This window comes from Aegilops tauschii, chromosome 3 (assembly GCF_002575655.3).
Source record: "Aegilops tauschii subsp. strangulata cultivar AL8/78 chromosome 3, Aet v6.0, whole genome shotgun sequence".
In the NCBI taxonomy this organism is placed as follows: domain Eukaryota; kingdom Viridiplantae; phylum Streptophyta; class Magnoliopsida; order Poales; family Poaceae; genus Aegilops; species Aegilops tauschii.
This window is the reverse complement of record NC_053037.3, coordinates 183,829,276-183,901,364: the sequence shown is the minus strand read 5'-3', so window position 1 is coordinate 183,901,364 and position 72,089 is coordinate 183,829,276. Positions and strand designations below refer to the sequence as shown.

At 46.9% G+C, this 72,089-nt stretch overlaps 1 protein-coding gene and 2 long non-coding RNA genes across 13 annotated transcripts; 2 read left to right on the top strand and 1 right to left on the bottom strand.

Moving 5' to 3' along the window:
* The first annotated feature begins 36,779 nt into the window (after window positions 1-36,779).
* LOC109756944 (uncharacterized) lies at window positions 36,780-41,856 on the top strand. 7 transcript variants are annotated; one of them, XR_012204698.1, is made up of 8 exons: window positions 36,780-37,940; window positions 38,023-38,158; window positions 39,071-39,144; window positions 39,569-39,674; window positions 40,450-40,499; window positions 40,819-40,928; window positions 41,006-41,182; window positions 41,362-41,856. It is a non-coding gene; the product is annotated as an uncharacterized lncRNA (long non-coding RNA). The 7 variants fall into 7 exon arrangements; XR_012204694.1 differs by having other exon boundaries at window positions 41,272-41,856; XR_012204697.1 differs by having other exon boundaries at window positions 39,569-39,688.
* An 833-nt stretch (window positions 41,857-42,689) lies between these two features.
* LOC141042334 (uncharacterized) lies at window positions 42,690-49,260 on the top strand. 5 transcript variants are annotated; one of them, XR_012204701.1, is made up of 7 exons: window positions 42,690-43,268; window positions 43,947-44,014; window positions 44,545-44,708; window positions 44,828-44,913; window positions 47,772-47,977; window positions 48,099-48,186; window positions 48,886-49,260. It is a non-coding gene; the product is annotated as an uncharacterized lncRNA (long non-coding RNA). The 5 variants fall into 5 exon arrangements; XR_012204702.1 differs by lacking the exon at window positions 42,690-43,268 and adding an exon at window positions 43,284-43,566; XR_012204704.1 differs by lacking the exon at window positions 42,690-43,268 and having other exon boundaries at window positions 43,782-44,014; window positions 47,775-47,977.
* Window positions 49,261-49,649: 389 nt separating this feature from the next.
* Window positions 49,650-52,478, bottom strand: LOC109756946 (protein DELETION OF SUV3 SUPPRESSOR 1(I)). Its single transcript, XM_020315779.4, has 3 exons — window positions 52,302-52,478; window positions 52,070-52,188; window positions 49,650-49,910 (listed from the first exon to the last, which is right to left on the bottom strand). The coding sequence occupies exons 2-3, from the start codon at window positions 52,164-52,166 to the stop codon at window positions 49,777-49,779; spliced, it is 231 nt and encodes a 76-aa protein (XP_020171368.1). The 5' UTR covers window positions 52,167-52,188; window positions 52,302-52,478; the 3' UTR covers window positions 49,650-49,776.
* Window positions 52,479-72,089: the final 19,611 nt, after the last annotated feature.

The window sequence follows — 72,089 nt, the reverse complement described above, 5'->3', positions numbered from 1 at the left end:
AAAAAAAACGAGCCTGCGCCGACTGGGCCAAAGGCCCAGCCGACGGCCCAAGCCCCGTCGCCCCTCTCCTCTCTCCCCACGACGCCGCCGCCGGAGTCCGCCGGGAGCACGGGAGCCGCCGCTGCCTCGGGTGCCCCCTTCCCCAAGCACCTCGGACCCCCCCTTCCATAAATAGGCCCCCCCTCTCTTTCCTCACCACCGCCGCCGGAGGACCGCCCGCATCACGCCCGCCGCCGCCGCCGTTTGCCTTGCCCGCCGCCGCCGCCGGGAGCGCCGGAGCCGCCGCCCCTTGCCGCCGGAGCCCCCCCCCCCAGCCGCCGCCCCTCGCGCCCGAGCCCCGCCACGGAGCCCTCGCCGGAGCCCGCCCGTCGAGGTACTGCCGCCGGCCGTCTTCGTTGTTGACCGGTTTTCTGTAAAAAAAAACCTTTTGTTTTAAAAAAAAAACCCTAGATCGGTTTTTTTTCGGTTTTCTTATTTCGCGAGCGTTCACCGAACCGTTCGTTTTAACGAACGCGTTCGTCGGTTTTTCTCTGATTAACGAACGTCCGTTATTTAACCATTCGTCCGTTTTTCTTTTTCGTCGGATTTTCTCGTTATTTTCTCAGATCCGATTTCTGATCGAATCATCGAATCTGTTTAACTTCTCGCTCGTTTATCGGAACCAGGTGATTCAAGCGCCTAGAGTTTCGTCTCGAAATTCTCTTTCTGTTTAACCTACTCAAACAAGTTTTTGCTACAGTAAAATTTGACCTAGATCCAGATTAGCAAACGAAGTTTCTTTCTTTCGCCGTTTGACTTTCGTTGCTTCTTTTGAGTTGATTCTTTTTGCAAACCGGAGTTCTTAAGTTGAACTTTCTGGTTGGATCTTTCATTCGAGTTTTACCTGTGCATTAGCTGAGTACTGATTGTATGCTTGTTTGTTTGCGATAGAGTACCCGGAGTGTGCCGCTTGTTACTTCGACTCGCTAGGTTTTGCGGATCATCAGCAAGGCAAGTAACACTTTGATCATATCCCGTTCATACCCAGTTTTATTGCATTAGATCTTTTTCCCCAAACACATTGCATGATTAGGATCTAAATAAACTGTGGGTATTGGGAAGTAGTTGAGGTAGTACCTATTACCTGTTTTATTTATCAAACCCTTGGGAGTTACTTCTACATTGCTTTTATCAATGCCATGCTATGCGTAGACGTGGATTGGGTTTGAGAGATATTCATGACAGATGTGAGATTGTTTAATAATGGTTCAACTTAAGGTGGCAACTAAAACTCACATCTGGGTGGATTGAGGCACCTGGAGAACCCAGTGTTGTCTGTATGTATAAGGTCCGCCACCCAGGCTCAAAGGGATCATAAGATTATTCATGCTAGAAACTTCCGTGTGCAGCCGCAAGCTATTATGGGCTCTAGCATAGCTGAGTAGGTTACAGGATCTCTTGAAGAGGTGGACTAGCAGATGTAGGGGAAAGTAGGTGTACCGGTCCATCCAGAGTAGAGAGTGATTGTTTCTGAAAGACTATGTCTCGGTCATCCGTTTCTCAAACTCCTGCAGTGCGAGAATCAAGCGGAGGCGATCGAGTCTTGTGGGGAAAAGTGCACAAACCTCTGCAGAGTGTACAAACTGATCATGATTAGCCGTGTCCCCGGTTATGGACAACTTGAGTATCTAGTATCTGGATTATCATTTGAATCTCATCACCGTGATACTTATAATTAATTTTGTTGGGTTAATGATGATACTTAATTGGGATTGAGTTGGAAGTACCTTCTCAATGTTTCAACCACCATGATAGTTAAATAAAATTTATTCCTTTGAAGTAGGATAAAATTGGCTTTTCGCAAAACTGTAACCGTAGAGCCTTTCCACCAGCCATATATGCATATAGTATAGCATTATTATTGTTCATTGCTCTCTATGTGTTACTTTGCCAGCATATTCTATGTGCTGACCCGTTTTCGGGCTGCAATGTTTCATGTTGCAGACTTTTCAGACGACGAGTAAGGTGCCTTAGGTCGTGGTCTTATACTCAGTGATGCCGCTGGAGTTGATGGACTCACTTATCTTCCAAGTCTTCCGCTGTTATCGTTATTAGATGGCCTTAAGCCATGTTATTCATACTTATCTCTTTGGAGATATTCGATGTAATAAGTGTGTGATTGCTACTCTGTTATAAATCCTCCATTTGTACTGTGCGTGTCAGCATTACTGATCCAGGGATGACACTGGTGCACAGCAGCACAGACCATTTGAGGTCTGGTCGCTACAAAGTTGGTATCAGAGCACACGCTGACTATAGGACACGACCACTAAGCTTAAGCCCTAGAAAACTTCTCTCTTCTCATTTCTGACCCCTCTCCACTTTCTACTCTTTTAGGAATGGCGAATGCAAGGAGCAAGTTCATGCAACCAGATGAAGACACGCCGTTTGGTCGACACTTGAAGGAAGTCACCAAGTACTTGAACATAGGAATACCAAGCATCACCGGAACCTACAACGCCACATTACCTGAAGAAGAGAGCTGGAAGATTCAAGTTATCATTCCAGGAAGAACGTTTGCGCCAATTACGGAACCCATGAGATTGGTTTTCGAAGCACCAACCTGGAGTTTAGGGAAGAGCATGGCCGCACACATCGCCATGGGACGCATTGGAGAAGTCTATCACCAGGAGCTTAAGGATACAATTTACCAAATTTGTGGACGTCGAGACGCACAATGGGAGATGATCAAGACCAAGAAGGATGGATCAATTGCAGCTTTCATCCAGGAGCAGAACCAACATATTCGACGCAAGGAGAACCAGATGTGCACGGACAAGGAAGAACTGAAGAAGGCATTCACGAAGATCAAGGAACTCCAAGAAGAACACAAGGCTACCCGCGAAGATTACTTGGAGGAAATCAACGCACTAGTCGGGAAGATTGACGACCTGGAGAATAAGATTGGAGCATTCGTGGGAAATCCAGTGCCAAAAGCAGAAGTCGACGAATGCACTTGTCCGGATAACTACATCATCATCGACGACACCGACTCGGAACCAAGTAAAGACGAATGGATTGATGAAGCTGGAGCAGACATCATGGAGTCTTCAACGGATCAGAATTTTTAGTAGACCACCATATCAGTAGTAGTTTTCCCCCATTTAGCAGTATAGCTCAAGCACTTTGTAACGCTAGTTAGATCGATTGTTTTGCCTTGATTGGATTGATTGAGTGATATTGATTGAATTTGTCTCATGAGCATATGGGTAGTGTTTTCCCTCTAGACCTCCTTCGATTCTTAATTCTCATCTTTTCTAAACCTATCAGATGCCTCCGAGACGCTTGATTCGAGCTTTACCTGTGCATTAGCTGAGTACTGATTGTATGCTTGTTTGTTTGCGATAGAGTACCCGGAGTGTGCCGCTTGTTACTTTGACTCGCTAGGTTTTGCGGATCATCAGCAAGGCAAGTAACACTTTGATCATATCCCGTTCATACCCAGTTTTATTGCATTAGATCTTTTTCCCCAAACACATTGCATGATTCGGATCTAAATAAACTGTGGGTATTGGGAAGTAGTTGAGGTAGTACCTATTACCTGTTTTATTTATCAAACCCTTGGGAGTTACTTCTACATTGCTTTTATCAATGCCATGCTATGCGTAGACGTGGATTGGGTTTGAGAGATATTCATGACAGATGTGAGATTGTTTAATAATGGTTCAACTTAAGGTGGCAACTAAAACTCACATCTGGGTGGATTGAGGCACCTGGAGAACCCAGTGTTGTCTCTATGTATAAGGTCCGCCACCCAGGCTCAAAGGGATCATAAGATTATTCATGCTAGAAACTTCCGTGTGCAGCCGCAAGCTATTATGGGCTCTAGCATAGCTGAGTAGGTTACAGGATCTCTTGAAGAGGTGGACTAGCAGATGTAGGGGAAAGTAGGTGTACCGGTCCATCCAGAGTAGAGAGTGATTGTTTCTGAAAGACTGTGTCTCGGTCATCCGTTTCTCAAACATCCTGCAGTGCGAGAATCAAGCGGAGGCGATCGAGTCTTGTGGGGAAAAGTGCACAAACCTCTGCAGAGTGTACAAACTGATCATGATTAGCCGTGTCCCCGGTGTGACGCCCCCGATTTGACCGTACACTAATCATGCACGCAAATGTGTACGACCAAGATCAGGGACTCACGGGAAGATATCACAACACAACTCTAAAACATAAATAAGTCATACAAGCATCATAATACAAGCCAGGGGCCTCGAGGGCTCGAATACAAGTCTCGATCACAGACGAGTCAGCGAAAGCAACAATATCTGAGTACAGACATAAGTTAAACAAGTTTTGCCTTAAGAAGGCTAGCACAAAAGTAGCAACGATCGAAGAGGCAAGGCCTCCTGCCTGGGACCTCCTAACTACTCCTGGTCGTCGTCAGCGGCCTGCACGTAGTAGTAGGCACCTCCAGTGCCGTGGGAGTCGTCGTCGACGGTGGCGTCTGGCTCCTGGACTCCAACATCTGGTTGCGACAACCAGATAGAAAGGAAAGGGGGAAAAAGAGGGAGAGAAGCAACCGTGAGTACTCATCCAAAGTACTCGCAAGCAAGGAGCTACACTACATATGCATGGGTATATGTGTAAAGGGGCATATCAGTGGACTGAACTGCAGAATGCCAGAATTAAAAGGGGGATAGCTAGTCCTGTCGAAGACTACGCTTCTGGTCATCTCCATCTTGCAGCATATAGAAGAGAATAGAGTGAAGTCCTCCAAGTAGCATCGCATAGCATAATCCTACCCGGCAATCCCCTCCTCGTCTCCCTGTTAGAGAGCGATCACCGGGTTGTATCTGGCACTTGGAAGGGTGTATTTTATTCAGTATCCAGTTCTAGTTGTCATAAGGTCAAGGTACAACTCCGGGTCGTCCTTTTACCGAGGAACACGGCTATTCGAATAGATAAACTTCCCTGCAGGGGTGCACCACATAACCCAACACGCTCGATCCCAATTGGCCGGACACACTTTTCTGGGTCATGCCCGGCCTCGTAAGATCAACGCGTCGCAGCCCCACCTAAGCACAACAGAGCGGTCAGCACGCCGGTCTAATCCTAAGCGCGCAGGGGTCTGGGCCCATCGCCCTATGCACACCTGCACGTTGCGAACGCGGCCGCGAGCAGACCTAGCAACCCACACGATCACGGCGGTTACGTCAAAGCGGTCCAACACAGCGCGCGCCACTCAGTCGCTGACGTCACGAAGGCTTCGGCTGATACCACGACGCCGGGATACCCATAACTACTCCCGCGTAGATGGCTAGTGCGTATAGACCAAATGGCCAGACTCAGATCAAATACCAAGATCTCGTTAAGCGTGTTAAGTATCCGCGAACGCCGACCAGGGCCAGGCCCACCTCTTACCTAGGCGGTCTCAACCTGCCCTGTCGCTCCGCCACAAAGATCCACTTGCGGGTACTCCTACGAGCCGACCCGACTTTAGTCATCACATGTGTCATGTATATAGTATATAAGTATATACCCGTGTCCACCGCCCAGGTGATCACGGCCCGATAGTATAGCACAGCAGACGGACAAGAATGTAGGGCCACTGATGGAAAACTAGCATCCTATACTAAGCAGTAGGGTAGCAGGTAAGGGAAACAACTGTAGCAACAATGACAGGCTATGCAACAGAATAGGATTAACCGAAAGCAGTAACATGCTACACTACTCTAATGCAAGCAGTATAGAGGAGAGTAGGCGATATCTGGTGATCAAGGGGGGGGCTTGCCTGGTTGCTCTGGAAAGTAGGAGGGGTCGTCGACTCCGTAGTCGAACTGGGCAGCAGCAGTGTCGGTCTCGTAGTCTACCGGAGAGAAGAGGGGGAAGAAACAGTAAATACAATGCAAACATAAGCATGACGATGCGTGACATGACAGTGAGCGGTGCTAGGGGTGTCCTAACGCGACAGTAGGTGGTACCGGTGAAGGGGGGGAACATCCGGGAGGTATTCCCGATGTTTCACGTTTTCGGACAGACGGACCGGAGGGGGAAAGTTGCTAGTTCGATAGGTTAGGGAGGTGTGGTGGACGAACGGACTGCGTATTCGGATTCGTCTCGTCGTGCTGAGCAACTTTCATATAGAAAACATTTTCATCCGAGTTACGGTTTAAAAGATATGAATTTTCAAAGTTTATTTGAATTTCTGGAATTATTTAATTAACAGAAAAAAGGGATATGACGTCAGCATGACGTATGAGTGACGTCAGCGGTCAACAGTCCGGGTTGACTGGTCAAACTGACACGGGGGACCCACCTGTCATAGACAGTGGGTTAACAGAGGATTAAACTAATTAGTTTTTAGTTAATTAACTACTGGGCCCACCTGTCAGTGAGAGATTATTTAAACTAATTAATTTTATTTATAAAACATTTTCTTTTTCTTTTTCTTTTTTAATTATTGCGGCGGGGCCCGCATGTCAGTGACTGGGCCTGCCCAGTCAGCAGTTGACTGGGTCAACCCAGTCAACTGGGACCCGTGGGGGCCACTGGCAGTGACCCAGGGGGTGGCCCCAGGTGTGCCACGTCGGCGGCCGGCGCCGGAGCAACGCCGGCGACCAGACGCACGGCGGCGCGGCTCGGGAGGGGTACGGGTTTCACGTACAGGGGGTCTCCGGGGGCGTGGCTGGGCGCGTTCGACGCGGCTCGACGTCGCGCGTCCAACGGCGGTGGTCGGAGGGGCTGGAACGGTCGGAGACGAGCGCTACGAACTCGCCGGCGGCGAGGAGCTACGGGTGCCCGACGGAAACATATCTACGGCGAGCTAACGAGAAAGCGGAGGGGCTGGGGGGCATCTACAAACGGCGGGGAGTGCAACGGGCTTGACCCCGTGACCATTTGGTCACCGGAGACCCGCCGGCGGCGAGCTCCGCGGCGCGGCGTTCGGGCGCGCGTGGGGGGAAAGCTAGGGAGCGTGGGCGAGCTAGCGGAGTGGGGGAGGAGGTAGAGGAGCTCACCGCGTGGCGCAAGAAAGGCCCGTGGGTGCTTAGAAGCAGCAGGTCGGCGCCGGGGAAGAAGGGGGTCGTCGGCGTCCGAAGATGAAGGCGAGCTCGGGGAGGCCGATGCAGTGGCTCCGAGCTTCGGCGGAGAGGCGGAGGGGGTGTAGTCGAGGGCGGCGACGTCGTACGACACGGCGAGGTGGCGAGTGGGGCACGGTGGCCGCGTGAACGAGGGGAACGGCGGCGAGCGCGTCGGGCGTGGGGAAGAGGGGGGGCGGCGCGGATCCGGGGGAGGGAAGGGGGAGGCGCGGGGGCCGAGAGGGAGAGCGGGGGTGAGTGGGAGAGAGGCCCGAGGAGGCGGGGGAGCTGGCGACCTTATCCCCTCCGGCGTTGGTGCCGGCGAGGGGGTCGGGCGGCAGCGCGCCCCTGTTCCGACCCGGTCGGGGGAACAGGGAAGGGGCGAGGGAGGAGGTGGGCTGGGCCGGGGGCGCGGCTGCGGCCCAGTTTGGGCCGGGGGGGCAGTGGGGGGAAAGCGGGCCCTTTTCCCCTTTTTTTTCTTTTTCTCTGCCTGGGTTCTGTTTTCTGTTTTCTCTTTATTTGCTTATTCCCTTTTCTGTTTTATTTCATTTAAAAGTATTTAGACATTTTATAAAAATGTGTTTTCTCCACCATAATTACTAGTGTATTATTTAGCACTCACAGAACATTTTTGTTTGAGTTTTTGAAAACTTTTATTTTTCACTTTAATTATATTTGAAGTTTGAACTAGGAGTTTGACAGGGGTGGGGTTCCAATGTGATCAAGCCCTGTTTAGCAACATGATTAGCTTAATCACAGGGGGTTACTGTAGCATGATTCTCAGGGTGTTACAAATCTCCTCCACTACAAGAAATCTCGTCCCGAGATTTAGGAGGTAGAAGGAAACAGTGCGGGGTATTCTTCGCGCAGACGATCCTCTCGTTCCCAAGTGGCCTCATCTTCAGAATGGTGCGACCACTGGACTTTGAGAAACTTGATCGCCTTCTGACGTGTGCGGCGTTCAGCTTGGTCGAGAATGCGGACCGGATGCTCCTTATAGGAGAGGTCTTGCTGTAATTCGAGCACTTCATGATCCACAGCTCGGATTGGATCCTTGAAGCAACGGCGGAGCTGTGACACATGGAACACATCGTGAACCTGAGAAAGGTTCGGCGGTAGCTCCAGTTGGTATGCCACTTTTCCACGCCTTTCGAGAATAGTGAATGGGCCAATATAGCGAGGAGCTAGTTTGCCCTTGATCCCGAAGCGGTGAGCACCCTTCATAGGTGTGACTCGAAGATAAGCCTTTTCGCCAGGTTGATAGACCATGTCTTTATGATGACGGTCATACTGACTCTTCTGACGTGACTGAGCAGTCTTGAGATTCTCGCGAATAATGCGGACTTGTTCTTCGGCATCTTGGATAATATCCGGACCGAAGAGTGGACGTTCCCCAGTTTCTGACCAGTTCAGGGGGGTTCGGCACTTTCGTCCATATAACACTTCGAAGGGGGCCATCTTCAGACTAGCTTGATAGCTATTATTATAAGAGAACTCGGCATACGGGAGAGATTCCTCCCATTTCTTGCCGAAGGAAATAACGCAAGCTCGAAGCATGTCTTCGAGAACTTGGTTGACGCGTTCAACTTGTCCTTGCGATTGAGGATGAAACGCAGTACTGAATGACAGATGAGTTCCCATTGCTTCTTGGAAACTTGCCCAGAATCTTGAAGTGAATAAGCTACCACGGTCTGAACTGATAACCAATGGAATACCGTGGAGTGAAACAATCCTGGACATATAGAGCGTTGCCAACTGGCTAGCAGTGATCGTTTCTTTGACTGCCAGGAAATGTGCAACTTTGGAAAGCCGGTCAATGACGACAAGAATAGCATCATTACCTTTCTGTGATTTGGGAAATCCAGTGACGAAGTCCATCTCAACATGGTCCCATTTCCATTCAGGAATAGAGATAGGTTGCAGAGTTCCAGCAGGCCTTTGATGTTCTGCTTTGATACGACGGCAAACGTCACACTCAGCAACATAACGAGCAATGTCTTGCTTCATATTAGACCACCAGAATCTCTGTCGGATGTCTTGATACATCTTTATACTACCAGGATGGATACACAGAGGCATATCATGAGCTTCTTTCATAACTTCCTGTGTCATATCCAGGTTTTTCTCTGCACATGGCACCACTAGGCGGCCCTTGAAGTATAGGGTGCCATCTTCAGAAATGGTGAAGAATGAGGGCTTTCCTTCTGCGAGGTAGCGCTTAATCTTGTAGGCTTCAGAGTCATACTTCTGTAGCCTTTTGATGCTGTCCTCGAGATCTGGTTTAGCAACTAGGGTATTGAGGGAACCCTGGGCAACAACGTGGAGGTTCATCTTGCGAAACTCCTTAGGAGGGGGAGCGAGTGCACCCGGAGGAACAATATGGAGGTTCAGCTTCCTAAATTCTTCAACAAGCGAGGGCTGAACTTTGTGAACCTGGAGGTGGTTGCAGTAAGACTTGCGGCTCAAGGCATCAGCCATTACATTAGCCTTGCCTGGCGTATAGGAAATACCCAAGTCAAAGTCTGCAACAAGCTCCATCCATCTCTGCTGGCGGAGGTTCAGATCTGGCTGGGTAAACAGATACTTCAGACTTTGGTGGTCAGTGAAGATCTCGCAACGATTACCGAGAAGGTAATGTCGCCACTGCTTCAGCGCATGAATGACGGCAGCAAGTTCGAGGTCGTGAACTGGGTAGTTCTCTTCGTGAGGGCGCAATTGTCGAGAGGCATAAGCAATCACTCTGCGGTCTTGCATTAGGACACAGCCTAACCCTTGACGGGAAGCGTCGCAGTAAATGACGAAATCCTTCTTAGTATCCGGTGGAGCTAGAACTGGAGCAGAAGTCAACTTGTCTTTGAGTGCCTGGAAACTTTCCTGACATTTGTCTGTCCATTGGAACTTGACGCCCTTATGCAACAGGTTAGTCAGAGGCCTGGCGATCTTAGAGAAGTTCTCGACAAATCGACGGCAATAGCTGGCGAGACCGAGAAAACTTCTGACTTGCTTAACGTTCTTGGGAGGAGTCCAATCAAGAATAGCCTGAACTCGTTCAGGGTTGACGGCAATACCATCCTTAGAGATGACATGCCCAAGATAGGTTACTTCGGGTAGCCAGAATTCACATTTGGAGAACTTGGCATATAGTTGATGTTCTCGTAGCTTTTCCAGCACAAGTCGAAGATGTTCAGCATGTTCTTCTTCGTTCTTGGAGAATATCAGGATATCATCCAGATAAACCACGACGAACTTGTCGAGGTAATCCATGAATATGTAGTTCATCAGACGAGAGAAGGTGGCTGGAGCATTGGTTAAACCGAAAGACATGACGGTGTACTCGTATGAACCATAGCGAGTCACGAAGGCGGTCTTTGGGATATCCTCTTCGCGAACACGGATCTGGTGGTAGCCCAACCTCAAGTCGAGCTTAGAGAACACTGACGAACCCGCCAGTTGATCATACAGATCATTGATCCGAGGAAGAGGGTATTTATTCTGAATGGTAGCTGGGTTTATAGGACGGTAGTCTTGAACTAACCGGTTTGTCCCATCCTTCTTCTTGACAAAGAGAGAAGGTGCTCCCCAAGGAGAGCAACTTGGGCGAATGAATCCTTTGCGAAGAGACTTGTCGATTTCCTCCTTAAGCTCAAGGAGTTCATGCGGCGGCATTTTGTAGGGTCGCTTTGCTATAGGAGTGGTGCCTGGTTTCAAGTCGATGATGAATTCGACAGCTCTAGCAGGGGGAATCCCTGGAAGTTCTTCAGGGAAGACGTCGAGGAATTCACGCACGACGGGAATGTTTTCAATGCCCTCGAGTGGTGCAGCGTTCAATGCATTCAATGCATAGAGCCTTGCCTCGGCATTTTGCACCAGATGGGCTTGGTAAGTAACTATCTCATCTGAAGGGTGTAGCAGATGGACGGTCTTAGTGGTGCAAACGATTGAAGCAGTATGCGCTTTTAACCAATTCATTCCCAGAATGAGATCAATGCTACAGGACTTCAGTACGATGGGAGAGACAAGAAATTCCAGTCCTTCAATTTCAACAGTAACATCGTGACTAACCATAGTGGTTTGACATTGGCCCGCAGGGGTGTGTACCACTAGCGGAGTGTTTATCTCTTCGTAATTAATGCCATGCAGGAATGCAAATTCTGCAGATATGAATGAATGGGATGCTCCTGTATCAAATAAAACGGATGCTGGCACTGAATTTACGAGGAGTGTACCCATCACAGTAGCAGGCTGGTCTTGAGCTTCGCTGAGATCAACGTGGTTGGCATGAGCACGACCATAAGACTTAGCATTGTTGTTGCGGGGCTGGTTGTTACCACGGCCAGCTGCTGGAAGGGCCAGTTGATTCTGGTTCTGATAGCAGTTCCTGGCAAAGTGACCCGGTTGACCACACTTGAAGCACAGACCATTATCGGGAGTGGGAACAGGAGCCCCAGGTGGGGGAGCTGGTAGCTTTGACTGCCTAGATGGTGGAGGAGGCAGACGCGGTGCAGCATAAGATTTCCTGGGAGCAGGTGCATTTGGACGATACATGCTGTTTGGGATCCATATCTTACGCTCTTGTGAGGGCGAGCCCGAAGATGAGCCCGTGACACGGTTGCGCCTCTGAGAGCTCTGGTATTCCTGCAGACCAGTCTCGACATTGATGGCCTTATTCACCAAGGTGGCGAAATCGGCGAAGTCATGCACTAGAAGTGCGAGCTTGATGTCAGCTTGAAGGCCATCACGGAACTTCTCCTGTCTGCGTGCATCAGTTGCAATGTCTTCTTCAGCATAGCGGGACAAGTCCAGAAACTCCCGCTGATAAGCTTCGACAGTTTTGTTGCCTTGGGTGAGGTTGCGGAACTCACGCTTCTTCCGGTCCATGACTCCCTGAGGAATGAAGCGGGCACGGAAAGCTGCTTGGAAGTCTGGCCATGTGATGATTGTTCCAGCTGGCAGAGTACGCCTGTGGCTGTCCCACCATTGAGCTGCGGGTCCCTTCAAGAAGAAGGAAGCAAAATTGACATAGCTGGCAGGGGCTACATCAGCAGACTCCATCTCATAGGTGATGTCACGGAGCCAGTCATCAGCATCCAGAGGCTGAGTTGAGCTGCGGTAGATGGTTGGGTTGAGGCGTATGAAATCTTGAAGAGTCACTTGGGCTGGCTGCTGGTTCATATTGGGGCGAGGAAACTGAGCCATCATATTTTCCATGAATTGGCGGTTCAGTTCAAACTGTTGGATCATACCAGCCATGTACTCAGGTGGTGGTGGGGCATCGCCACCGCGACCACGACCACCTGGTCTAACCATCCTGCTAATATATAACAGGGGTAGTTCAGCATTGAGAAAATTTGCAATGACAAGAATCATTCATGATGAAACATGCATAATTGAAAGGAGCACGATAGCTACTGCATAGTAGTCGGCATAACTTACAAAAGGGGTCATGCATAGAGTTCAGTACATAGAGTTCAGTACATGGACTAAAACATCATAGGCGGCACACAGGCTCGCGACGACTGAAACTAATACTACCATCAAGCCTACATCAGTCCCAAGAGGTACTGTGGAGGTAATCGTAGCCCGACAGCTGGTAGTGAGGCAACGGATAGTCCTCCACGTCAGCAGACTGGGGGCCGCGGATACTCAAGTGTAGAGCCCGGTGCTCAGGTGGCAGAAAAGGTCCAAGTGCGGGAGAGTAGCCTCCCACCTCTGGCCAACCAACACCGTGGGGCATCACGGTCCTGGCTGGGTAGATCACAGAACGCGGTACCTGTCCAGACCGGACAAAGGGGTGCAGCAGCGTCAGAGCACGGTAAAGGTGCTGACGGGTGGTGTACATCTCGTGGCGAAGAGCTCGGTTAGCTCGATCCAGCCCATCAGCATGCAGAACCAGGTGCTGATGGTAGAAGGGCTCCCGGGTGACAGTGGAGTAGGCAGCAGTATAGTATCCCTCCGCACCAACATCAGAGGCGATAGCAATGTGCCTGAAAGGGGAGGTGTCCAACTCCCGATACTCTCCACGAAGACGTGTCAGAGCAGCATAGGCTGCATCGTGGACAGCCATATCGATGGTCACACCAACACCATGTGCGGTGTGCAGCACAGTAGTGGAGTCGTACTCCCGAGAGTAGAGGTGGACGATGGCACGGTACTGCTCCTGGTTAAAGTCCTGGTACTCCTCGTAGACGGTGTACTCAGGGTGCCAGCGATAACCCAGATAGGTCATCATCTCAGCTAGCACCGCAGGTGATCCCGAGGCACCAATGGCCGTCGTGTGGCGCACGACCTGCCTCGAGGGTTCCATCTGAAAGCAAAGACGTTTCAAAGGAGTCAATTGACAGTGTGTGAATTGTTCAAAATACTATTCTAAGAAACAACTATGGCTTATCCATCTTTGGGGTGAACGCGGTCACGGGATCCTAGTGTTAGAGTTAGTAAATTCGTTTAACCCGAGTAGAAGAGAGTTCAGAGTCCCAGAGTAAAGGTCGAGGAGTAAAAGATCCTAGTACCACCCAATGGCGACGTGGGCCCGTAAGACACACAGCCATGTTAGTAAAAGTTTTTGTAATGTCTAGACTCGACTTCGGCCAAGGAGTGCGGAAAGGGGGATTCCTACAGGCAGTCGGCTCTGATACCAACTTGTGACGCCCCCGATTTGACCGTACACTAATCATGCACGCAAATGTGTACGACCAAGATCAGGGACTCACGGGAAGATATCACAACACAACTCTAAAACATAAATAAGTCATACAAGCATCATAATACAAGCCAGGGGCCTCGAGGGCTCGAATACAAGTGCTCGATCACAGACGAGTTAGCGGAAGCAACAATATCTGAGTACAGACATAAGTTAAACAAGTTTTGCCTTAAGAAGGCTAGCACAAAAGTAGCAACGATCGAAGAGGCAAGGCCTCCTGCCTGGGACCTCCTAACTACTCCTGGTCGTCGTCAGCGGCCTGCACGTAGTAGTAGGCACCTCCAGTGCCGTGGGAGTCGTCGTCGACGGTGGCGTCTGGCTCCTGGACTCCAACATCTGGTTGCGACAACCAGATAGAAAGGAAAGGGGGAAAAAGAGGGAGAGAAGCAACCGTGAGTACTCATCCAAAGTACTCGCAAGCAAGGAGCTACACTACATATGCATGGGTATATGTGTAAAGGGGCATATCAGTGGACTGAACTGCAGAATGCCAGAATTAAAAGGGGGATAGCTAGTCCTGTCGAAGACTACGCTTCTGGTCATCTCCATCTTGCAGCATATAGAAGAGAATAGAGTGAAGTCCTCCAAGTAGCATCGCATAGCATAATCCTACCCGGCAATCCCCTCCTCGTCTCCCTGTTAGAGAGCGATCACCGGGTTGTATCTGGCACTTGGAAGGGTGTATTTTATTCAGTATCCAGTTCTAGTTGTCATAAGGTCAAGGTACAACTCCGGGTCGTCCTTTTACCGAGGAACACGGCTATTCGAATAGATAAACTTCCCTGCAGGGGTGCACCACATAACCCAACACGCTCGATCACAATTGGCCGGACACACTTTTCTGGGTCATGCCCGGCCTCGTAAGATCAACGCGTCGCAGCCCCACCTAAGCACAACAGAGCGGTCAGCACGCCGGTCTAATCCTAAGCGCGCAGGGGTCTGGGCCCATCGCCCTATGCACACCTGCACGTTGCGAACGCGGCCGCGAGCAGACCTAGCAACCCACACGATCACGGCGGTTACGTCAAAGCGGTCCAACACGGCGCGCGCCACTCAGTCGCTGACGTCACGAAGGCTTCGGCTGATACCACGACGCCGGGATACCCATAACTACTCCCGCGTAGATGGCTAGTGCGTATAGACCAAATGGCCAGACTCAGATCAAATACCAAGATCTCGTTAAGCGTGTTAAGTATCCGCGAACGCCGACCAGGGCCAGGCCCACCTCTTACCTAGGCGGTCTCAACCTGCCCTGTCGCTCCGCCACAAAGATCCACTTGCGGGTACTCCTACGAGCCGACCCGACTTTAGTCATCACATGTGTCATGTATATGGTATATAAGTATATACCCGTGTCCACCGCCCAGGTGATCACGGCCCGATAGTATAGCACAGCAGACGGACAAGAATGTAGGGCCACTGATGGAAAACTAGCATCCTATACTAAGCAGTAGGGTAGCAGGTAAGGGAAACAACTGTAGCAACAATGACAGGCTATGCAACAGAATAGGATTAACCGAAAGCAGTAACATGCTACACTACTCTAATGCAAGCAGTATAGAGGAGAGTAGGCGATATCTGGTGATCAAGGGGGGGGCTTGCCTGGTTGCTCTGGCAAGTAGGAGGGGTCGTCGACTCCGTAGTCGAACTGGGCAGCAGCAGTGTCGGTCTCGTAGTCTACCGGAGAGAAGAGGGGGAAGAAACAGTAAATACAATGCAAACATAAGCATGACGATGCGTGACATGACAGTGAGCGGTGCTAGGGGTGTCCTAACGCGACAGTAGGTGGTACCGGTGAAGGGGGGGAACATCCGGGAGGTATTCCCGATGTTTCACGTTTTCGGACAGACGGACCGGAGGGGGAAAGTTGCTAGTTCGATAGGTTAGGGAGGTGTGGTGGACGAACGGACTGCGTATTCGGATTCGTCTCGTCGTGCTGAGCAACTTTCATATAGAAAACATTTTCATCCGAGTTACGGTTTAAAAGATATGAATTTTCAAAGTTTATTTGAATTTCTGGAATTATTTAATTAACAGAAAAAGGGATATGACGTCAGCATGACGTATGAGTGACGTCAGCGGTCAACAGTCCGGGTTGACTGGTCAAACTGACACGGGGGACCCACCTGTCATAGACAGTGGGTTAACAGAGGATTAAACTAATTAGTTTTTAGTTAATTAACTACTGGGCCCACCTGTCAGTGAGAGATTATTTAAACTAATTAATTTTATTTATAAAACATTTTCTTTTTCTTTTTCTTTTTTAATTATTGCAGCGGGGCCCGCATGTCAGTGACTGGGCCTGCCCAGTCAGCAGTTGACTGGGTCAACCCAGTCAACTGGGACCCGTGGGGGCCACTGGCAGTGACCCAGGGGGGTGGCCCCAGGTGTGCCACGTCGGCGGCCGGCGCCGGAGCAACGCCGGCGACCAGACGCACGGCGGCGCGGCTCGGGAGGGGTACGGGTTTCACGTACAGGGGGTCTCCGGGGGCGTGGCTGGGCGCGTTCGACGCGGCTCGACGTCGCGCGTCCAACGGCGGTGGTCGGAGGGGCTGGAACGGCCGGAGACGAGCGCTACGAACTCGCCGGCGGCGAGGAGCTACGGGTGCCCGACGGAAACATATCTACGGCGAGCTAACGAGAAAGCGGAGGGGCTGGGGGGCATCTACAAACGGCGGGGAGTGCAACGGGCTTGACCCCGTGACCATTTGGTCACCGGAGACCCGCCGGCGGCGAGCTCCGCGGCGCGGCGTTCGGGCGCGCGTGGGGGAAAGCTAGGGAGCGTGGGCGAGCTAGCGTAGTGGGGGAGGAGGTAGAGGAGCTCACCGCGTGGCGCAAGAAAGGCCCGTGGGTGCTTAGAAGCAGCAGGTCGGCGCCGGGGAAGAAGGGGGTCGTCGGCGTCCGAAGATGAAGGCGAGCTCGGGGAGGCCGATGCAGTGGCTCCGAGCTTCGGCGGAGAGGCGGAGGGGGTGTAGTCGAGGGCGGCGACGTCGTACGACACGGCGAGGTGGCGAGTGGGGCACGGTGGCCGCGTGAACGAGGGGAACGGCGGCGAGCGCGTCGGGCGTGGGGAAGAGGGGGGGCGGCGCGGATCCGGGGGAGGGAAGGGGGAGGCGCGGGGGCCGAGAGGGAGAGCGGGGGTGAGTGGGAGAGAGGCCCGAGGAGGCGGGGGAGCTGGCGACCTTATCCCCTCCGGCGTTGGTGCCGGCGAGGGGGTCGGGCGGCAGCGCGCCCCTGTTCCGACCCGGTCGGGGGAACAGGGAAGGGGCGAGGGAGGAGGTGGGCTGGGCCGGGGGCGCGGCTGCGGCCCAGTTTGGGCCGGGGGGGCAGTGGGGGGAAAGCGGGCCCTTTTCCCCTTTTTTTTCTTTTTCTCTGCCTGGGTTCTGTTTTCTGTTTTCTCTTTATTTGCTTATTCCCTTTTCTGTTTTATTTCATTTAAAAGTATTTAGACATTTTATAAAAATGTGTTTTCTCCACCATAATTACCAGTGTATTATTTAGCACTCACAGAACATTTTTGTTTGAGTTTTTGAAAACTTTTATTTTTCACTTTAATTATATTTGAAGTTTGAACTAGGAGTTTGACAGGGGTGGGGTTCCAATGTGATCAAGCCCTGTTTAGCAACATGATTAGCTTAATCACAGGGGGTTACTGTAGCATGATTCTGAGGGTGTTACACCCGGTTATGGACAACTTGAGTATCTAGTATCTGGATTATCATTTGAATCTCATCACCGTGATACTTATAATTAATTTTGTTGGGTTAATGATGATACTTAATTGGGATTGAGTTGGAAGTACCTTCTCAATGTTTCAACCACCATGATAGTTAAATAAAATTTATTCCTTTGAAGTAGGATAAAATTGGCTTTTCGCAAAACTGTAACCGTAGAGCCTTTCCACCAGCCATATATGCATATAGTATAGCATTATTATTGTTCATTGCTCTCTATGTGTTACTTTGCCAGCATATTCTATGTGCTGACCCGTTTTCGGGCTGCAACGTTTCATGTTGCAGACTTTTCAGACGACGAGTAAGGTGCCTTAGGTCGTGGTCTTATACTCAGTGATGCCGCTGGAGTTGATGGACTCACTTATCTTCCAAGTCTTCCGCTGTTATCGTTATTAGATGGCCTTAAGCCATGTTATTCATACTTATCTCTTTGGAGATATTCGATGTAATAAGTGTGTGATTGCTACTCTGTTATCCTCCATTTTACTGTGCGTGTCAGCATTACTGATCCAGGGATGACACTGGTGCACAGCAGCACAGACCATTTGAGGTCTGGTCGCTACATAAGCGGAAGCGTTGCAAGAACGCGGACGAAGGAGTCGTACTCGTAGCGATTCAGATCGCGGTTGATTCCGATCTAAGCACCGAAGAACGGTGCCTTCGCGTTCAACACACGTGCAGACCGGTGACGTCTCCCACGCCTTGATCCAGCAAGGAGAGAGGGAGAGGTTGGGGAAGACTCCGTCCAGCAGCAGCACGACGGCGTGGTGGTGATGGAGGAGCGTGGCAATCCTGCAGGGCTTCGCCAAGCACCGCGGGAGAGGAGGAGGACATGGAAGAGGGGAAGGGCTGCGCCAGAACTTGGGGTTCGGCTGCCCTCCCACCCCCCCACATATATATAGGGGCAAGGGAGAGGGGGGCCGGCCCCCTCAGATCCAATCTGAGGAGGGGGCGGCGGCCAGGGGGGTTGCCTTGCCCCCCAAGGCAAGGGGGGCGCCTCCCCTTAGGGTTCCCCCAAACCCCCAGGCGCATGGGCCCTGGGAGGGAAGGCGCCCAGCCCACTAAGGGGCTGGTCCCTCTCCACATACAGCCCATAGGGACCTCCGGGGCTGGTGGCCCCTCCCGGTGGACCCCTGGAACCCTCCGGTGGTCCCGGTACATTACCGGTGACGCCCGAAACTCTTCCGATGGCCAAAACGGGACTTCCCATATATAAATCTTTACCTCCGGACCATTCCGGAACTCCTCGTGATGTCCGAGATCTCATCCGGGACTCCGAACAACATTCGGTAACCACATATATCTATTCCCTATAACCCTAGCATCATCGAACCTTAAGTGTGTAGACCCTACGGGTTCGGGAACCATGCAGACATGACCGAGACGTTCTCCGGCCAATAACCAACAGCGGGATCTGGATACCCATGTTGGCTCCCACATGTTCCATGATGATCTCATCGGATGAACCACGATGTCGGGGATTCAATCAATCCCGTATACAATTCCCTTTGTCAATCGGTATGTTACTTGCCCGAGATTCGATCGTCGGTATCCCGATACCTTGTTCAATCTCGTTACCGGCAAGTCTCTTTACTCGTTCCGTAACACATCATCCCGTGATCAACTCCTTGGTCACATTGTGCACATTATGATGATGTCCTACCGAGTGGGCCTAGAGATACCTCTCCGTTTACACGGAGTGACAAATCCTAGTCTCGATTCGTGCCAACCCAACAGACACTTTCGGAGATACCTGTAGTGCACCTTTATAGCCACCCAGTTACGTTGTGACGTTTGGTACACCCAAAGCATTCCTACGGTATCCGGGAGTTGCACAATCTCATGGTCTAAGGAAATGATACTTGACATTAGAAAAGCTCTTAGCAAACGAACTACACGATCTTGTGCTAGGCTTAGGATTGGGTCTTGTCCATCACATCATTCTCCTAATGATGTGATCCCGTTATCAACGACATCCAATGTCCATGGTCAGGAAACCGTAACAATCTATTGATCAACGAGCTAGTCAACTAGAGGCTTACTAGGGACATGGTGTTGCCTATGTATCCACACATGTATCTGAGTTTCCTATCAATACAATTCTAGCATGGATAATAAACGATTATCATGAACAAGGAAATATAATAATAACCAATTTATTATTGCCTCTAGGGCATATTTCCAACAGTCTCCCACTTGCACTAGAGTCAATAATCTAGTTCACATCACCATGTGATTAACACTCACAGGTCACATCACCATGTGACCAACATCCAAAGAGTTTTCTAGAGTCAACAATCTAGTTCACATCACTATGTGATTAATACTCAGTGAGTTCTGGTTTGATCATGTTATGCTTGTGAGAGAGGTTATTAGTCAACGGGTCTGAACCTTTCAGATCCGTGTGTGCTTTACGAATATCTATGTCATCTTGTGGATGCTACCACGCGCTACTTGGAGCCATTTCAAATAACTGCTCTACTATACGAATCTGGTTTACTACTCAGAGTCATCCGGATTAGTGTCAAAGTTTGCATCGACGTAACCCTTTACGATGAACTCCTTTTCACCTCCATAATCGAGAAAATTCCTTAGTCCACTAGATACTAAGGATAAGTTCGACCGCTGTCATGTGATCCATTCCCGGATCACTATTGTACCCCTTGACCAACTCATGGCAAGGCACACTTCATGTGCGGTACACAGCATAGCATACTGTAGAGCCTACGTCTAAAGCATAGGGGACGACCTTCGTCCTTTCTCTCTCTTCTGCTGTGGTCAGGTCTTGAGTCTTACTCAATACTCACACCTTGTAACACAGCCAAGAACTCCTTCTTTGGTGATCTATTTTGAACTCTTTCAAAATCATGTCAAGGTGTGCGTTCTTTGAAAGTATCATCAGGCGTCTTGATCTATCTCTATAGATCTTGATGCCCAATATGTAAGCAGCTTTATCCAGGTCTTCCTTTGAAAAACTCCTTTCAAACAACCCTTTATGCCTTCCAGAAATTTTACATCATCTCTGATCAACAATATGTCAACAACATATACTCATCAGAAATTCTATAGTGCTCCCACTCACTTCTTTGGAAATACAAGTTTCTCATAAACTTTGTATAAACCCAAAATCTTTGATCATCTCATCAAAGCGTACATTCCAACTCCGAGATGCTTACTCCAGTCCTTAGAAGGATTGCTGGAGCTCTGCATACTTGTTAGCATCTTTCAGGATTGACAAAAAATCTTCTGGTTGTATCACATACAACCTTTCCTCAAGAAAATCGTCGAGGAAACAATGTTTTGATATCCTATCTGCAAGATTTCATAAATAATGCAGTAACTGCTAATACAATTCCAACAGACTCTTAGCATCGCTACGAGTGAGAAAGTCTCCTCGTAGTCAACTCCTTGAACTTGTCGGAAAACATCTTAACGACAAGTCGAGCTTTCTTAATGGTGACACTTACCATCATTGTCTGTCTTCCTTTTAAAATCCATCTGCACCCAACAGCCTTACGACCATCAAGTATTTCTTCCAAAGTCTATACTTTGCTTTTACACATGGATCCTCTCTCGGATTTCATGGCCTCGAGCCATTCGTCGGAATCCGGGCCCACCATCGCTTCTCCATAGCTCGTAGGTTCATTGTTGTCTAGCAACATGACTTCCAAGACAGGATTACGCACCACTCTGGAGTAGTTTGCATCCTTGTCCTACGAGGTTTGGTAGTGACTTGATCCGAAGTTTCATGATCACTATCATAAGCTTCCACTTCAATTGGTGTAGGTGCCACAGGAACAACTTCCTGTGCCCTGCTACACACTAGTTGAAGTCATGGTTCAATAACCTCATCAAGTCTCCACCATCCTCCCACTCAATTCTTTCGAGAGAAACTTTTCCTCGAGAAAAGACCCGTTTCTAGAAGCAATTACTTTTGCTTCCAGATCTGAAATAGGAGGTATACCCAACTGTTTTGGGTATTCTATGAAGATGCATTTATCCGCTTTGGGTTCGAGCTTATCAGCCTGAAACTTTTTCACATAAGCATCGCAGCCCCAAACTTTTAAGAAACGACAACTTAGGTGTCGTCTCAACGGAATTGCGTGGTGCCCCTTTTAAAGTGAATGTGGTTGTCTGTAATGCCTAACCCATAAATGATAGTGGTAATTCGATAAGAGACATCATGGTATGCACCATATCCAATAGGGTGCAGTTATGATGTTCGGACACACCATCACACTGTGGTGTTCCAGGCGGTATTAATTGTGAAACACTTTCCACAATGTCTTAATTGTGTGCCAAACTCGTAACTCATATATCTCTATGATCATATCATAGACATTTTATCCTCTTGTCACGACGATCTTCAACTTCACTCTAAAATTACTTGAACCTTTCAATAATTCAGACTTCTGTTTCATCAAGTAAATACACTCAGCATCTACTCAAATCATCTGTGAAGTAAGAACATATCGATATCCACTGCGTGCCTCGGCACTCATTGGACTGCACACATCAAATCTATTACTTCCAACAAGTTGCTCTCTTGTTCCATCTTACTGAAAATGAGGCCTTTCAGTCATCTTGCCCATGTGGTATGATTTACATGTCTCAAGTGATTCAAAATCAAGTGAGTCCAAACGATCCATCTGCATGGAGTTTCTTCATACCAATAGACATGGTTCGCATGTCTCAATCTTTTCAAAAACGAGTGAGTCCAAAGATCCATCTACATGGAGCTTCTTCATGCGTTCTATACCAATATGACTCAAATGGCAGTGCCACAAGTATGTGGTACTATCATTACTATTTTATATCTTTTGGCACGAACATGTGTATCACTGCGATTGAGATTCATTTTAGGTGCAAGACCATTGAAGGTATTATTCAAATAAACAGAGTAACCATTATTCTCCCTAAATGAATAACCGTATTGCGATAAACATAATCCAATCATGTTTATGCTCAACGCAAACACCAAATAACAATTATTTAGGTTTAACACCAATCTCGATGGTAGAGGGAGCATGCGACGCTTGATCACATCAACCTTGGAAACACTTCCAACACATATCGTCACCTCACCTTTAGTTAGTCTCCGTTTATTCCGTAGCTTTTATTTCGAGTTACTAACACTTAGCAACCGAACCGGTATCTAATACCCTGGTGCTGCTAGGAGTAAAGTACACATTCATATAATGTATATCCAATATACTTCTGTCGACCTTGCCTGCCTTCTCATCTACCAAGTATCTAGGGTAGTTCTGCTTCAGTGACCGTTCCCCTCATTACAGGAGCACTTAGTCTCGGGTTTGGGTTTAACCTTGGGATTCTTCACTAGAGCAGCAAATGATTTGTTGTTTCATGAAGTATCCCTTTTGCCCTTGCCCTTCTTGAAACTAGTGGTTTTATTAACCATCAACAATTGATGCTCCTATTTGATTTCTACTTTCGCGGTGTCAAACATCGCGAATAGCTCAAGGATCATCATGTCTATCCCCGACATGTTATAGTTCATCACGAAGCTCTAATAGCTTGGTGGCAGTGACTATGGAGAACCATCACTATCTCATCTGGAAGATTAACTCCCACTCGATTCAAGTGATTGTAGTACTCAGACAATCTGAGCACATGCTCAACGATTGAGCTTTTCTCCCTTAGTTTGCAGGCTTAAGAAACTTGTCAGAGGTCTCATACCTCATGACGTGGGCACTAGTCTGAAATCCCAATTTCAGTCTTCGGAACATCTCATATGTTCTGCGACGTTTCAAAAACGTCTTTGGTGCCACAATTCTAAACTGTTAGCATTACGCACTGAACTATCACGTAGTCATCAAAACGTGTATGTCAGATGTTTCGCAACATCTACAGACGACACTGAGGTTCAGCACACCGAGCGGTGCATTAAGGACATAAGCCTTCTGCAGCAATGAGGACAATCCTCAGTTTACGGACCCAGTCCGCATAATTGCTACTATCAACTTTCAACTAAATTTTCTCTAGGAGCATATCTTAAACAGTAGAACTAAAGCGTAAGCTATGACATAATTTGCAAAGACCTTTGACTATGTTCATGATAATTAAGTTCATCTGTTTATTTAATGAACTCCCACTCAGATAGACATCCCTCTAGTCATCTAAGTGATACATGATCCGAGTCAAACTAGGTCGTGTCCGATCATCACGTGAGACGGACTAGTCATCATCGGTGAACATCTCCATGTTGATCGCATCTACTATACGACTCATGTTCGACCTTTCGATCTCTTGTGTTCCGAGGCCATGTATGTACATGCTAGGCTCGTCAAGTCAACCTAAGTGTTTCGCATGTGTTCCGAGGCCATGTCTGTACATGCTAGGCTCGTCAACACCCGTTGTATGCGAACGTTAGAATCTATCACACCCGATCATCACGTGGTGCTTCGAAACAACGAACCTTCGGAACGGTGCACAGTTAGGGCGAACACGTCTCTTGAAATTTTAGTGAGGGATCATCTTATTTATGCTACCGTCGTTCTAAGCAAATAAGATGTAAACATGACAAACATCACATGCAAATCATAAAGTGACGTGATATGGCCAATATCATCTTGCGCCTTTTGATCTCCATCTTCGAGGCGCGGCATGATCACCTTCGTCACCGGCATGACACCATGATCTCCATCATCAAGATCTCCATCATCGTGTCTTCATGAAGTTGTCTCGCCAACTATTACTTCTACTACTATGGCTAACGGTTAGCAATAAAGTAAAGTAATTACATGGCGTTATTCATTGACACGCAGGTCATACAATAAATTAAGACAACTCCTATGGCTCCTGCCGGTTGTCATACTCATCGACATGCAAGTCGTGATTCCTATTACAAGAACATGATCAATCTCATACATCACATATATCATTCATCACATCCTTTTGGCCATATCACATCACATAGCATACCCTGCAAAAACAAGTTAGACGTCCTCTAATTGTTGTTGCATGTTTTACGTGGCTGCTATGGGATTCTAGCAAGAACGTTTCTTACCTACGCAAAATCCACAACGTGATATGCCAATTTCTATTTACCCTTCATAAGGACCCTTTTCATCGAATCCGATCCAACTAAAGTGGGAGAGACAGACACCCGCTAGCCACCTTATGCAACTAGTGCATGTCAGTCGGTGGAACCTGTCTCATGTAAGTGTACGTGTAAGGTTGGTCCGGGCCGCTTCATCCCACAATGCCGCCGAATCAAGATAAGACTAGTAACGGCAAGTAAATTGACAAAATCGACGCCCACAACTACTTTGTGTTCTACTCGTGCATAGAAACTACGCATAGACCTAGCTCATGATGCCACTGTTGGGGAACGTAGCAGAAATTCAAAACTTTCTACGCATCACCAAGATCAATCTATGGAGTAATCTAGCAATGAGGGGGAGGGGAGTGCATCTACATACCATTGTAGATCGCTAAGCGGAAGCGTTGCAAGAACGCGGACGAAGGAGTCGTAATCGTAGCGATTCAGATCGCGGTTGATTCCGATCTAAGCACCGAAGAACGGTGCCTCCGCGTTCAACACACGTGCAGACCGGTGATGTCTCCCATGCCTTGATCCAGCAAGGAGAGAGGGAGAGGTTGGGGAAGACTCCGTCCAGCAGCAGCACGGCGGCGTGGTGGTGATGGAGGAGCGTGGCAATCCTGCAGGGCTTCGCCAAGCACCGCGGGAGAGGAGGAGGACATGGAAGAGGGGAAGGGCTGCGCCAGAACTTGGGGTTCGGCTGCCCTCCCACCCCCCACATATATATAGGGGCAAGGGAGAGGGGGGACGGCCCCCTCAGATCCAATCTGAGGAGGGGGCGGCGGCCAGGGGGGTTGCCTTGCCCCCCAAGGCAAGGGGGGCGCCTCCCCTTAGGGTTCCCCCAAACCCCCAGGCGCATGGGCCCTGGGAGGGAAGGCGCCCAGCCCACTAAGGGGCTGGTCCCTCTCCACATACAGCCCATAGGGACCTCCGGGGCTGGGGGCCCCTCCCGGTGGACCCCTGGAACCCTCCGATGGTCCCGGTACATTACCGGTGACGCCCGAAACTCTTCCGATGGCCAAAACGGGACTTCCCATATATAAATCTTTACCTCCGGACCATTCCGGAACTCCTCGTGATGTCCGAGATCTCATCCGGGACTCCGAACAACATTCAGTAACCACGTATATCTATTCCCTATAACCCTAGCATCATCGAACCTTAAGTGTGTAGACCCTACGGGTTCGGGAACCATGCAGACATGACCGAGACGTTCTCCGGCCAATAACCAACAACGGGATCTGGATACCCATGTTGGCTCCCACATGTTCCACGATGATCTCATCGGATGAACCACGATGTCGGGGATTCAATCAATCCCGTATACAATTCCCTTTGTCAATCGGTATGTTACTTGCCCGAGATTCGATCGTCGGTATCCCGATACCTTGTTCAATCTCGTTACCGGCATGTCTCTTTACTCGTTCCGTAACACATCATCCCTTGATCAACTCCTTGGTCACATTGTGCACATTATGATGATGTCCTACCGAGTGGGCCCAGAGATACCTCTCCGTTTACACGGAGTGACAAATCCTAGTCTCGATTCGTGCCAACCCAACAGACACTTTCGGAGATACCTGTAGTGCACCTTTATAGCCACCCAGTTACGTTGTGACGTTTGGTACACCCAAAGCATTCCTACGGTATCCGGGAGTTGCACAATCTCATGGTCTAAGGAAATGATACTTGACATTAGAAAAGCTCTTAGCAAACGAACTACACAATCTTGTGCTAGGCTTAGGATTGGGTCTTGTCCATCACATCATTCTCCTAATGATGTGATCCCGTTATCAACGACATCCAATGTCCATGGTCAGGAAACCGTAACCATCTATTGATCAACGAGCTAGTCAACTAGAGGCTTACTAGGGACATGGTGTTGTCTATGTATCCACACATGTATCTGAGTTTCCTATCAATACAATTCTAGCATGGATAATAAACGATTATCATGAACAAGAAAATATAATAATAACCAATTTATTATTGCCTCTAGGGCATATTTCCAACACAAGCATCTCGGAGTTGGAATATACGCTTTGATAAGTTGATCAAAGGATATAGTTTTATATAGACTTGCGGTGAAGCCTGTATTTACAAGAAAGTGAGTGGGAGCACTACAGCATTTCTGATAAGTATATGTGAATGACATATTTTTGATCGGAAATAATGTATAATTATTCTGCAAAGCATACAGGAGTGTTTGAAAGGAGTTTTTCAAAGAAAGACCTCGATGAAGCTGTTCACATATTGAGCATCAAGATCTATAGAGATAGATCAAGACGCTTGATAAGTTTTTTCAATGAGTACATACCTTGACAAGATTTTGAAGTAGTTCAAAATGGAACAGTCAAAGGGAGAGTTCTTGCCTGTGTTACAAGGTGTGGAATTGAGTAAGAGTCAAAGCCCGACCACGACAGAAGATAGAAAGAGAATGAAAGTCATTCCCTATGCCTCAGCCATAGGTTCTATAAAGTATGCCATGCTGTGTACCAGATCTATTGTATACCCTACACTGATTTTGGCAAGGGAGTACAATAGTGACATACAGTTGTTTCTCGATTATGTTTAGTGGAATAAGGATATGTTTCTCGATTATGGAAGTGACAAAAGGTTCGTCGTAAAGGGTTACGTCGATGCAAGTTTTGACACTAATCTAGATGACTCTAAGTCTCGGTCTAGATACATATTGAAAGTGGGAGCAATTAGCTAGAGTAGCTCCGTGCAGAGCATTGTAGACATAGAAATTTGCAAAATACTTACGGATCTGAATGTGACAGACCCGTTGACTAAAATTATCTCACAAGCAAAACATGATCACACCTTAGTACTCTTTGGGTGTTAATCACACAGCGATGTGAACTAGATTATCGACTCTAGTAAACCCTTTGGGTGTTGGTCACATGACGATGTGAACTATGGGTGTTAATCACATGGTGATGTGAACTATTGATGTTAAATCACATGGCGATGTGAACTAGATTATTGACTCTAGTGCAAGTGGGAGATTAAAGGAAATATGCCCTAGAGACAATAATAAAGTTATTATTTATTTCCTTATTTCATGATAAATGTTTATTATTCATGCTAGAATTGTATTAACCGTAAACTTGATACATGTGTGAATACATAGACAAACATAGTGTCACTAGTATGCCTCTACTTGACTAGCTCGTTAATCAAAGATGGTTGAGTTTCCTAGCCATAGACATGAGTTGTCATTTGATTAACGGGATCACATCATTAGGAGAATGATATGATTGACTTGACCCATTCCGTTAGCTTAGCACTTGATCGTTTAGTATGTTGCTATTGCTTTCTTCATGACTTATACATGTTCCTATGACTATGAGATTATGTAACTCCCGTTTATGGGAGGAACACTTTGTGTGCTACCAAACGTCACAACGTAACTGGGTGATTATAAAGGTGTTCTACAGGTGTCTCCGAAGGTACTTGTTGGATTGGCGTATTTCGAGATTAGGATTTGTCACTCCGATTGTCGGAGAGGTATCTCTGGGCCCACTCAGTAATGCACATCACTATAAGCCTTGCAAGCATTGTAACTAATGAGTAGTTGCAGGATGATGTATTACGGAACGAGTAAAGAGACTTGCCGGTAACGAGATTGAACTAGGTATTGAGATACCGACGATCGAATCTCGGGCAAGTAACATACCGATGACAAAGGGAACAACGTATGTTGTTATGCGGTTTGACCGATAAAGATCTTCGTAGAATATGTGGGAACCAATATGAGCATCCAGGTTCCGCTATTGGTTATTGACCGGAGACTTGTCTCGGTCATGTCTACATTGTTCTCGAACCCGTAGGGTGCGCACGCTTAAAGTTCGATGACGGTTATATTATGAGTTTATGTGTTTTGATGTACCGAAGGTAGTTCGGAGTCCCGGATGAGATCGGGGACATGACGAGGAGTCTTGAAATGGTCGAGACGTAAAGATCGATATATTGGACGACTATATTCGGACATCGGAAAGGTTCCGAGTGATTCGGGTATTTTTCGGAGTACCAGAGAGTTACGGGAATTCGCCGGGGAGTATATGGGCCTTATTGGGCTTTAGGGGAAAGAGAGAGGAGAGGCTGCGCGCCCCCCCCAAGGCCTAGTCCGAATTGGACTAGGGGGAGGGGCTGCGCCCCCTCCTTCCTTCTCTTCTCTTTCCCCTTTCCTTGACTCCTACTCCTGCTACTTGGAAGGGGGGAATCCTACTCCCGGTGGGAGTAGGACTCCTCCTAGGGCGCGCCATAGAGAGGGCCCTCCCTCCCCCTCCTCCACTCCTTTATATACGGGGAGGCGACACCCCTTGGAGACACAACAATTGATCCTTTGGATCTCTTAGCCGTGTGCGGTGCCCCCTCCACCATAGTCCACCTCGATAATATCGTAGCGGTGCTTAGGCGAAGCCCTGCGTCGGTAGAACATCATCATTGTCACCACGCTGTCGTGCTGACGAAACTCTCCCTCAACACTCAGCTGGATCGGAGTTCGAGGGACGTCATCGGGCTGAACATGTGCTAAACTCGGAGGTGCCGTGCGTTCGGTACTTGATCGGTCGGATCGTGAAGACGTACGACCACATCAACCGCGTTGTGCTAACGCTTCCGCTTTTGGTCTATGAGGGTACGTGGACAACACTCTCCCCTCTTGTTGCTATGCATCACCATGATCTTGCGTGTGCGTAGGAAAATTTTGAAATTACTACGTTCCCCAACTGTAGTCGATCTCCAGCAGACGGGGGACCGCTCGTCAGGATAGGCAGCACGGACACCCGATCTGGGCTGAGATGCCAGCCGTTGGGGACATGGGCGTCGTGCTACTTGTGAGTTGCGTGGATTTTCCCCGAAGAGGATAGGACATGCAGTACAGTAGAGATATGTATTTTCCTCAATAAGAACCAAGGTTTATCGAACCAATAGGAGAATCACGCAAAGCCTCGTAAACAGCACCTGCACACACAAAAGCAAATAATTGCACCCAACGCGGACAAGAGGGTTGTCAATCCCCTTGGAGTCGTTACTTGCAAAGATCAAATCTTGTATAGGTAAATGGATAAATTGCAAAAGAAAATAAAACAAATGAAATTGCAGCAAAGGAATTTAGGTTTTAGTAATATGATTAAAGTAGACCCGAGGGCCATAGTTTTCACTAGAGGTTTATCTCTCGAACACATATCATACGGTGGGTGAACAAATTACTGTTGGGCAATTGATAGAAAAGCGCATAGTTATGATGATATCGAGGGCAATGATCATGTATATAGGCATCACGTCTGAGACAAATAGACCGACTCCTGCCTGTATCTACTACTATTACTTCATCAATCGACCGCTATCCAGCATGCATCTATGGTATTAAGTTCGTGAAAAATGAAGTAACACCTTAAGCAAGATGACATGATGCAGACAAAGTAAACCCAATCAATATGAATAAACCCCATCATTTTACCTTTAGTGGCAACAATACAAATACATGTCTTGTCCCCTTATACCACTAGGATATAGAGCACATCAAGATTGAACCCATCACAAAGCATATCTCCTGCTGAAGATAAATCAATCTAGTTGGCCAAACCAAACGGATAGATCGAAGAGAAATAAAAAGTTATAACAATCATGCGTAATAAAATTTAGAAAAGACTCAATTACTTCTCATGAATATTCAGATCATAAACCCACGATTCATCGGATCCCAATAAACACTCTGCAAAAAAAGATTACATCAGATAGAACTCCAAGAACATCGAGGAGAACATGGTATTGAAGATCAAAGAGAAAGAAGAACCCATCTAGCTACTAGCTATGGACCCGTAGGTCTGTGGTGAACTACTCACACATCATTGAAATGCAGCAAATGATGTAGAAGCCCTCCATGATCGATTCCCCTTCTGGCAAAGTAACAGAAAAGGCCTCCAGATGGGATCGCGGAAGAACAGAAACTTGCGGTGGCGGAAAAAGGGTTTCAGGTGGCTCTTTGTTGGTTTTCCAATATTAGAAAATTTATAAAGGTGGAATTAGGTCAGACGGAGCCTCGTGGGGCTCACAAGGTAACAGGGCGCCCCCTCTAGGGCGCGCCCAGTTGCCTTGCCGTCTCCTCGATTGCCGTCAGGTCTCCTCCCAAAGCTTCTAGGGTCTCTCTTGTTCAGAAAAAAATCATTAAAAAGTTTCGTAGCATTTGGACTCCGTTTGGTACAATTTTTCTGAAAAACCAAAAACAAGAAGAAAAACAACTGGCACTAGGCACCCGGTTAACAGGTTAGTCCAAAAAAATAGCATAAAAAGTCATATGAAATATCCAAGATTGATAATATAATAGCATGGAACAATAAAAAATTATAGATACGTTGGAGACTGATGACCCAGAAGTATAGGGGATCAATCGTAGTCCTTTCAGTAAGTAAGAGTGTCGAACCCAACGAGGAACAGAAGGAAATGACAAGCGATTTTCAGCAGGCACTGAAATTATCAATAACAGATAGTTTTGTGATAAGATAATTCGTAACGGGTAACAAGTAACAAGTGTAGCAAAAGTGCAGCAAGGTGACCCAATCCTTTTTGTAGCAAAGGATAAGCCTGGACGAACTCTGATATAAAGCAAAGCGCTCCCGAGGACACATGGAAATTATTGTCAAGTTAGTTTTCATCATGCTCATATGATTCGCGTTCGTTAATTTGATAATTTGATATGTGGGTGGACCGGTGCTTGGGTGTTGTCCTTACTTGGACAAGCCTCCCACTTATGATTAACCCCTCTCGCATGTAGTCGACGTTCACACGACACCACTAAAGGAAGAAACAATATACATATCATCAAAATATCGAACGAATACCAAAGTCACATGATTACTTATGAAAAGACTTCTCCCATGTCCTCAAGAACAAAAGTAACTACCCACAGATCATATTTATGCTCAAGATCAGAGGGGTATTGAATAGCATCAAGGATGTGAACTGAAAGTGCAACTATCCCTGGGTGGTTTTGGTAATTCCTAACAACATATAGCTCATTGAGCTAATGCTATTTCAAGATAAATATTTCAGGAAAGCTCAATGATTGGCATGGCATGGATTAGAAAATGGACCCCTCAAAATGCTAAGGACAAAAGATTGGCTCAAGCTCAAAGCACAAGACTCTACATTTTTCATTTTAGTGATCCAAGATCACATTGAGTCCATAGGAAAAGCCAATACTATCAAGAGGGGGTGAGGTGTTGCTCAATGAGTTTGTTGCTCAAAGTGCTTAGTGATATGCTCCAAATCCCTCAACTACTTTCTCACATCCACATATGTCCCAAACCAAAAGTCAAACTCGGCCCCACCGAATCTTTCTATCCGGCGCCACCGAGTTCAGTTGACATAGCCACTGCCAGAAACCCTAGTCTTTTCGGTCTCACCGAGATGGGATTGTAATCACTCTGTTTCCCTTCGTAACGTTTCGGTCAAACCGAGATGAGCGATCGGTCCCATCGAGATTGCAATGCAAACTCTATGTTTCCCTTTCGTAACGTTTCGGTCCAATCGAAATGAGCGAATCGGTCCCACCGAGTTTGCCTGACCAACTCTCTGTTAGTCTATCACCAAAATCGGTCTCACCGAGTTTGTGTGATCGGTCCCACCGAGTTGACATGTCGGTCCCACCGAAATGCCTAACGGTCACATTATGAACTAAACCGGTCTTACCGAGTTCTTTGAATCGGTCCCACCGAGTTTGGTGATTTGTGTGTAACGGTTAGATTTTGTGTGGAGGCTATATATACCTCTCCACCCACTCTTCATTCATGGAGAGAGCCATCAGAACATAACTACACTTCCAACATACATTTTCTGAGAGAGAACCACCTACACTTGTGTTGAGGTCAAGATATTCCATTCCAACCACATAAATCTTGATCTCTAGCCTTCCCCAAGTTGCTTTCCACTCAAATCTTCTTTCCACCAAATCAAAATCCTGTGAGAGAGAGTTGAGTGTTGGGGAGACTATCATTTGAAGCACAAGAGCAAGGAGTTCATCATCAACACACCATTTGTTACCTCTTGGAGAGTGGTGTCTCCTAGATTGGATAGGTGTCACTTGGGAGCCTCCGTCAAGATTGTGGAGTTGAACCAAGGAGTTTGTAAGGGCAAGGAGATCGCCTACTTCGTGAAGATCTACCCTAGTGAGGCAAGTCCTTCGTGGGCGACGGCCATGGTGGGATAGACAAGGTTGCTTCTTCGTGGACCCTTCGTGGGTGGAGCCCTTCGTGGACTCGCGCAACCGTTACCCTTCGTGGGTTGAAGTCTCCATCAACGTGGATGTACGATAGCACCACCTATCGGAACCACGGATAAAAAATCTCCGTGTCATCATTGCGTTTGCTCCCTCAAACTCCTCCCTTTACCTTCATATGCAATTGTTTTACATTCCGCTGCTATACTCTTAGAATTGCATGTGTAGGTTGTTTGCTTGACTTGTGCAAAGTTGCTAAAATCTGCCAAGAACTAAAATTGGGAAAAGGCTAGATTTTTATTTGGTCAAGTAGTCTAATCACCCCCCCTCTAGACATACTTTCGATCCTACATGAACATATAATCTTGCACCAAATAAACCAACTAGCATCAGCTACGAGATGTAATCAACACTATTAGCAACCCACATGTATCAATCTGAGGTTTTGAGACAAAGATTGAATACAAGAGATGAACTAGGGTTTGAGATGAGATGGTGCTAGTGAAGATGTTGATGAAGATTGGTTCTCCCACGATGAGAGGATCGTTGGTGATGACGATGGCTTCGATTTCCCCCTCCCAGAGGGATGTTTCCCCGGCGGAATCTCTTCACCGGAGAGCAAAAGTGTCCTGCTCAGGTTCCGCCTCGAGATGGCGACGTTCGTCCCGAAACCTTTCTTCTGATTTTTTTTCTAGGTCAAATGGCACCATATAGGAGAAGATGGGCCCCGGAGGCCTGCCAGGGGCGCGCCCAGGGGGTAGGGCGCGCCCCCAGGCTTGTGGCTGCCTGGTGGGTCCCCCTCTGGTATTTCTTTCGCCAATAATTTTAATATATTTCAAAATAATTCTCTGTCAATTTTCAGCTCACTTGGAGTTGTTCAGAAAAAGTGCCTCCGATATAGCCATTTCCGGTCTAGAATTCCAGTTGTCGGCAATCTCCTTCTTCATGTGAAACTTGCAAAGTAAGAGAGAAAATGCATAAGAATTGTATTATAAAGTGAAATAACAGTCTGTAATGCAATAAATATCAACATAAACATGATGCAAAATCAACGTATCAAAGGCGTATCACGTCGCTGCGTGGTTGTGGTCCCAGTAGCGCTGGCAAAGTCGACCTTGATGTAGGGCCGCATGCGCAGCAAGGTCGTCCGCGGGGAAATGAAGAAGGAGGGTGGCGAGGTGGAGTAGGCGGGCGACGCTCCTTGAGGACACAAAGGAGGACCTCGCTTTGTGGTCGTGCTTCCCCTTCTTGTCGGGGATCCACTTCCGCATCCCCATGCCGACGGCCTACGGGGAGCGAGGAAGGAGGAGCGAGGGGCGCTAGGTTTGCGATTGTCGGGGTGTGAGGGGGCAGTGGCAGTGTGTGGACGCGGTTGGAAGTGGACTGGCCGGTCCACGATTTCAGCATTAAAAAAGGACGGGTTAGAGGGCGGCTGGGAGGCCGACATGCTGGTCCGACCACCCGTGCGCATTAAATGGGCCGACGCAAGCAGTTGCACGGTTGACATGCGGGTCCGATGGCGAATGACGAGAGGACGTGTGCGCGTCCGTCCAGTGTCAATCTGGATGCAAATCCGTCCCACAATTGCGCCGGATTTGAGTCGAGCCGGACATAATTTGCGGTTGCTCTCGCGTGTTGGACCGTGAACTTTGTCCGTTTCGACTTAAACGGACCGGCAAGTCATCAGCGTCTACGGCACTATGTGCAAGCGCGTTGTCTCAAATCCGCCTCTCCCCTCCCACCTCCTCTTGCCACCACGCCTCTTTGGCCACGTCGAAGTCGGCCCAATGTTCGGCAAGGGGATCTCGCTTCTTCTCCACCTCATCCCCAAATAAAATATGAAGGGGAGCTCATTCGGGTGCGTCATCGGTAAGGAAGCATTGGTGGATTGAAGGCGGGAGAGAGGGAAATGAGAGGAGTCAGAGAGAGTATTGAAGCTAGGGTGGGAGGGTGTCGGCCTTTTATAGGCACCATTAAGACGACTGGCACAATACTTGATGAGAAACAATGCCACGGCTTACTCGCATGCAAACAAGAAGATGATGCTGTGTGGTGGCCACCCAATGGGTCGCCATGGGAATCGAAGGGGGCTACTGTGGCATTAATGGCCCCGTGCTCGTCGGCGGTGGTGCATGTGAGACTGAGCTACTCCAATCTCACTCGAGGAGGAAGAAGCTGAAACTTCCCACCCGGCACCCGTACTGGGAACTAAATTTAGAGCGAGCTCCAAAAATGCGTGCTAAGAAGTGAACAACGCTCCAAAAAGAGGGGTGGTCTTTTTAGCATCCCACTTCAATATTGGCAGTTATTATAGAGTTCAAATGCTTTTGGCGACTTTGCTTAAGACCTGAGGTTGCTCTTACATTTATTATTCTCTTCCGGTGAGAAGTTCGAAGAAGGATATCAAGCAATGGACCGCATCGAACATATAAACAAGGCTAGGCAACCCGCCCATAAGAGGCACTTGCCGTCGCTGTTGCTTTTGGTCCGCCCGATTCCCACGCTTGGCTGAGCTGTATGCCCTTTTTACCGTTCATTTATTTTTACAGTATTGACTTCCGATTTTTACTGGAAGGTGAATGACTGATGGGCCTAACGCTAATATTTGACAGTGTTCGCTTGTTCTTTATCGTTCCTGTAGTATATCTTGTTTTCTTGCGCTGGTCAGCCCCCGTGCGCATAGCCTTTTGGAAGGAGAGGAATAAGAGGCACAACCCTAGCCCTTCCTCGCCGCCATCTATCGCTCCCCCGTTCATCCTCTCTAGCCGCCGCCGCCGCCACCGCCACCCCAATCTCTCCTCCTGACGCACCCTCTCCTCGCCACCGTCGTCGCAAGTGCCCACGCTGGTGGATTAGGTGGTTAGAGCGGGATGTGACAACGCATCTGGCCGGAGGAGAACGTGGGAGCGGCATCTCCTAGCGACGGCGCTGGGGCAGGCGATGCTTCAAGGCGACGGGCTGAGGCGGCGGTGCAGGGATCCGCTCGGTCTGCTGTTGCTGCTGCGGGCGGACGGGGGAGCGGGTCGAGGTGGCAGCTCCGTCGGTGATGCCTAGGTAAGCCTCTCTTAATCCTTCTCCCCCTTGCCCCTGATCTCAATCATTCTTTCTGTTTCTACCATCTATGCACTATTGTGTAAGTTTTGTGGTTCCTTTTTTTTTTGAACAAACCTCTGATCCGCAAGCAAGCAAGACCAGCTTGGGGAAGGAACAGGGTGTGGCCTCACATGGTGGATTGCCGTCTGCTTCATTGTTTCATACCTTTCTCTGTACAATTTCATACAGCTTTCCGTTGGCAAGAATGCTAATGTAAATCTTTACCTGACAAATGTAGGAACCTCTCCACCAACTTCTTTCAGGGGGAGATCCTGAATGGCAGCATCCTCGGACCTTCGAAAGCAGCTGTAAGCTTAACTCTGACCTAATCTCATTCCACTTTATGTGTCCTTTATGATGTCAGAACATGTTATAAATATAATGAGTGGTATCTATTAACTTGTACCACAAGTCCACAACTGTACTGGATCAGACTGCTCTGGTGCATTTCAAATGATGCAGGCATGTCGAAAATCTGGAGCTTTGCAGGCTGCCCATCCAGAAGGGTTGCCGTGGAACCCTCGGGTTCTCTGCAGTGCTGCCGCAGAGAATGATCTTATGCCAGATGGATTGTTCAGATATTTGATGGTTATACTGATAGGAACAGTCGGCTTTTTTTGTTTTCTAAAAAGACAGGAACAGTATCCAGTATGATTGACTTCTTATGTAACAGCTTCATTGAGGAGCTCAAAGGTGCTGACTGACTGTTCTTAGGCCAATAGTTTCAATTGTTGTTATAGCATTTCTATCGTTCTTCACAGGTTGCGAAATCAAGCGTGCTAGCGGTGGCGAGCGATTTGAGCGCCAATGGCTCAACAGCTGATTATCAATCAAGTTTGTGTATTTTATTTTCACCGGCAATGCTGCATCCTTTTGAGTTGCAATGGTTGTATGGTTCAGATAGACAATTTATCATTTTTCTTTTCTTGACCAAGTTTATGCTTTTATTGATCAACAATTATTTTGAACCACAAACCTATTACTCTTTGGAGTGGCCAAATGTGTATCTTTGAATCTCCAAGTGCCACCGGGGTGCTATATATATTTCATTGGTTCATGGATCATTAGGAGGCAAATAATGGTAGAAATAATTAGCTTGCAAGTTCTGTATTGCCAGAGGAGTCATAATTCGTTTAGGGAAGTAAAACCATGCATGATAATCAGGGGGAACATGCAACATACGTAGCCGAGGGCTTCTCTGTAGGTAATCAAGGGATCCTAATTCAGCATTGCTCCTCCATGTTAGAATTAATCATTATTGAGGAAATCGTTAACTGGTAGCTGCTCGGTTGGGTGGCGAGTGGAGGATTAATAGGCTAATACAAATTAATCGGCCATTTAATCAATTAATTGGATGATTTATCAGTTTACTTCCGGTGACCTTATGAGTAGGGATTAATCGGCAAGGTAATTGGTTAATCGGACAAATTCTTGAACAGGGGAATTAATCATTGGGAACTTTCGATAGAGGTGATTTTGTTTAGATAATTAGTTTAGGCAGTAACATTTTGATTGATAAGGCATATGTTTATTTGCTTTTTCATTCAGGGATACACTTAAGTAACCATCACCATCAGTAAAAAGAAGGCATACAAAACATGAAGTTTTTGCCTTTGTTGTATGCCTCATTAGCTGTCGCTTATTTATTTCAAGTTATTAGTCGAGCTTCTTTATGCTTCCCATTTCTAAATAAAAAGTTAATACAATATTATTGATGTGTGAGGAGGTGAGAGAAGAAGAAAAGAGGGTCATCAGTTTTGCTTGATGCTGACATGGTCAAGCTAGAGCAAGTTGTCTGAAGCATCAAGATGGAGGGCCTTCTTTGGGGTTCTTCTGTGTTGCTGATACATGTTTTTTTCTGTCTGCATAATTACTGTGTTTTGTAAGGTTGAGGGTTTTCCGACCCTTGCAGCCAAGCTCGCGCCAGTTTGATATGGCATCAAGAAGCTGGTATAGATGCTATGTTATGATGTCCATTCTCCAGGAAGTCACACCACCCTAGGACTCTGCCGCAGAGGAACACTGAATGCCTCCTGTGAGCACGGACTGCAGAGACAACGAGGACCTCAAGGTGAGCCACGCTTTCGATTCTCTCATGCTTCTGTTGTTGTAGCATCTCGCTGACATGATCCGTGCACATCAACTTATTGCAGCTTTGTTGGCCACTCTGCATAGCAAAGTTATGCCTCTCAAGGTGTGATGGATCCAAGAGCGTGTAAGGAGCTTTTCCCCGCTACACCGGCAACAGGCACGCGAGCTTTCCGATCCACGACAACACCGGTCAACAAGGTATGTCCTGAATCATTAATCGATTCTTCTCTGCTTTTTTTGATCTGGTCTCTAGCCATGAACTGGAGAATTTGTTCTAGCTGCTCCTTAATAAGCAACAAGTTTGGCTTAGTGATTTTTCTCGACCAATGATTTGTGTGGATTGCAAAAGTAAGATCAATATACATTTTTCATTTGGTTCCTGGACTGTACTATGGGAAATGACCATAGAAAATATACCACATGTTCCCTTTTTTATTTGAATATAATTTTCCTTCTACAATTCAACTTGACGAAGTAGTAACTGCAATAGCACCATTGAAAGGGTTGACCACGACGGCGCCAACCAGATTAATTTGGTTGTTCTCCATCTTCTGCAATTACCATAATTTATGGTTGCTTGATCTGCTCCTTAATAAGCAACAAGTTTGTTTTAGTGATTTTTCTCTGCCAATGATTTGTGTGGATTGCAAAAGTAAGATCAATATACATTTTTCATTTGGTTCCTTGCTGTACTGTGGGAAATGACCATAGAAAATATACCACATGTTCCCTGGTTTATTTGAATATAATTTGCCTTCTACAATTCAACTTGACGAAGTAGTAACTGCAATAGCACCATTGAAAGGGTTGACCATGACGGCGCCGACCAGATTAATTTGGTTGTTCTCCATCTTCTGCAATTATCACAATTTATGGTTGCTTGATCATACATTATCTTTTTGGACATACAATTCCCCCTTCTCTGGGGAACCCTATTTCATCTATACTTGACCTGAAGCTCTAGGTGCATGGCATATCATTTTGTAATAACAAAATGTGTTCGGGTGTCAAATATAAAATACAATGCATTAGTGTTCAATTTTATTTTTTATACTTATCTGAGGGCCACTTTTATGAACCTTACCTGTTAATGCTCGCTTTCATTTTCAGTGGAATGATTAGATGCAGGCTACTAGGAACTCAAAGAAGAAGGGCATTTTGAACAAAGGAACCTTTATTGATCTGTATGTTCTACTTTTAACTTTCTACTGAAAATAAAGCTAGGCTACTCATGATTTTTTTAGGCATTTCTAACTTGGCATAGCAGCACGTGTAGGTGCTTACAAATTGTCACGTGCATGCCATGCTAGAGCTCTCTTGCGTATTGCAGGGAGCTGGCCACAGCTCATGTTTAATTTGTTGCCCTTTCATCAGTAAGGTTTTTAGTGTATAGTACTTCTTTAGACTACTTATTTGGTCTTCACTAATTAATGAAGGAGCCCATCCTGGCTCGAATCTTTAATTTTCCAAAAGCTATGATAATTAATGCCAAGTTATTTCTCTTACTTTTGTCAAAGAATAAAATGTAGTACGTAGTTGTCAAAATGGATTTTCGTTGTTTCTTGAACTTTTTACTTCTGTAAAGTACTACTAATTGGGTAATACCAGACAAATTTCTGTGGTGGCATTTGATTCCATTAGTGTAAAGATGGAACTTACATGAATTTCCTGATATGGTCATAAAATCCTGGTGGAGTGCCCCGTTCAGCTTGAGGTAATAAAATTCTGGTGAGAGCCCCATCAAATAAGATAATTTTTTCCAGTGGTTCTCTTGATAGAACATTTCGAACAAATCCATGAGTATTTTGTAGCTATATACATACCATGTCCTTTGTTTCATATTAGTTCACGAATAGGTCATTGACATGAATAATTATTCTCCAAAACAACTATTTAGTGGTGTGCTAAGATACTATTGCTATTTAAGTGTTGTTAAGCAAATTATCTCTGACGCCTGTACTTTTCAGCCATGTGAACGAACAAATTAATTAAGATCAAGCATTCTCTTGTTTTTTTAATATGGAGCTTTTAGCACCTCTTCACCGATCAATTGGGATCATTTTTTATAGCATGCAGTCAAATCTTTGTTCCTCATTGTATATTTTTTCATAGTCTATTAAAAAAACTGGAAAATTGAAGAACTGGTAATCCTTTTGGTATTCTCATATTTTTTTGGTCCACATTAGGAAATGTAAATTCAGTTATGCTTTCATCTACAAATTTTGGGAGGTCAAAATAGTTACCTTGCTCTCTCTCTCTCTCTCTCTCTCTCTCCGTCCCTCCCTCCCTTGGGCTATGTGTGGATTTGGAAAGGTTGTATTGCGCTGAACACTTGTGTGATCTGATAAATACACGTGCTCTGAACTGTAATCAGTCGAAATTTTTAGATCAATTTTATATTTTATTTGTACTAGCAAGTGAATTATCAACCGAATTATATGGTGATCAGACTGATCCAGATACTAATGAAATTCAAATGGTGGCTGCAGGATAAAAGGAGCAAGGATCAATGATCCCATACAGGTTAATGATGATGAAGGTATTGATTTCACCTCTATTCTGCTTGGCTGCTCATGGATGAAGCATGTTAGATTAGTATGTACATTGCTATTCCTTGCTTAATGGGCATGTTCCTATGAGAAACTGAAACATATGCGTATGATAATTGCATGCTGCTATTAGAGTAAAAAAGAGCTTCGATGGATCAGGTAAATTTAGTGTAGCCCTCTGAAACTGCAATGGCCCTACATTACTAATTTATTACAGAGGAATAATAAGAGTCCTAATGGACTTAATTCGTGATGTTTCATTTTAGCCTAAATCTTCAGTTCAATGACTGCTGGTTATCCATGAAACAGACCAACACTTTGTATCACTGATTATTTAGAGAGCCGCAAACGTGCCAGGAAACCCAAAGGTCCAACTAGGAATGCAAAAAATATATAGACTAAGAGGACCGTTACACAAGGTAACTATCGGTTCCTACAACATTACGTAACCATGGAATTTATATGGGATTAAATAGTCATTATGTTGGAAATATAGGGTCATGCATACATACAGTACAGGGAACACTTGGAACTCCAATGCAAGTATCCAAGTGAATTTGACATCTCTCCAGATGAGATCTGTCTTCTTAAGCGACTGGTTCATTCGAGGGTACCTGCCATTAAGGTCTATGTCTGTAAGATGAACAACACATGTAGTACAGGATAAAGAATGGTGAGAATTAAATTACATATTGTCCTATGCCGCCATGATGTACTTTGTCTACCCACCATAAATAACTCCAGTTTGTTGTCTCGCTGCAGTACTTCTCTGCTCCATACACTAGGATCTTTCTCAAGCTTAACCCAATCGTTGAGAACATGTGAATCATAACCCCATGTGGATGTTTACAGGAACAACTTTGTTTAATATAAGGTTAAGATAAAAGAGTGGCTATCAACACAAACTGGACGCAATTCGTCAAAGCAGCCAGAATCAAGAAAAAGGGATGTATTCGTCTGTCTTTGAAGAGACTCGGGTCGTCAGCTGTCACTCACCGTCCATAACCTTTCATAAGGTGAGCTCGCTGATTGCCAAGCGACGGTGACGGTGATTTTTCAACAGGTCATATGACATTGCGTCGATCACTCAGGAAAAAGATCCCATCCAGCACACATCAAGGCATGCCCCATACGTCTTATATTGTTGTGTACATAGTTTGTTCCTATGCTTTACATAAAAAGCATTGTAAATAAGTTATCATGTAATGCGATCTTGCGTTCCTTTTGGTATGCTATCATGAACCAATGCATTTTTGGCTTCCATCATGTAAACCTATCAAGCACAAAAGGTGTCCTATCGTGTATCCTGCTTTAAGTTGTTTTAATATGGGCGGAACTTGAATTGTTGCTTGCTGTGTTATGATTTGAGTGTGTTACTACACTTTTCATCTGGATTTCTATACCCCTTTGGTCAACGGCCCATCATAACTGAGACACATCATAGTTGTCTAAATATTCTTGGGTCAGCTCATAGTTGTATTAGGCTATGTTATATTTTATATGCAATTCTCCAGTGGCTTTATTACCGAGTTGGATAAGCTGCACCCGGTAGGGGTGCAGCAAGCTGCACTTATGTGCCTCTCATCCTATTATACTATAGCAAATGGGGTTTACAGTGTAGTGCTTATTGTTTCATTACATTTGATTATCCTTCAATTACCACATCATACTCGGTCCTCATAGGCTTCTCGCACCATGTGTGTAATAGGTCATATACCATAAAATTCAATGATATGGAAGGCATTTATGCTTTCACTAACAACATTCACCAAACACACCCATCATGAAGATTTGCTTAAACAATTAAATCATGTTTGATATTGATAGGACATGTGACCCTACCGTCTTCATGTCGTTGTCTTTCCTGCTGGCAGAAGATACAAGAATCAGCCAAAGGTTATGAGACAAGAGCTATATATCTATGAGCATATTTGCTAATATAACTTGCTTTATAAAACCAATGTAAGCTATCAAGTGATACCCATGGTTTGAATGCTCGCTTGCTCTCGGTTTTTGCGCCATTGGCGCAACGGGTCATCTAGTTGAACATATAAACCTTCAAGAAGTCATAGGCAGAACCAAGGCCTCCACGTCGCCCCTAATTCGCTATAAACAGTATTGCTGCCACCGCGTGTAAATTTTGTGCCCCGCCGAGGGCATTTTGGTCTTTTTACGTGCAGGGTATAAATTGCCAATCCCGTGGAGAAACCCTCGCCGCCGCCTCCCGTCCCACTCGCCTCCCCCTCCTCGTCGCCCTCCTCTCTCTCTCTCTCTCGCTAACCCCTCTCTTTCCCCATCGCCCTACCCACGCCGGCCGGTTCCGGCAAGCTCCGCCCGCCGCACGCCCCCGAGCTCCCCAAGATCTGTGCCACTGCGCCGCCGCCTCCTCCCCTCCACTTCTCTCCTCCTCTGCCCCCCACGCATGGTCGCCGTCACTCGTCTCTGTAGGAGAGAGAGGATGAGAGGAAGAGAGAGAAGGAAGGAGAGGAGGGAGAAAGAGAGAGGAAAGAGGAGATGGAGGTGTGTGGGCTGATGGGAGAAGGTCTCACGCCGGCGTCGGCCTACGTCTGCGAGGTCGGGCGAGATCTGGCGGTTGGCGGCGGCTCGATCCGCTCCTGGATCGGGAGCTGCGAGGAGGCTGGGGCTCTTGGGCGTGCCATGCGCTGGGGGCTGGAGGAGGCTGGTTTGGTGGTTGCTCAGGTTTGGAGCAGCAAGGATATGGGCTGCATTTTCTTGGAGCAGCAAGCAATGGAGCCAAGGTGAATAAGCAACATATACTCGATCGCACTGCTCAAACCATACATGCTTGGAAAAAATTAATGTGTTCTTAAGATCTCTATAGGATTAAATGTATTTGTTTGCAGTACTTTCATTCTCTGAAAAGAATGGCGAATCCAAGATTTAGCTCCAAATTATTGCATTTTGTTTCAAAATAGGATGATCTTTCCTTGCTGAATAGACAACATATAGGATAAGAACGTGTATGATGCTGATTTTGGTGGTTTGGACATGGATTTGAGGGTGGAGAATGGCCACATAAAGGAGGCATTCAGGACTGTAAGTATGAATTAAATACATACTACATATCTGATGAAATGCAGGCACAAGGTGTTCTCGTTATAGTTGGGTTCCTCAATCTTTCTAATGTTTTGTTTTGATGTTGCATCGTTTTTTTATTGCAAGCATTGATATATGCGCTCATGCTAGGCAATATAAGGTATTGTCCCATCATTTTTTTATTGTAGGCACTAAAAAATAAAAGAAATAAGAGACCACAACATGTGTTTAACGTACGTTCTTCTCGGTCCTTCTGTGGCTTTATTTGTCACTTAGGTTGCTGCTTACTATGAAAATTATGTTAACTCACCTGCTTTATTTCCTTTCATCAGCATCTATTTTGCTGCTTACATTTTCTGCCTTTTTTCTGCAACGTCCAGGATCTCCTAGGTTGGTGGATCTGCGACGTTCCGGTTCCTGCTGTTGGTCAGCCGTTTCTTTGGTCGAGGTGTGTTCTATTTGATGCTGATCTTCTTTGTGTTTTTTCATGGCCTACTCTGGTGTATACCCTGATTTCCCTTTATTTTTATTTTCGGTCTAGATCTTTGCATGAGAAGTGTTCTTATGTGTACTATATTTTCCCTGCCCTCAACATCTACGAATTATACATACTCTGTTTCTGCCATTTCAATGTCTTATTTCATGTGGCAGATCATTGATGCCCAGTTTATACCTGGTTGATTACAGTAGACCATCTATTTAGTATGGTACCTACAGGCTTTCCTACTCTCATTTTCTACTATAAGTATACTTGATGTATCACCCTTGGTAATTACCATCGGTAGCTTACCAAAAATAATTAAATTTACCGGTTGCTAAATCCAACAATGACAGTTTGTTTCTATTTTGATATATTTCGCATGAAATGATGCCCTACAGATATTCACCACTCATTTCTACTCTCTTTGCCTCACTTTCTGATTAGCTATTTGTGCACCTGACCGCAGGTCTCTTATTCCTTTTATTTTTCACTAGCAGAGATGGGTTAACTTGTTGCCGGCGGTGTCGTCCCACTGGTAGGGTTCCAGCAAGATGCTCAAGAAATTTCTCATGAAAGTGGATGAGTAACGTCATGGCCAGGATCTTCAAAGGGCCAATGTTGCATAGCCTTTACCCACTCTGCACTGCCGTAACATCTCAAGGTGAGAGATCCCTGCTGCTAGATTCTTCTCCTTGGGTGGTTCTAACTCCATCAGCTAAGCATTGTTGGAGTGATTAGAGGTGTTTTATAGTTAATTGATTCTTAATTTTGATGTGGCAGTAGCGACTACTCCCGGTACATCTTGTGTTGATCACGAGCAACACCAAGAGAGATGTCTGGACTATTTGCATGCAGCTTACCTCCAGGTGATTGATTATGATGCGTATGGTCTTTTCCAGCCATGGCAGATGGTATAGTACATACTGATGAGAGGATAGATCATTTATGATGACGTACTATTTTAGATGGTGATACTAAAGTGTTATTCTAAGCAATTAGGTCTCTTATGTAGTCTTATTATTGCATTTTTCGGGTTTGAGAGCATGTTATAATATCTTGGTTATTTTGACACTGGTTATTTTGACACTGCCATGCTTCACATTGCGATGTGTTTACTGTCGCTGTTGGGTGAATAAGCCGCGGCGGTGCACTGTGCTCGACTGGCGCGTGTATGGGCGCGAGCCGGACGCGTCGGGTGAACCGGGTCCGGGGGGTTGGCGTGCGTGTAGGTGTGCGTGTGGTGCGTGGGTGTGTCCACGCAGGTGAACACCGCACGGGCGTGTGCGCGGCATAGCCGTTGGCGATCCGGGGGACGCGGTGTGCACGCCGGTCTGTTGAGGGCTTGGCGCAGGGAGCGCGCGCGTCGAGCGGGCTGGACCGGGTGGCGTAGTGGGCAGGTACGTGCGGGTCGTGGGCAGGTACGTGCGGGTCGTGGCCCGGCGTTGTCCAGGTATAAGAGTCGCCGCGGCGATCGTTGTAATGGTGTGGAGTGAGCTCGAGTTCGAGCTCGAGGGAAAAACAAAGGCGTTCTGTTCAGGGCGCGCCGGCGATGTCGATCGTCCCGTACGCCGGCGGAACAGGCGGGTCGCTGCCGCAGTCGGTGCCACTGCTCACCGGCGACAACTACACGGCGTGGTCGATCAAGGTGGAGGCAAACCTTGATGCGGCCGGGCTGTGGGAGGCGGTGGTGGTGCCGGAGGACGCGGCGGCGGCCGTCATCGCGAAGGAGGACAAGCCCGCGCGCGCCTACCTGCTCGGTGCACTCGCCGAGGACCTGCTGCTGCAGGTGGCGTCGAAGAAGACGACGGCCGAGGTATGGGCGAGTTTGAAGGCCAGGTTTGTGGGCGCGGACCGCGTGCGCGCGGCGCGGCTCATCACGCTCCGGGGGGAATTTGAGCTCCTGCGCATGGCGGAGTCAGAGTCCCTGGACGCGTTCGCCGGGAGGCTTGGTGGCATGGCGGCGCGCTACGCGGCGCTGGGCTCGACCCTGGAGGACGCGGCGCTTGTCAAGAAGCTGCTCGACTCGGTGCCGAACCGCCTGTACGCGGCGGTGGCAGGGATCGAGCAGTTCTGCGACGTCAGCACGATGCTGTTCGAGGACGCGTTGGGGCGGCTGAAGGCATTTGACGAGCGGCTGCGACGACGCGATCAGGCGGGCGGCGAGCGACCTGACGGCGAGCTGCTGTACACGGCGGCGCAATGGCGGGCGCGGGAGCAGCGACGAGGTGGTGCACGGGACGACGACGACGTGCGCAGCGAGGCGTTGGGCTTCGGCGGGAATCGGCGCGGTCGCTGCTACAAGTGCGGCGAACGGGGGCATTTCAAGCGCGAGTGCCCGCAGCTCAAGAAGGCACCGGCGGCGGAGCGAGCCCTCCTCGTGGACGACGTCGAGGACGCCGGGCTGCTCTGAGCCGCGGCTTAGGGCGCGAGTGTTTGGTGAATAAGCCGCGGCGGTGCACTGGGCTCGACTGGCGCGTGTATGGGCGCGAGCCGGACGCGTCGGGTGCACCGGGTCCGCGGGGTTGGCGTGCGTGTAGGTGTGCGTGTGGTGCGTGGGTGTGTCCACGCAGGTGAACACCGCACGGGCGTGTGCGCGGCATAGCTGTTGGCGATTCGGGGGACGCGGTGTGCACGCCGGTCTGTTGAGGGCTTGGCGCGGGGAGCGCGTCGAGCGGGCCGGACCGGGTGGCGTAGTGGGCAGGTACGTGCAGGTCGTGGCCCGGCGTTGTCCTGGTATAAGAGTCGCCGCGGCAATCGTTGTAATGGTGTGGAGTGAGCTCGAGTTCGTGCTCGAGGGAAAAACAAAGGCGTTCGTGCGCCGGAACTCCACCGTGTCCCCCTTTTCTTTGTGTCTTCTTCTTCCTTGCTTCGGTTTGGTCTAAGGCGAGGTGACAGAGAGAGAGAGCTAGGGTAGAGGGAGAGCTAGGGCATAGCCACGGCAACCACAGTCGCAGTTTGGAAATATTACTGATAGATGCTTGGCACACTGGCAAGTAAAGTTGTTTTGAGGCCTGAGTCATGTAAAATGACGATATAGCCTTCTTTATAGCTCCAATATACATGTATTACATTTGGAATGAAGCTTATGTACCTTTTTCGCATTTGTTTGATTGTTGAATGCTTCCAATTGACCCCGAATAGAAAGAAGAAAGCATTTGAAACTTATTGTGGTCAACCATGAAAGCATGTTTCAGAAAATGCATGATAGCCATATATGTCAACCAGCTTTTCCTTGTTTGTAATTTGTACCAGCCTTCTGATAAAATTTAGAGAGGCTGCACTTGTTTGTGTCTGGTATTTAGAATACTTCTGTCTTGTCGTGTACTATCCTGAATTGGTGATATTAACCAGTATGGTTTAATATAATTATTCATGTGTTAGCTATTAGGTTGATTGGTTGTAATCATCAGTATCACTTGGCGTACGAACCCTGCATACTAGCTGGTGAGAGATCCAAAAACTGTTCTCAATCAGTGACGCCTTAAGTGAATGTGTAATATCTAGAGTTCTGTATTTGAATAGCAGACTACTTTTGATGTTTCTCAGTTTCTTGAGTCCTATATATCTCCCAAAAACATAACAGACTAATTTTGATGTTTTGGATTTTATCCCATGAGTGCCTCTGCAAAAGTTGTTGAATTGCTTCCTTATGCTTCCACCTATTTGCTTTGTGATAAAAGTTCACACCATGGTGTTAATAAGTATGAATTATTGTCACCTGCAGCAGGCCTTCTCAAGCTGATGAAATTGGTTCCTTCCATTTGTTAGCTGGACAGCTATAGCTGCACAATGCAAGGGTGAGACTACCAACCGGTGTAGGACAAGGTATGCACACGGCGTTGCGGGAAGAGGTAGTCAAAGGAGATAGATATGTAGACGGCACAATGTAGGCCAAGCGCTAGGGATGAGGATATGGCGTGGCGTGAAGAGGTAGTCCACAAACCTCCGTTCATTTTCCTGCCTGCTCATTTCCGGTCCGTTCCGTTCCCCCCTCATGGCACCCGTGTTCGTGTCTCCTGGCCTGATATGTGCGTGTGTGGTTCTTCTGCAGCTCGCGGTGAGGATTGCTGTGTCCAACCTGCCGCCAAGAGGAAATAGTTTGTGTGGCGCTCGTAAATAGAGAGTATTCTGGTCGAAAGGTACATGAAAGAATAGGGAAACTTCTGTCATTTTCTTTGGTCTCTGAAAAATAAATGGTGATATGGGCTGATACATTGCTAAATTACAAGATACAAACTCACTTCTCTTTTTTGATTTTTGGTTTACTTCGTTGTGCTACAATGGCTCTCCTAGAAATGTTCTTCCATGCTTTGATGTGCACAATCCAGAAAGTGCATGCATCCAGAAACCAAATAGGATTTTGTGTGTGTTATCTTCTCGTAAGTCTTGTGCTCGTCCAATAAGAATAAGGTTTGGTGGTATTGCTTTTGTCTGTCACCCGGTAGATTTCAGACTTCAAGCTAGCTGCAGTTATTTCAGGTTATATGTGCAAATCTTTGGTGTGACATGATTGGTAACTGACCATAAATACGTTGCAATCTGACATGTCTAATTCTTGATTTATGTGGTACCATGGTCTAAAAATTGGTCCTAAAGATACATGATGTTTTTGTACAAAGTTGAGACAGTTATTTTGAAACGGAGGGAGTATTAGATTATTTTGTTCCTTTTTAATTTGGTTCTAAAGATATAGTTTCAGAGTGATCATTTTGCATCAGCCAAGCTTGCCGTTGTTACAAATAATTGTTTTGTTGTCTTCAATTCACTTTCGCTACAAGCATTACTGTTCCAGTTTTTTTTTGTTATTGATCATGCCATTTTTCTTTCTGCCTTTGTAGCTGAAAGATTAGTGAGACAGACTAAATTCTGGACATGTTCCATGTGAGAGAAATAGCATGTTGATTTCATCTTGAAAATAATCATAGCTAAGGGATGAGGTTCGTAACTGAGGGTCAGAGGAAGAAGTTGCGAGGCTTGAAACTCTCCCTGTGAAGGGCTCAGGGACAGTAGCGAGGACAATGCCTCTTTAGTTGTAATTGTGATACTCCTGATATGCAAGTAAACATTCCTGTGATACTCCTTATGCTAAAATGTTGGTTGTTAGTACAGAGGTGGTGACATTATTTGGTTCTCTGGTATTGATTTCATGATTTATGGTTAATACATGATGTAATACAATCCACATTGTATTATATTTCCAGTTACATCTCCTACTTACTCACTACTAACATTCTTTCTAATTCGCTTAAGGGTGCCCTGGTCATCAAACCGGGTCATCTAGTCGGTTAATAGACGGCTACCGCAGTGCCGGGACCAGACCATACGGCTTTCGGGTAATTGCGATACCGGTGCTCTGTTTCTAAATATTTGTTCTTTTTAAGATTTTAAATGGATCCTTTTTAAAAAAATTAAATGAACCATCAGATGTATATAGACATATTTTAGAGTATAGATTCATTCATTTTTCTCCTTAAGTAGTCGCTTGTTGGAATCTCTAGAAAGAGATATATTTAGGAATGGAGGGAGTATCACTGTTCGACAAGTTGTGCTGCTCGCAGCCAATAACTACATGCAGTACGGTACGAAGTCTGATACACAGTGCTGAAACGAAGATAAGTATCAGAGCTTGATATTGCTAGGGAAGTATCGCAGGTTCAGAGAGCAACGGCCACACAGTGCCTGATCGAAGATAAAGTTTACTACAGCTTTGATATGGATGGGGAAATAGTTCAGCTCTTCTGAGTGTTGCCTCCCTCCAGCTCTTTCCTCAGCTGCAGTGAGAAATCATCGTTCACGTCGTCATCATCCCAGTCATCCTCCCATTGCTGGACAGCTTCGTTGCCATCTTCCTTGTCATCCCATTCTGTAATATACAAGAAAATGGGGTTAACGAGACGAACAATTTCATCACCATACAAGATTCAGCACAATCATGTTACATGCAAAATTACTTCAAGAGATTATGACGACAAAAGTATATACGTCTCCACAGAGCAGAGTAAAAAGAAATGCTACACACAAGACCATCTGCGACCAGGAAGCAGAACATACACTCACACAGTAGTCATATCACAAGCAAACGGAACTGAGGGGCGAAGCTTCAGAAAGTAGCTATCATAACTACTGATAAAAGCTATGCAAATGGAAAGCCGAATTAGCAACACAAAGTATCATACTGTGTCCTAGCAAAATTTACCAGTTCAGTTACTGAACACCATAATAATGCAACATAAGTGTATACATTCAGCAAAAGCAAGAAAAGAAACGAAGAAGACCCTAATCATATAGCTCATGATATAACCCACTGTAATATGATTTTACTTGCTGCAGGACAAACGTACTTGACATTCAGCAGTCATAGGTCACACGTAAGAATTAAGAATTCATCTATACACATGAAGTACATTGTTTTCAATAAGTCGGTTAGTTGCCACCAGTGGCCAGGCCTACTAGTCTCGGGGGATTTCAGTAGGCAGGCAGCAGGTTTAAGTTTATAATACATGTTTCATGCGACTTTTAGTGGGCACTAAAGCATACTTTTATAGTATGCACAAAAATAAATAGCTGACATAAATCTCCGGGAGACAGGCCCTCTCACACGCTCTTCTTTCTTCGATTTAACCTGCTGCACTAAAAATCCAACTTTAACTTAGACTCAGGAGACCAACTTTACTCCCCCACTTCCCAAACTCTCTCATGATAGTGGGCCAGAGGCCACCAAATTAGGCTACTTGGAATTACTAGTCAACTGCCAGTCAGATCGAGCCGGTAGTTAACTCCTGCCAATTGGCAATTGTGAACTTGTCGTAAACTTGTAGAACTAGAAACCTTTAACTTCATCAAAGAATCAGGTATAGACACAACTTACAAAATAGGTTTTGATATAACCAAACCTAAATCTCATTACAATGACAAAAGCAGTTATCACCCTGTATCTAACCCTCTGGATTCAAATCAGGTTTGAAAATTGATGTAAAGTAGAAAGAGTACTGTCCCACCACAAGCTAGAAGACTTCCTCTTGTTAGGATCCAAGAAAACCTTAAAGCATTATCTCCTCCAAACATCTTCTTCCCATTTAAAAAAGGAAAATTGCCATTAAACTGTTATGTGTGCCTTATACATGCTTCTAGATCCTATGAGGCCAGCATAGGGCCATGCACAAACAAGTTTGTCCACCAGCACAAGAATGACCACAGACAGCAAAGGGGAAAAAGGACAAAGGTTTAGATAGATCATACAGTTTGCAGATAGCATGTTCACAGATGCTATTTCTGGACATTGACATGGCAAGGTAACTTATCAGACCAACATTTAGCCTCTCGAACACTCAATACAACACATAACAATATGCTAATTGATGAAACAGTCAAACAACAATGGGTTTATTTTCTATTACCCTTCCAATCTACATGGACTGATCATTCCAATTGTGCAGTTTTAGGCAGTCATGTCAACACTGAAGAAACAGGGATTGAAGATCAATGTTCCCAAGGGAGAACATGTGCAACACCTAGTTGTGTGTGCCTGATATTTAATCTAGAAGAAATAATCATGAAGATAAATACAACAAGATCAGACCATCTGTTGTATGCTTAACTAAGAGGAAAGTAGTAACAAGTACTGATAAACATGTACAAACAATATCGAAAATAACCTATTCCGCTAATTATTCAGGAAGCAGTAGTGAATGAAGATTATAAATGACATCAGATGGCCACTGAAAGCACACGTTATACTGCTGAGGTCATGACTATCTCACGCTTGGTAAAATCCGCATCGGAAACAATCCAGTTGCAACCAATTTGCCCTTAATTTTAGGCGAATCTCTCATGAAACCGATCTTGAAAGTAAGCTTGAGATGACCGACATATCCATCGCACATACCTTGTTCGGATCAACCCAAACCTAATCGACCAAATCGACATCACGACGCCAACAAGCTATGTTGAACTGACCGTGTTTGCCTAGATACAGCAACAGTGCTGCGGCGAGAGGGGGGAGCGGGGTGAGCTTGCGCATACCTTGGTCGATCTCGAACTCCTCGAACTCGTCGTCGTCCTCGAGGAGGTCCATCTTGGCGGCCTCCGCCTTCGCGTCCGCCGGCGCTGCCGCCGCCATCGATGCTGGTGCTAGTATCTAGCTGCGACGCGGCCGAGTAGATCAGAGGGTTAGCAGAGAGATCCGGATTAGTTCGTGCGCGCGTGCGTGCTGGGGATTGTGGGGGAGGGACGAGGGATCAAGAGCGCCACCTACCTGATTCGCGTGGAGAAGAAGAAAGGGGGAACCCTAGACCTGGGCGCGGCTGCTCGTCGGGAGAGATGCCAGCCTGATGGGGTCGAAAGTTAAAACGGAGGCTCCAGCAGCTTCTCGGCCTATTGTTCTGGTCCGGGTCCGCTTGTCCGCGGCTTCACCGACCGAAGTGACCCTACCACTACTTTGCGAGGGGATTTTTGATCTACGGGTGTATATACATCTTAGATAAGAAAAAAATTAAACAAAAATTTGAAAATATTTTTAAAATAAACTTGATCTTTCATTGTACTGGTGAAAAAATCCACAAAAAGAAAAGTCCCTTTGACTGCTTTTCAAAAAAACAAATTTCCAGCCAAAATAGTGTGAATAGTGACTTAAAATAGCAAATAATTATTTTTTCCCTGAAATCAATGCTGGTTTGATTTAACCAAATTTAGGCCTCCGTGAAAGGAAAACGAATTTTAGGCCATGAAAAGAAGGCCTGCAAATTCAGTTGTGATAGCCAGCTCTTATGCTTTTGAAATCGCTGCCTTCCATGAATCACGGGATTCAAGCCTCTAGTCATATATTTTCGTCCATATAACATTCTCGTATTTGCTGTCAAACACACTGATGGCCCACCAATTTATGACTACTCTTACGCGACCTCTTCAGGCCTTTCGGTCGCGCTTCTTCCTCGGCGCCCTTGGACGCCGCCCTCTTCCCCTCAAGGGAAGGATTCCCTTCCCTCGTGTCCTCCTCCACGTCGTCCTCGTGGGTGGAAGAGGCATGGGTCTCCTCGGATCGGGTGACCGAGGTCTCCCTTGTTCGGAGGCCCGCCTTGCCCTTCGAAGGCTTCGCCTTCTTGGGGAGGACCACGTGTGGCTCCTCGGTTAAGTAAGCAGGGGAGTCATCTCCCCCTCGGGCAGTGGCATCGGGCATAGCATTTGTTGCGCCTTGGAGATCCACTTCTGCAGAATGCATAAACCAACTGGCTAGCCGAAATTTATGAGGCTCAAAAAAAGCACGGAAAGTGAAATTGTGCGCTTAGAATTACCTCGGGGGCGTCATGGCCGACTTCGAAGCCGCAGTCGCTCCCTTCAAGAGGAAACCCGTCCTCGGACGGCTTGAACAGCAGCGTCCACATCCCGGCCGAGGTGGAGCGGAAGAAGTGGTTGATGGGTACCACGTCCTCGGGCTTGTGCGCCCACATTAGGGTGGCCCGGGCTTGGAGTGGTAGGACGCGGGAATGGAGCATGACCTTCACTACATCCACCAGCTGAAGATTCTTCTTGTCTGACCAGAACTCAATCTTCTGGAGCAGCGCCTTCACCTCCGCTGGGTTCCCCCAGTCCATGCCCTTCTTCTTCCAGGACACCAGCTTCTTCGGGAGCCCAGCCGAGAACGCCGGGACCTCGGCCTGGCCGGCACTGAGTGGCTCGGTGATGTAAAACCACTCACGCTGCCACTCCTTGATGGTCTCTATGAACATGCCTTTGAACCAGCCGACCTTCTGGTTCTTGCTTAACATAGCGCCTCCGCACTCTGCGAGCTTAGAGCCGCTGGACTTCGGCTTGACGCCGAAGATCTTCAGCCATAGTCTGAAGTGTGACTCAATGTGGAGGAAGGCCTCGCAGACCGTGATGAAGGAGGAGCGGTGGAGGATGGAATTTGGGGCTAGATGATGGAAATCTAGCCCATAGTAAAACATGATCCCACGCATGAAAGGGTGCAGCGGGAACCCCAGGCCTCTGATAAGGTGGGGGACGAAGACGACCCGCTGCCTAGGATTGGGAGCGGGCACCCGCTGGTTCGGGTGTGGCGCATGGGTGCAAACCTCAGTGGTGATGTACCCCACACTGTGCAACTCCAGAATGGTGCCCTCTATAACAAAGGAGCCGCCCCAGTGCCCCTTAAGGTTGGCGTCATCCATGGCTAGTGGCGGAGGTGGAGAAGTGTTGTAGAGGTAAAGCTAGGTCGGGGATTAGATCTGGGCGCTGGAGCTCGAGAGGCAGTAGGCAAGGAGGAGGGAGTGTACTTTTCTCGTCAATCCCCTTTTGCTCTTATAAAGGCTAATAAAGGGCCAAGAGTCCCTCCAGTCGCGCCATTGAAATCACCACTACCCGTAAAAGATGTCATTATGCGTAAGGGAGAGACAAAATCTTGATGATATCCCTTAAAAAATGGGCACGATCTCCATTTAGATGGGACGTGCCAATACGAGGATTGCCTCGGGCCGCGATTCGAGTGAGTAGTAATTGCTCGCCCGGTCATGGGTGGTGTTGTTTCGATAAAGTTGTCAGGCTAGGAGTACTAATCACACCTACGCGGCAGGCCTTCGAGGCTAAGTAACCCCACGCCTTCGAACGCGGCATGGGTTCAGCTGGGTCCTGGTCGGGGCACCATTCCTTTGAGGAGTGGTCCGGGATGGCTTTGAATAAGGGAGAGAATCTCGGAATGGAAAAGGGGAACTCACGTGTCGAGCCAAGGACTTCGGATCCGGAGTTGTTAACATCAAAAGGTCGCCCTCAATATAGAAGACTAGTTCGGGGGCTACTAACAGTGTCCTAGACTAAGGGGTCTTAACCTAGTCGGCCTGTAGTCTTCGGGCTAGGCCAATGGGGCCCTCATTCTCATTAAGGTGGACTCCGGAAGCTACAACTTTGGAACATGATCAAGACTGCGCCTGTCGAAGACTTGACATATACTCCAAGAAATCTCATGCCGCCTCCATGTGCGCCCCTGGATACTGACAGTGTAACCCTAGATCCCCTACCTGGCATGTATATAAGTCGGGGGGTTTATGAAGGAAATATGCCCTAGAGGCAATAATAAAGTTGTTATTTATATTTCCTTATATCATGATAAATGTTTATTATTCATGCTAGAATTGTATTAACCGGAAACTCAGTACATGTGTGAATACATAGACAAAATAGAGTGTCCCTAGTATGCCTCTACTTGACTAGCTCGTTAATCAAAGATGGTTATGTTTCCTGACCATAGACATGTGTTGTCATTTGATGAACGGGATCACATCATTAGAGAATGATGTGATGGACAAGACCCATCCGTTAGCTTAGCATAATGATCATTAAGTTTTATTGCTATTGCTTGCTTCATGACTTATACATATTCCTCTGACTATGAGATTATGTAACTCCCGAATACCGGAAGAACACCTTGTGTGCTATCAAACGTCACAACGTAACTGGGTGATTATAAAGATGCTCTACAGGTGTCTCCGAAGGTGTTTGTTGGGTTGGCATAGATCAAGATTAGGATTTGTCACTCCGAGTATCGGAGAGGTATCTCTGGGCCCTCTCAGTAATGCACATCACTGTAAGCCTTGCAAGAAATGTGACTAATGAGTTAGTTGCAGGATGATGCATTACAGAACGAGTAAAGAGACTTGCGGTAACGAGATTGAACTAGGTATGATGATACCGACGATCGAATCTCGGGAAAGTAACACACCGATGACAAAGGGAATAACGTATATTGTTATTGCGGTTTGACCGATAAAGATCTTCGTAGAATATGTAGGAACCAATATGAGCATCCAGGTTCCGCTATTGGTTATTGACCGGGTGTCTCGGTCATGTCTACATAGTTTTCGAACCCGTAGGGTCCGCACGCTTAACGTTCGATGACGATTTGTATTACGAGTTATGTGTAACCGAAGTTTGATCGGAGTCCTGGATAAGATCACGGACATGACAAGGAGTCTCAAAATGGTTGAGAGGTAAAGATTGATATATTGGACAATGATATTCGGACACCAGAATGGTTTCGGAAAGGTTCAGATATATTTCAGAGTACCGAGGGGTTACCGGAAACCCCCGGGGAAGTATTGGGCCTACATGGGCCTTCGTGGAGAGAGATGGGAGCTCGCAAGGGGTGGCGCGCGCCCCCCTCCAAGGGAGTCCGAATAGGACAAGAGGAGGGGCGCGGCCCCCCTTCCCTCTCCCTCTCCTTCTCCTTCCTTTTCCCCCTCCAATGAGAAAGGAAAAGGGGAGGGGCGAATCCTACTAGGAGTGGAGTCCTAGTAGGACTACCCCCCATGGTGGCCGGCCTCCTCCTCCCCTCCTTTATATACAGGGGCAGGGGGCACCCCATAGCACAACAGTTGTTCTCTTAGCTGTGTGTCGTGCCCCCCTCCACAGTTTAGTCCTCCGGTCATAGCGTCATAGTGCTTAGGCGAAGCTCTGCGCGGATCACATCACCATCACCACGTCGTCGTGCTGATGGTACTCTCCCTCGACCCTCTGCTGGATCAAGAGTTTGAGGGACGTCATCAAGCTGAACGTGTGCTGAACTCGGAGGTGTCGTACGTTCGGTACTAGATCGGTTGGATCGTGAAGATGTTCGACTACATCAACCGCGTTAACCTAACGCTTCCGCTTTCGGTCTACGAGGGTACGTGGACACACTCTCCCCCTCTCGTTGCTATGCATCTCCTAGATAGATCTTGCGCGATCGTAGGATTTTTTTTTCAAATTTCATGCTACGTTCCCCAATAGTTGCATCCGAGCCAGGTCTATGCGTAGATGATATGCACGAGTAGAACACAAAGAGTTGTGGGCGATAATAGTCATACTGCTTACCACCAACGTCTTATTTTGATTCGGCGATATTGTTGGATGAAGCGCCCCGGACCAACATTATATGACCACCTTCATGAGACCGGTTCTACCGACGTGCTTTTGCACACAGGTGGCTGGCGGGTGTCTGTTTCTCCAACTTTAGTTGAATCGAATTTGACTACGGCCGGTCCTTGTTGAAGGTTAAAACAACACACTTGACGGAAAATCGTTGTGGTTTTGTGTTGGGGATCGTTGCAAAAATTAAAAAAATTCTACGCATCACCAAGATCAATCTATGGAGAGACTAGCAACGAGAGAGAGGGGAGTGCATCTTCATACCCTTGAAGATCGCGATGCGGAAGCGTTACAAGAACGCGGATGAAGGAGTCGTACTCGTAGCGATTCAGATCGTGGTTGATTCCGATCTAAGCGTCAAACGACGGCGCCTCCGCGTTCAACACACGTACAGCCCGGGGACGTCTCCTCCTTATTGATCCAACAAGGGGGGGGGGAGAAGTTGAGGGAGAGCTCCGGCATCACGACGGCGTGGTGGCGGTGGAGCTCGTGGTTCTCCGGCAGAGCTTCGCTAAGCGCTACGGAGGAGGAGAAGGTGTAGGAAGGGGGGAGGGTTGCGCCAGGAGAAGGGGGTGTGGTTGCCCTCCCACCCCCCACTATTTATAGGGGAAGGGGAGAGGGGGCCGGCCCCCTAGATCCATCTAGTGGGGGGCGGCCCCTCAGGGGGGGGGGCAGCGGCCCCCTTAGGGTTTCCAACTAGGGGGGCGCCCGCCCCGGGGGGGGGGGGGCAGCGCCCCCCTAGGGTCCAACCCAACTACAGCCCATTAGGTCCTTCGGGGCAGGTGGACCCCCGGAACCCCTTCGGTGGTCCCGGTACAATACCGATAAACCATGAAACCTTTCCGGTGACTGAAACTGGACTTCCCATATATAAATCTTCACCTCCGGACCATTCCGGAACTCCTCGTGACGTCCGGGATCTCATCCGGGACTCCGAACAACTTTCGGTAACCACATACAATTCCCATTACAACTCTAGCGTCACCGAACCTTAAGTGTGTAGACCCTACGGGTTCGGGAACTATGCAGACATGACCGAGACATCTCTCCGGCCAATAACCAACAGCGGGATCTGGATACCCATGTTGGCTCCCACATGTTCCACGATGATCTCATCGGATGAACCACGATGTCAAGGATTCAATCAATCCCGTATACGGTTCCCTTTGTCTACCGGTATAGCACTTGCCCGAGATTCGATCGTCGGTAACACATAAATCAAAGAAGCATTGTGGAATAGTGGCATTTCGTTAATGGCTAAAATGTTCTTAGTGAAAGGGTTGCCGCAAAACCGGCAAACTCAGAGCGGTCTCTGAAAGTGAATAGGAGCATAGCGGCATCATCCAAGTCAAACACGTCTCCTCAGTCAAGGGTCTTCTCGCGCAAATAAGATAAAAAACATAACAACTGATTTCGCTTAATGATACCGATACCTTGTTCAATCTCGTTACGGCAAGTCTCTTTACTCGTTCCGTAACACATCATCCCGTGACCAAACCGTTAGTCACATTGAGCTCATTACGATGATGTCTTATCGAGTGGGCCCAGAGATACCTCTCCATCATACGGAGTGACAAATCCCAGTCTCGATTCGTGCCAACCCATCAGATACTTTCGGGGATACCCGTAGTGTACCTTTATAGCCACCCAGTTACGTTGTGACGTTTGGCACACCCAAAGTACCCTTACGGTATCCGGGAGTTGCACAATCTCATGGTCTAAGGAAAAGATACTTGACATTAGAAAAGCTTTAGCAGATGAACTACACGATCTTGTGCTATGCTTAGGATTGGGTCTTGTCCATCACATCATTATCCTAGTGATGTGATCCCGTTATCAATGACATCCTATGTCCATGGTTAGGAAACCGTAACCATCTATTGATCAACGAGCTAGTCAACTAGACGCTCACTAGGGACATGTTGTGGTCTATGTATTCACACATGTATTACGATTTCCGGATAACACAATTATAGCATGAACAATAGACAATTATCATGAACAAGGAAATATAATAATAACCATTTTATTATTGCCTCTAGGGCATATTTCCAACAGTCTCCCACTTGCACTAGAGTCAATAACCTAGTTACATTGTGATGAATCGAACACCCATAGAGTTTTGGTGTTGATCATGCTTTGCACGTGGAAGAGGTTTAGTCAACGGATCTGCGACATTCAGGTCCGTATGCACTTTACAAATCTCTATGTCTCCATCTTGAACATTTTCACGAATGGAGTTGAAGCGACGCTTGATATGCCTGGTCTTCTTGTGAAACCTGGGCTCCTTTGCAAGGGCAATAGCTCCAGTGTTGTCACAGAAGAGAGTCATCGGGCCCGACGCATTGGGAATAACTTCTAGGTCGGTAATGAACTCCTTCATCCAGATTGCTTCATGTGCTGCCTCCGAGGCTGCCATGTACTCCGCTTCACATGTAGATCCCGCCACGACGCTTTGCTTGCAACTGCACTAGCTGACTGCCCCACCATTCAAAATATACACGTATCCGGTTTGTGACTTGGAGTCATCCAGATCTGTGTCGAAACTAGCATTGACGTAACCCTTTACGACAAGCTCTTCGTCACCTCCATAAACGAGAAACATATCCTTAGTCCTTTTCAGGTACTTCAGGATATTCTTGACTGTTGCCAGTGTTCCATGCCGGGATTACTTTGGTACCTTCCTACCAAACTTACGGCAAGGTTTACATCAGGTCTGGTACACAGCATGGCATACATAATAGACCCTATGGCCGAGGCATAGGGGATGACACTCATCTTTTCTCTATCTTCTGCCGTGGTCGGGCATTAAGCTGTGCTCAATCTCACACCTTGCAATACAGGCAAGAACCCCTTCTTAGACTGATCCATATTGAACTTCTTCAATATCTTGTCAAGGTACGTGCTTTGTGAAAGACCAATGAGGCGTCTCGATCTATCTCTATAGATCTTGATGCCTAATATGTAAGCAGCTTCTCCAAGGTCCTTCATTGAAAAACACTTATTCAAGTAGGCCTTTATGCTTTCCAAGAGTTCGATATCATTTCCCATCAATAGTATGTCATCCACATATAATATGAGAAATGCTACAGAGCTCCCACTCACTTTCTTGTAAACACAGGCTTCTCCATAAATCTGCGTAAACCCAAACGCTTTGATCATCTCATCAAAACGAATGTTCCAACTCCGAGATGCTTGCACCAGCCCATAGATCGAGCGTTGGAGCTTGCATACCTTGTCAGCATTCTTAGGATCGACAAAACCTTTCAGCTGCATCATATACAATTCTTCCTTAAGGAAACCATTAAGGAATGTCGTTTTGACGTCCATTTGCCATATCTCATAATCATAGAATGCGGAAATTGCTAACATGATTCGGACAAACTTCAGCTTCGCTACGGGTGAGAAGGTCTCATCGTAGTCAACCCCTTGAACTTGTCGATAACCCTTAGCGACAAGCCGAGCCTTATGGATGGTTACATTACCATCCGCGTCTGTCTTCTTCTTAAAGATCCATTTATTTTCTATGGCTCGCCGATCATCGGGCAAGTTAGTCAAAGTCCATACTTCATTTTCATACATGGATCCTATCTCGGATTTCATGGCTTCAAGCCATTTGTCGGAATCCGGGCCCGCCATCGCTTCTTCATAGTTCGAAGGTTCACCATTGTCTAACAACATGATTTCCAGGACAGGGTTGTCGTACCACTCTGGTGCGGAACGTGTCCTTGTGGACCTACGAAGTTCAGTAGTAACTTGATCTGAAGTTTCATGATCATCATCATTAACTTCCTCTCTAGTCGGTGCAGGCACCACATAAACATTTTCTTGAGCTGCGCTACTCTCCGGTTCCAGAGGCAATACTTCATCAAGTTCTACTTTCCTCCCACTTACTTCTTTCGAGAGAAACTCTTTCTCTAGAAAGGATCCATTCTTGGCAACAAAGATCTTGCCTTCGGATCTGAGGTAGAAGGTATACCCAATAGTTTCCTTAGGGTATCCTATGAAGATGCATTTTTCCGATTTGGGTTCGAGCTTTTCAGGTTGAAGTTTCTTGACATAAGCATCGCATCCCCAGAAACGACAGCTTATGTTTCTTCACAAACCACAATTCATACGGTGTCGTCTCAACGGATTTCGACGGAGCCCTATTTAAAGTGAATGCGGCAGTCTCTATATCATAACCCCAAAATGATAGCGGTAGATCCGTAAGAGACATCATAGATCGCACCATATCCAATAGAGTGCGATTATGACGTTCGGACACACCATTATGCTGAGGTGTTCCAGGCGGCGTGAGTTGTGAAACAATTCCACATTTCCTTAAGTGCGTGCCAAATTCGTGACTCAAATATTCTCCCCCACGATCGTAAGAACTTGATTTTCCTGTCACGTTGATTCTCAACCTCACTCTGAAATTCCTTGAACTTTTCAAAGGTCTCAGACTTGTGTTTCATTAAGTAGACATACCCATATCTACTTAAGTCAGCCGTGAGGGTGAGAACATAGCGATAACCACCGCGAGCCTCAACGCTCATTGGACCGCACACATCAGTATGTATGATTTCCAATAAGTTGGTTGCTCGCTCCATTGTTCCGGAGAACAGAGTCTTGGTCATTTTGCCCATGAGGCATGGTTCGCACGTGTCAAATGATTCATAATCAAGAGACTCCAAAAGTCCATCTGCATAGAGTTTCTTCATGCATTTGACACCAATGTGACCATGGCGGCAGTGCCACAAGTATGTGGGACTATCATTATCAACCTTACATCTTTTGGCATTCACACTATGAATATGTGTAACATCACGTTCGAGATTAAATAAGAATAAACCATTGACCAGCGGGGCATGACCATAAAACATGTCTCTCATATAAATAGAACAACCATTATTCTCAGATTTAAATGAGTAGCCATCTTGCATTAAACGAGATCCAGATACAATGTTCATGCTCAAAGCTGGTACTAAATAACAATTATTGAGGTTTAAAACTAATCCCGTAGGTAAATGTAGAGGTAGCGTGCCGGCGGCGATCACACCGACCTTGGAACCATTCCCGACGCGCATCGTCACCTCGTCCTTCGCCAGTCTCCGCTTACTCCGCAGCTCCTGTTTTGAGTTACAAATATGAGCAACCGCACCGGTATCAAATACCCAGGAGCTACTACGAGCGCTGGTTAGGTACACATCAATAACATGTATATCACATATACCTTTGGTATTGCCGGCCTTCTTATCCGCTAAGTACTTGGGGCAGTTCCGCTTCCAGTGACCGTTTCCCTTGCAATAAAAGCACTCAGTCTCAGGCTTGGGTCCATGCTTTGGCTTCTTCCCGGCAACTGGCTTACCGGGCGCGGCAACTCCCTTGCCGTCCTTCTTGAAGTTCTTCTTACCCTTGCCTTTCTTGAACTTAGTGGTTTTATTCACCATCAACACTTGATGTTCCTTTTTTATCTCCACCTCCGCTGATTTCAGCATTGAATATACCTCAGGAATGGTCTTTTCCATCCCCTGCATATTGAAGTTCATCACAAAGCTCTTGTAGTTAGGTGGGAGCGACTGAAGGATTCTGTCAACGACCGCATCATCCGGGAGATTAACTCCCAGCTGAGATAAGCGGTTGTGCAACCCAGACATTTTGAGTATGTGTTCGCTGACATAACTATTCTCCTCCATCTTACAACTGTAGAACTTGTCGGAGACTTCATATCTCTCGACCCGGGCATGAGCTTGGAAAACCATTTTCAGCTCTTGGAACATCTCATATGCTCCGTGCTGCTCAAAACGCTTTTGGAGCCCCGGTTCTAAGCTGTAAAGCATGCCGCACTGAACCAGGGAGTAATCATCACTACGCGACTGACATGTTGGAAATATGCCCTAGAGGCAATAATAAATGGTTATTATTATATTTCTTTGTTCATGGTAATTGTCTATTATTCATGCTATAATTGTATTGTCCGGAAATCGTAATACATGTGTGAATACATAGACCACAACCTGTCCCTAGTAAGCCTCTAGTTGACTAGCTCGTTGATCAACAGATAGTCATGGTTTCCTGACTATGGACATTGGATGTCATTGATTACGGGATCACATCATTAGGAGAATGATGTGATGGACAAGAACCAATCCTAAGCATAGCATAAAAGATCGTGTAGTTTCGTTTGCTAGAGCTTTTCCAATGTCAAGTATCTTTTCCTTAGACCATGAGATCGTGCAACTCCCGGATACCGTAGGAGTGCTTTGGGTGTGCCAAATGTCACAACGTAACTGGGTGACTATAAAGGTGCATTACGGGTATCTCCGAAAGTGTCTGTTGGGTTGGCACGGATCGAGACTGGGATTTGTCACTCCGTGTGACGGAGAGGTATCTCTGGGCCCACTCGGTAATGCATCATCATAATGAGCTCAATGTGACTAAGGCGTTAGTCACGGGATCATGCATTGCGGTACGAGTAAAGAGACTTGCCGGTAACGAGATTGAACAAGGTATTGGGATACCGACGATCGAATCTCGGGCAAGTAACATACCGATTGACAAAGGGAATTGCATACGGGATTGACTGAATCCTCGACATCGTGGCTCATCCGATGAGATCATCGTGGAACATGTGGGAGCCAACATGGGTATCCAGATCCCGCTGTTGGTTATTGACCGGAGAGGCGTCTCGGTCATGTCTGCATGTCTCCCGAACCCGTAGGGTCTACACACTTAAGGTTCGGTGACGCTAGGGTTGTAGAGATATATGTATGCGGAAACCCAAAAGTTGTTCGGAGTCCCGGATGAGATCCCGGACGTCACGAGAGGTTCCGGAATGGTCCGGAGGTGAAGAATTATATATAGGAAGTCCAGTTTCGGCCACTGGAAAGTTTCGGGGGTTACCGGTATTGTACCGGGACCACCGGAAGGGTCCCGGAGGTCCACCGGGTGGGGCCACCTATCCCGGAGGGCCCCGTGGGCTGAAAGTGGAAGGGAACCAGCCCTTAGTGGGCTGGGGCGCCTCCCTTGGGCATCCCCCCATGCGCCTAGGGTTGGGAACCCTAGGGGGGGGCTTCCCCCTTGGCTTGGGGGGCAAGGCACCCCTTCCCCCCCACTTGGCCGCCGCCCCCCTTGGAGATCTGATCTCCCAAGGGCTGGCGCCCCCCAGGGGTCCTATAAATAGTGGGGGGGAGGGAGGGCAGCAAACCACAGCCTTGGGCGCCTCCCTCCTCCCCTGCAACACCTCTCTCTCTCTCGCAGAAGCTCGGCGAAGCCCTGCCGGAGACCCGCAACATCCACCACCACGCCGTCGTGCTGTTGGATCTCCATCAACCTCTCCTTTCCCCTTGCTGGATCAAGAAGGAGGAGACGTCGCTGCACCGTACGTGTGTTGAACGCGGAGGTGCCGTCCGTTCGGCACTCGGTCATCGGTGATTTGGATCACGGCGAGTACAACTCCGTCATCCACGTTCATTGGAACGCTTCCGCTCGCGATCTACAAGGGTATGTAGATGCACTCCCTTCCCCTCGTTGCTAGTAGACTCCATAGATGCATCTTGGTGAGCGTAGGAAAATTTTAAATTATGCTACGATTCCCAACAGTGGCATCATGAGCCAGGTCTATGCGTAGTTACTATGCACGAGTAGAACACAAAGCAGTTGTGGGCGTTGAGTTTGCGAATTCTTCTTACTGCTACTAGTCTTTTCTTGTTTCGGCGGCATTGTAGGATGAAGCGGCCCGGACCGACCTTACACGTACACTTACGTGAGACAGGTTCCACCGACTGACATGCACAAGTTGCATAAGGTGGCTAGCGGGTGTCTGTCTCTCCTACTTTAGTCGGAACGGATTCGATGAAAAGGGTCCTTATGAAGGGTAAATAGAAATTGGCAAATCACATTGTGGTCATACGTAGGTAAGAAACGTTCTTGCTAGAAACCTACAAACCACGTAAAAAACTTGCAACAACAATTAGAGGACGTCTAACTTGTTTTTGGAGCAAGTGCTATGTGATTGATATGGCCAGAAGATGTGATGAATGATATATGTGATGTATGAGATTGATCATATTATTGTAATAGGAATCACGACTTGCATGTCGATGAGTATGACAACCGGCAGGAGCCATAGAAGTTGTCTTTATTATTTTGCATGACCTGCGTGTCATTGAATAACGCCATGTAAATTACTTTACTTTGTTGCTAAACGCGTTAGCCATAGAAGTAGAAGTAATCGTTGGCGTGACGACTTCATGAAGACACAATGATGGAGATCATGATGATGGAGATCATGGTGTCATGCCGGTGACGATGATGATCATGGTGCCCCGAAGATGGAGATCAAAGGAGCATGATGATATTGGCCATATCATGTCACTATTTGATTGCATGTGATGTTTATCATGTTTCTGCATCTTATTTGCTTAGAACGACGGTAGTAAGTAAGATGATCCCTTATAATAATTTCAAGAAAGTGTTCACCCTAACCGTGCACCGTTGCGAAGGTTCGTTGTTTCGAAGCACCACGTGATGATCGGGTGTGATAGATTCTAACGTTCGAATACAACGGGTGTTGACGAGCCTAGCATGTACAGACATGGCCTCGGAACACACGCAATACACTTAGGTTGACTTGACGAGCCTAGCATGTACAGACATGGCCTCGGAACACGGAGGACCGAAAGGTCGAGCATGAGTCGTATAGAAGATACGATCAACATGGAGATGTTCACCGATCTTGACTAGTCCGTCTCACGTGATGATCGGACACGGCCTAGTTAAACTCGGATCATGTTTCACTTAGATGACTAGAGGGATGTCTATCTGAGTGGGAGTTCATAATCAGATGAACTTCATTATCATGAACATAGTCAAATAGGTATTTGCAAATTATGTCATAGCTTGCGCTTTAGTTCTACTGGTTAAGATATGTTCCTAGAGAAAATTTAGTTGAAAGTTGGTAGTAGCAATTATGCGGACTGGGTCCGTAAACTGAGGATTGTCCTCATTGCTGCACAGAAGGCTTATGTCCTTAATGCACCGCTCGGTGTGCTGAACCTCAGCGTCGTCTGTAGATGTTACGAAACATCTGACATACACGTTTTGATGACTACGTGATAGTTCAGTGCGGTTTAGAATTGTGGCACCAAATACGTTTTTTGAAACGTCGCAGAACATGTGAGATGTTCCAAAGACTGAAATTGGGATTTCAGACTAGTGCCCACGTCAAGAGGTATGAGACCTCTGACAAGTTTCTTAAGCCTGCAAACTAAGGGAGAAAAGCTCAATCGTTGAGCGTGTGCTCAGATTGTCTGAGTGCCACAATCGCTTGAATCGAGTGGGAGTTAATCTCCCAGATGAGATAGTGATAGTTCTCCATAGTCACTGCCACCAAGCTAGTAGAGCTTCGTGATGAACTATAACATATCAAGGATAATTATGATGATCCTTGAGCTATTCGCGATGTTTGACACCGCGAAAGTAGAAATCAAGAAGGAGCATCAATTGTTGATGGTTAGTAAAACCACTAGTTTAAGAAGGGCAAGGGCAAAAGGGATACTTCATGAAACAGCAAGTCGTTTGCCGCTCTAGTGAAGAATCCCAAGGTTGAACCCAAACCCGAGACTAAGTGCTTTTGTAATGAGAGGAACGGTCACTGAAGCAGTACTACCCTAGATACTTGGTAGATGAGAAGGCAGGCAAGGTCGACAGAAGTATATTGGATATACGTTATATGAATGTGTACTTTACTAGTACTCCTAGCAGCACCAGGGTATTAGATACTGGTTCGGTTGCTAAGTGTTAGTAACTCGAAATAAAAGCTGCGGAATAAATGGAGACTAGCTAAAGGTGAGATGACGATATGTGTTGGAAGTGTTTCCAAGGTTGATGTGATCAAGCATCGCATGCTCCCTCTACCATCGAGATTTGGTGTTTGCGTTGAACATGATTGGATTATGTTTACCGCAAAACGGTTATTCATTTAAGGAGAATAATGGTTACTCTGTTTATTTGAATAATACCTTCAATGGTCTTGCACCTAAAATGAATCTCGATCGTAGTGATACACATGTTCATGCCAAAAAGATATAAGATAGTAATGATAGTACCACATACTTGTGGCACTGCCACTTGAGTCATATTGGTGTAGAACGCATGAAGAAGCTCCATGTAGGTGGATCTTTGGACTCACTCATTTTTGAAAAGATTGAGACATGCGAACCATGTCTATTGGTATATATGCATGAAGAAACTCCATACAGATGGATCGTTTGGACTCACTTGATTATGAATCACTTGAGACATGCAAATCATACCACATGGGCAAAATGACTGAAAGTCCTCGTTTTCAGTGAGATGGAACAAGAGAGCAACTTATTGGAAGTAATACATTTTGATGTACACAGTCCAATGAGTGCTGAGGCATGCAGTGGACATCGTTATGTTCTTACTTCACAGATGATTTGAGTAGATGCTGAGTGTATTTACTTGATGAAACACTAGTCTGAATTATTGAAAGGTTCAAGTAATTTCAGAGTGAAGTTGAAGATCGTCGTGACAAGAGGATAAAATGTCTGTGATATGATCATAGAGATGAGTATCTGAGATACGAGTTTGGCACTCAATTGAGACATTGTGGAAAGTGTTTCACAATTAATACCGCCTGGAACACCATAGTGTGATGGTGTGTCCGAACATCATAACTGCACCCTATTGGATATGGTGCATACCATGATGTTTCTTATCAAATTACCACTATCATTTATGGGTTAGGCATTAGAGACAACCGCATTCACTTTAAAAGGGGCACCACGCAATTCCGTTGAGACGACACCGTTTATAGAAACCTAAGTTGTCGTTTCTTAAAAGTTTGGGGCTGCGATGCTTATGTGAAAAAGTTTCAGGCTGATAAGCTCGAACCCAAAGCGGATAAATGCATCTTCATAGAATACCCCAAAACAGTTGGGTATACCTCCTATTTCAGATCTGGAAGCAAAAGTAATTGCTTCTAGAAATGAGTCCTTTCTCGAGGAAAAGTTTCTCTTGAAAGAATTGAGTGGGAGGATGGTGGAGACTTGATAAGGTTATTGAACCGTCGCTTCAACTAGTATGTAGCAGGGCACAGGAAGTTGTTCCTGTGGCACCTACACCAATTGAAGTGGAAGCTTATGATGGTGATCATGAAACTTCGGATCAAGTCACTACCAAACCTCGTAGGACGACGAGGATGCGCACTACTTCAGAGTAATGCGTGATCCTGCCTTGGAAGTCATGTTGCTAGACAACTATGAACCTACGAGCTATGGAGAAGCGATGGTGGGCCCATATTCCGATGAATGGCTCGAGGCCATGAAATCCGAGATAGAATCCATGTATCAGAACAAAGCATGGACTTTGGTGAACTTGCTCGATGATCGGCAAGCCATTGAGATAAATGGATCTTTAAGAAGAAGACGGACATGGACGGTAATGTTACCGTCTATGAAGCTCGACTTGTGGCAAAGAGTATTTTCACAAGTTCAAGGAGTTGACTACAATGAGTTTTTTCTCATCCGTAGCGATGCTTAGGTCCGTCGGAATCATGTTAGCATTAGCTACATTTATGAAATCTGGCAGATGGATGTCAAAACAAGTTTCCTTACCAGTTTTTCGTGAGGAAAGGTTGTATGTGATACAATCAGAAAGGTTTTGTCGATCCTAAGGATGCTAAAAGGTATGCTAGCTCCAGCGATCCTTCCATGGATTAGAGCAAGCATCTCGGAGTCAGAATATACGCTTTGATGGGGTGATCAAAGTTTTTGGGTTTATACAAAGTTTGTTAGAAACTTGTATTTACAACAAAGTGAGTGGGAGCGCTACAACATTTCTGATAAGTATATGTGAATGACATATTGTTGATCCGAAATGATGAAAAATTTCTGGAAAGCATAAAGGGTTGTTTGAAAGGAGTTTTTCAAAGGAAGACCTGGATAAAGCTACTTACATATTGGGCATCAAGATCCATAGAGATAGATCAAGACGCCCGATGATACTTTCAAAAGACAGCACACCTTGACATGATTTTGAAAGAGTTCAAAATAGATCAGCAAAGAAGGAGTTCTTGGCTGTGTTACAAGGTGTGAGTATTGAGTGAGACTCAAGACCTGACCACAGCAGAAGATAGAGAAAGGACGAAGGTCGTCCACTATGCTTTAGACGTAGGCTCTATAGTATGCTATGCTGTGTACCGCACATGTAGTGTGCCTTGCCATGAGTTGGTCAAGAGGGTACAATGGTGATCCGGGAAAGGATCTCATGACAGCGGTCGAACTTATCCTTAGTACCTAGTGCATTAAGGAATTTTCTCGATTATGGAGGTGGAAAGGAGTTCGTCGTAAAGGGTTACGTCGATGCGAACTTTGACACTAATCCGGATGACTCTGAGTAGTAAACCGGATTCGTATAGTAGAGCAATTATTTGAAATGGCTCCAAATAGCGCGTGGTAGCATCCACAAGATGACATAGATATTCGTAAAGCACACGGTTCTGAAAGGTTCAGACCCGTTGACTAATAACCTCTCTCACAAGCATAACATGACCAAACCAGAACACATTGAGTGATAATCACATAGTGATGTGAACTAGATTGTTGACTCTAGTAAACTCTTTAGATGTTGGTCACATGGTGATGTGACCAGTGAGTGTTAATCACATGGTGATGTGAACTAGATTATTGACTCTAGTGCAAGTGGGAGACTGTTGGAAATATGCCCTAGAGGCAATAATAAATGGTTATTATTATATTTCTTTGTTCATGGTAATTGTCTATTATTCATGCTATAATTGTATTGTCCGGAAATCGTAATACATGTGTGAATACATAGACCACAACCTGTCCCTAGTAAGCCTCTAGTTGACTAGCTCGTTGATCAACAAATAGTCATGGTTTCCTGACTATGGACATTGGATGTTATTGATAACGGGATCACATCATTAGGAGAATGATGTGATGGACAAGACCCAATCCTAAGCATAGCATAAAAGATCGTGTAGTTTCGTTTGCTAGAGCTTTTCCAATGTCAAGTATCTTTTCCTTAGACCATGAGATCGTGCAACTCCCGGATACCGTAGGAGTGCTTTGGGTGTGCCAAATGTCACAACGTAACTGGGTGACTATAAAGGTGCATTACGGGTATCTCCGAAAGTGTCTGTTGGGTTGGCACGGATCGAGACTGGGATTTGTCACTCCGTGTGACGGAGAGGTATCTCTGGGCCCACTCAGTAATGCATCATCATAATGAGCTCAATGTGACTAAGGCGTTAGTCACGGGATCATGCATTGCGGTACGAGTAAAGAGACTTGCCGGTAACGAGATTGAACAAGGTATTGGGATACCGACGATCGAATCTCGGGCAAGTAACATACCGATTGACAAAGGGAACGGGATTGACTGAATCCTCGACATCGTGGTTCATCCGATGAGATCATCGTGGAACATGTGGGAGCCAACATGGGTATCCAGATCCCGCTGTTGGTTATTGACCGGAGAGGCGTGTCGGTCATGTCTGCATGTCTCCCGAACCCGTAGGGTCTACACACTTAAGGTTCGGTGACGCTAGGGTTGTAGAGATATATGTATGCGGAAACCCGAAAGTTGTTCGGAGTCCCGGATGAGATCCCGGACGTCACGAGAGGTTCCGGAATGGTCCGGAGGTGAAGAATTATATATAGGAAGTCCAGTTTCGGCCACCAGGAAAGTTTCGGGGGTTACCGGTATTGTACCGGGACCACCGGAAGGGTCCCGGAGGTCCACCGGGTGGGGCCACCTATCCCGGAGGGCCCCGTGGGCTGAAAGTGGAAGGGAACCAGCCCTTAGTGGGCTGGGGCGCCCCCCTTGGGCCTCCCCCCATGCGCCTAGGGTTGGGAACCCTAGGGGGGAGCTTCCCCCTTGCCTTGGGGGGCAAGGCACCCCTTCCCCCCCACTTGGCCGCCGCCCCCCTTGGAGATCTGATCTCCCAAGGGCTGGCGCCCCCCCAGGGGTCCTATAAATAGTGGGGGGAGGGAGGGCAGCAAACCACAGCCTTGGGCGCCTCCCTCCTCCCCTGCAACACCTCTCTCTCTCTCGCAGAAGCTCGGCGAAGCCCTGCCGGAGACCCGCTACATCCACCACCACGCCGTCGTGCTGTTGGATCTCCATCAACCTCTCCTTTCCCCTTGCTGGATCAAGAAGGAGGAGACGTCGCTGCACCGTACGTGTGTTGAACGCGGAGGTGCCGTCCGTTCGGCACTCGGTCATTGGTGATTCGGATCACGGCGAGTACGACTCCGTCATCCACGTTCATTGGAACGCTTCCGCTCGCGATCTACAAGGGTATGTAGATGCACTCCCTTCCCCTCGTTGCTAGTAGACTCCATAGATGCATCTTGGTGAGCGTAGGAAAATTTTAAATTATGCTATGATTCCCAACATGACAGGCGTTCATAACGTCTTGAGTTGCTGGGAAAACAGGTGCATCACCTAGCGGTGCTTCAAGGACATATGCTTTCTTGGCAGCTATGAGGATAATCCTCAGGTTATGGACCCAGTCCGTGTAGTTGCTACCATCGTCTTTCAGCTTGGTTTTCTCTAGGAACGCGTTGAAGTTGAGGGCAACATTAGCGTGGGCCATTTGATCTACAAGACATATTGCAAAGCTTTAGACTATGTTCATGATAATTAAGTTCATCTAATCAAATTATTTAATGAACTCCCACTCAGATAGACATCCCTCTAGTCATCTAAGTGATACATGATCCGAGTCAACTAGGCCGTGTCCGATCATCACGTGAGACGGACTAGTCATCATCGGTGAACATCTTCATGTTGATCGTATCTTCTATACGACTCATGTTTGACCTTTCGGTCTTCCGTGTTCCGAGGCCATGTCTGTACATGCTAGGCTCGTCAAGTCAACCTAAGTGTATTGCGTGTGTAAATCTGGCTTACACCCGTTGTATGCGAACGTTAGAACCTATCACACCCGATCATCACGTGGTGCTTCGGAACAACGGACCTTAGCAATGGTGCACAGTTAGGGGGAACACAATTCTTGATATTTTAATGAGGGATCATCTTATTTATGCTACCGTCGTTCTAAGCAAATAAGATGCAAAAACATGATAAACATCACATGCAATCAAATAGT

Bases quoted from the DNA above. Each gene is read 5' to 3' on its own strand.
- LOC109756946 (XM_020315779.4), bottom strand. From the start codon at position 52,166: ATGGCGGCGGCAGCGCCGGCGGACGCGAAGGCGGAGGCCGCCAAGATG. The intron at 49,911-52,069 runs GTATGCGCAAGC...TGTATATTACAG, and splicing joins GGAGTTCGAGATCGACCAAG to AATGGGATGACAAGGAAGAT.